This window comes from Vicia villosa, unplaced genomic scaffold (genome assembly GCF_029867415.1).
Source record: "Vicia villosa cultivar HV-30 ecotype Madison, WI unplaced genomic scaffold, Vvil1.0 ctg.002484F_1_1, whole genome shotgun sequence".
Lineage (NCBI taxonomy): Eukaryota > Viridiplantae > Streptophyta > Magnoliopsida > Fabales > Fabaceae > Vicia > Vicia villosa.
In genome coordinates, this window is record NW_026705941.1 from 234,531 (window position 1) to 285,676 (window position 51,146).

At 35.4% G+C, this 51,146-nt stretch overlaps 4 protein-coding genes and 1 non-coding gene across 5 annotated transcripts in view; 3 read left to right on the top strand and 2 right to left on the bottom strand.

The window, feature by feature from the left end:
* Positions 1–9,972: 9,972 nt before the first annotated feature.
* Positions 9,973–14,422, bottom strand: LOC131638913 (ABC transporter I family member 21-like). The gene is made up of 6 exons (XM_058909443.1): positions 14,027–14,422; positions 13,792–13,952; positions 11,958–12,009; positions 11,548–11,684; positions 10,810–10,896; positions 9,973–10,472 (listed from the first exon to the last, which is right to left on the bottom strand). Exons 1-6 carry the CDS (start codon positions 14,178–14,180, stop codon positions 10,188–10,190), a joined length of 876 nt encoding a protein of 291 aa, XP_058765426.1. The 5' UTR covers positions 14,181–14,422; the 3' UTR covers positions 9,973–10,187.
* Positions 14,423–18,710: 4,288 nt separating this feature from the next.
* LOC131638923 (protein CHROMATIN REMODELING 8) lies at positions 18,711–25,044 on the top strand. The gene is made up of 7 exons (XM_058909449.1): positions 18,711–19,037; positions 19,163–19,696; positions 19,901–20,303; positions 20,781–21,651; positions 22,361–22,970; positions 23,291–23,755; positions 24,056–25,044. The coding sequence occupies exons 1-7, from the start codon at positions 18,948–18,950 to the stop codon at positions 24,731–24,733; spliced, it is 3,651 nt and encodes a 1,216-aa protein (XP_058765432.1). The 5' UTR covers positions 18,711–18,947; the 3' UTR covers positions 24,734–25,044.
* Positions 25,045–25,755: 711 nt separating this feature from the next.
* Positions 25,756–25,837, top strand: TRNAS-AGA (transfer RNA serine (anticodon AGA)). The gene has a single exon. It is a non-coding gene; the product is annotated as a tRNA-Ser (tRNA).
* An 11,822-nt stretch (positions 25,838–37,659) lies between these two features.
* LOC131638912 (uncharacterized protein At1g03900) lies at positions 37,660–40,196 on the bottom strand. The gene is made up of 3 exons (XM_058909442.1): positions 39,451–40,196; positions 38,530–38,820; positions 37,660–37,952 (listed from the first exon to the last, which is right to left on the bottom strand). Exons 1-3 carry the CDS (start codon positions 39,940–39,942, stop codon positions 37,890–37,892), a joined length of 846 nt encoding a protein of 281 aa, XP_058765425.1. The 5' UTR covers positions 39,943–40,196; the 3' UTR covers positions 37,660–37,889.
* An 8,752-nt stretch (positions 40,197–48,948) lies between these two features.
* The window catches only part of LOC131638929 (hydroxyproline O-galactosyltransferase GALT5-like), a 3,861-nt gene continuing 1,663 nt past the window's right edge, over positions 48,949–51,146 (top strand). The window contains exons 1-5 of the mRNA XM_058909459.1: positions 48,949–48,975; positions 49,183–49,197; positions 49,297–49,490; positions 50,615–50,687; positions 51,138–51,146. The exon at positions 51,138–51,146 is cut by the window's right edge and continues 56 nt beyond it. Of these exons, the coding sequence (XP_058765442.1) occupies positions 48,949–48,975; positions 49,183–49,197; positions 49,297–49,490; positions 50,615–50,687; positions 51,138–51,146 (318 nt within the window). The remainder of the gene's footprint in view (positions 48,976–49,182; positions 49,198–49,296; positions 49,491–50,614; positions 50,688–51,137) is intronic.

Consider the following 51,146-nt stretch of genomic DNA (forward strand, 5'->3'; position numbering starts at 1 on the left):
GTCATCTATGAGTATCTGAAAATGAACGCGTGTATGTACGGTCAGTACAAGCGTGTAGTTGAAAAGACGCCGACCTAGGTAACTGTGTTAAATCATTTCATTTACCACGTTCTCTCTCCTAATGTCATTTCTCATTGAATGCATAATGATGTCTTTTTCTTGCAATCAATTTCTTTCAAAAAATTTCTTTTCTCTTTATTTTAATTTCTTTTTTCAAATCGTTTAAATAACCCGCTTCATCTTCATTTCTTCTTCATTCTCTTCTCTCTCTCTCTCTCTCTCTCTCTCTCTCTCTCTCTCTCTCTCTCTCTCTCTCTCTCTCTCTCTCTCTCTCTCTCTCTCTCTCTCTCTCTCTCCTTTTGTGTATCTCTTTCATTGCATTCGTTTTCAAACCCTAGTTTCTGATTTGATCTCAAAGCATAATCATCATGAACTCATCTTCAAGTTCATCAAACCCAGCAGAAAGTCTCACTTCTACACAGTTTCTTCTACGCAAATATGGGTATGCTCCTTTGAAAACATGCATGATTCCCATGGACGAACTGGAAGTTCTTTGTGAATCTGCTGTAGACTTCGACAACCTTAGAGCAAATGGTTTTCTGTGTGATGTCAGAATATTGGAGCAAGGATGGTCGAAATATCTTGATAGATTGGTTGGACCAATTTATCCTGAACTTGTGAAGGACTTCTGGGTACATGCAACGGTTACCCCAACTGCTATAATTTCCTTTGTGCTAGGGCATGAAGTGGTTATTACTGAAAAGCTCATCAGGAAGCTGTACAATCTGAATGATGAAGAAGGTTGGTCCGGCTTTCGACCTGGAACGGTTAACTGGAATCAAGTTGAAAATCAAATCTCTCTTGCCTTCGGAGCTGATTCTCATAAAACGGGCACTTTGAGGCTGTTTTATCAAGTATGGGCTGAGATTATTCTGGGTTCTCTTCACCACAGAAAGAAGATGTTCTCTCCCTCCGCCTACATCAGTCCGGATCACAAGTACACTCTCTTCTGCATTGGCAGAAAGATAGAACTCAACATCTCTCACATTTTATTTGAGAATCTGAAGACTTCTATAGTTGAATCAAGAGAAGATGATAGGGCGAAGTACCCTCATATTCCTAGAAAGACTATTCCTTTCGGAAGAATGATTTCTGACATTCTGATTGAAAGCAAATTGATGGACTCCATCAGAACACTTGATGCGTCCCATTTTCTTGGAGTAGTTCAGGGTCCCATCTTCAATGGTGTGGATTTGTTCAGACTAGAGCTCATCCAGAATGTATCTTCTGTGTGCACAAGCTTTCCTGACATTCTGTCAAGAAGAGTTGTTGTTGAAGGTTTTGTATCTTTGTTTCATAAAGAACTTCATCAGGTTGTCAAGCTTTACCTGGAAGATTGTGTTAGGAAGCAATCAAATATTGATCCTGCTTGGATCCGTGGCAGAGTACTTCTGTCCAAAGCTGATCTTCTGAAGAAGGATCAGAAGGAACAACAGGCAAGGCTAAAAAGAAAGGCCCGAGAAGATGAGGCTAAGAAAACCAAGAAGCTGAGGGTCACCTATGATCCTGACAAGGTGTACTCTCCTAAATACAGGGATAAAAGGATCAGAGACTCTTTTCACACAACCAGATCTACAAATGCTTCTTCTGTATCCGTCACCAGGCATGTTTTTACTCCACCTCCTTCTGTTCCTAAACCTTCTCCCCAATCACCTCCTTCTGAACCTAAAATCAACTTCACTATACCAAATCCTTCTCCATCATCTCTTTCCACTCCCATTCTAAACCCCACACCTCTAAGTATTCTTCCCCCAACTCCTTCTGATAAATCTTTCTCACCAATCCCCTTCATAAAAACTCCATCCTCTTCACAACCTATATTTTCTGATACTCCATCCACATCAATCATTCTCTCAGATGTTCCCTCTTCCTCATCCACCGCACCTCCACCTTCTTTATCTCATCCCTTACCTATCAGAAAATTCAAACCCTACTGCTTTCTCTACCCTGACTACAAATTCACCTTCAATCCACCTGAACCTGAACCCTATGCCTACCTGGAACTGTTTAGACATGAGGTGATTAGCAGTTTAGATCTTCTGAAGGATGCCTTCCTAAATGGTCTGGATGATGTTTCTACAAGAAATCTCTAGAGAAGCTTTCGCCAGGATTTTCAAGTAGGAGCAATAGGAGTACAGAAGAGACTAATGGCTGCTGCCCCTGGTTACCCTGGTTACCTTCTGGAGGGTGATAATGGTATATACTATCATCCTCTCAGAAATTGTGTTGCTGTTGAGGAGAAGCAGTTTGTGGATGAATTGGAAGAAGTAAGACTTGCTGCTGCAATGGAAGCTAACCCTTGCAGGGAAATTGTGGTCTGGAGACCTCAATATCCTGTTCTGCTCGGAGACTTCAAGACTCTCTTTGACTTTCTGAGGGAAAACCCTTCTAAGAAAGACCCAAGCTTGGTCATTCTAGAAGTTGTTGACCCACCAGAAGTTGAAGGTCCTTCTGCCCCTAGGAATCTAGCTGCCATTCCTCAGGCACTTGAGAATGGAGATTCTGAGATTCCGGCTGCAGAATATGAAGATGCTTCTATGCAAGAAGCAGATGTAGAAGATCATGTTGCTGAAACAGTTCCTGTTGAGGAAAACCCTGCAAATGATCTATCAATGGAAGCTACAGATCACAATGCCATCCCTGTGGATAGAAGCTGTGAAGCTTCTTCTGATGAACCTTCCCGTCTTGCAAGGACTCTGGAAGTTATTCAGAAGAACCAGGATGAGAAAGCTCAGTCAATGCTGAGTTTAGAGCTTTCATGGAGAGGCAGAATGAGCACAACAATGGGGTTCAAGATATGCTGGCCAAGATCTTGTCGAAGCTAGGGTCATCTTAGATTGAGTCTTAGTTGTTTTGTCTTCTCTGTTTTTTGCTTTGCTGCATCTGTTTTGTGCATCTTCTCTTGCTATCCTCATGTACTTCTGTACTTCTGTCTTCTTGAGCCTAAATGAAAATTATCTTTTTCTTCCATCTGTTTCCTTTTGTTTTTCATCTGAATCTTTTATGTTTTTTGATGTTATGACAAAAAGGGGGAGAAAATGTGATAAATGATCTGATTAATATTATCAGTTACCGGGTAAAAAGGCCCCACATTTGCTAACAGAACTTGCAAAGTTCTATGGTTTTTGAGTGTTGACTTGCAGGAATTGAAGATCCTCTTTAAAGCTCAACATAAGAAGCAACGAGATGAGGAAAAGCAATTCTAAAGAATCAAGCTCTTGGATTCTTGAAGCAAGCTGAGTGTTATGAAGCTTCAGAATCAGAAGCAAGAAGCAAGAAGGAAGAATGTTCAGATATTCTGATGATAGAATATGCTCTGAAACATTATGTTCATTGGCTCTGATACATATTATGTGTCTCTGATACATATTATGTGTTCTGACTCATTCATGTTGACTTTTGTCGTTTAGCGTTGTTCTGTAACATTTCAGGATGTAGAGATGCTCTGATGATGCTCTGGTACATTCAACAATGTTCTGATATAATCTAGCATGAAGTGATGTAAGAAGAAATTCAAGCTCTGAAGCTGTCCTGATGGAAGCAAGAATCAGAAGCTGTAAATGTTCTGAAGATCAAAGAAATTCAAGCTCTGAAGCTGTCCGATGGAAGCAAGAATTAGAAGCTGTGAATGTTCTGAAGATCAAAGAAATTCAAGTTCTGAAGCTGTCCGATGGAAGCAAGAATCAGAAGCTGTGAATGTTCTGAAGATCAAAGAAATTCAAGTTCTGAAGCTGTCCGATGGAAGCAAGAATCAGAAGTCATGAATGTTCTAAAGATCAAGCATATGTGAACGTCTCTACTGAAATACTCAGGGAAGTCTTTTATTATTAAAATTCTTCTAGTATTTATTTCAGGGGTAGATTATCCATCTCAGGGGGAGATTATAAATCTCAGGGGGAGACATATTCACATGCTTGTGCTATAGCTGTGTAATTGTCTTTAGCCGTCTGCTCTTTCTGATCGCAAATTCATATCATTTATATATGTTTTTGTCATCATCAAAAAGGGGGAGATTGTTAGAACAAGATTTGTTCTGATCAATATTCTTAGTTTTGATGATAACAAGGATATGAATTTTGGATAAGATAATGTGGTACTCTAATACACTGCAATTTCACTTTCAGGAAATATATAAAGAGTATGCACAAATCAGCGCTCAGAAGCTTTGACTCAGAAGGTTCAGCATGCAACATCAGAACATGGTCTGGCAAGACATCAGAAGATGGTCAAAGCAGAATCAGAACATGGGGCTATGGAAGCATCAGAAGAACTTGAGTTCAAAAGCAGAAGCACTGAAGTTCTCATGGTATCACGCTCAGAAGAACTTCAAGGTCAGAAGACAAGAAGATGCTCTGCACCAAGCTGTTTGACTCTGATGATATTCAAACATTGTATACACAAACATCAGATCAGAAGCAAGTACAAGATGGTAGGCTACGCTGACTGACAAAAGGAACGTTAGAAGCTATTAAAGGCAACGTCAGTAGACACAACGTAAACAAGGCTCGAGGTAGTTGACAAAAGAGTGAAACATTAAATGCAATGCTGTACGGAATACGCAAAGCATTAAATGCTCCCAACGGTCATCTTCTCAAGTGCCTATAAATATGAAGTTCTGATGAGAAGCAAGGTTACCGATTCTGACGAATTCTGTGAATACAAACTTGCTGAAACACTGTTCAAATCAAAGCTCACAAACTTCATCTTCATCAAAGCTCACTACATTGCTGTTGTAATATATTAGTGAGATTAAGCTTAAACTTTAAGAGAAATATCATTGTTGTGATTATAGCTTTTCAGAAGCATTGTAATACTCTTAGAATTGATTACATTAATTTGTAAGTAACTAGAGTGATCAAGTGTGATCAGGATACTCTAGGAAGTCTTAGCTTGTGTCTAAGCAGTTGTAACTAGAGTGATCACGTGGTGGTCAGGATACTCTAGAAAGTCTTAGCTTGTGTCTAAGCAATTGTTCCTGGAGTGATCAGGTTGTGATCAGGATACTCTAGAAGACTTAGTCGCGGACTAAGTGGAAAACCATTGTAATCTGTTGAGATTAGTGGATTAAATCCTCAGGTGAGGTAAATCACTCCAAGGGGGTGGACTGGAGTAGTTTAGTTAACAACGAACCAGGATAAAAATAACTGTGCAATTTGTTTTTATCGTTCAAGCTTTTAGACTACACTTATTCAAACCCCCCCTTTCTAAGTGTTTTTCTATCCTTCACTCAGACTCCAAAGTTTCATTTTTGACTGAATCAAGGTTGGAGGGGGATTCTTCTGCAATATAAACTTAATTAGTGTGCATACCTTCTAAGGACGAAGTTAGTCTTCCCACCTCTAGCAAACCCTATACTATGGTATTAAGGGAGTGACGAGTTGGATAAGTAACTTCAAACACAAGGGAGGTGAATTGTGGTATTTAAAATTTGTGATTAATTTAAGTGTTTCCTTACTAAAAAAATATTTTGTGTTAGTATTCACAAAATCAAAGAGAAAAGCAGCGAAAAAAAATAAAACAATAAAGTAAATGACATGATTTAAAGAGATAGAGTTATAGAGATGACACCAAGATTATATTGGTTCAGAGGAATGTTGGCATAGTTCTGTGCCCCAAAGATTTTCTTGAGAGTTTACTAAAATCGTGATCTCTTACAGATTATGCCCACGAACCTTTGATATAAGTGAACAAGAGATTTTATAGTGGCCTATCCCTCAAACCAAAAAAGAGCTTTTCCACAGGATAAACTCATAAACCACGTAGAACTTTCACTGGTTAATCCAAATAATCAAATAAAGCGTTTACAAGCCAAGTTTTGTAACTGAATTGAGATTTTTCAATGGTTGATCTTAAGAACTAAACTCAGTCTTTCAAGAGTATGACACTCTTTAAATAAAACAGTGGCACAACACCAGTACAAATCTTTCCTCACAAGTTATTTTCACGCGCAAGAGACTAAGACAACTTTGGTGAAAAAAATATTTAAAGAGAGATGAAGAGAGTGATAAAATGTTTAGAAATATAAAAATTTGAATTCTAATGTCATTTCGAATAACAAAAGGCCTCATTTATATAAGAGAAAATGTGGATAAAAAAGGAAACAATTCACGCGTCAAATTAATGGGATAATCAATTAGGGTCGTCAATTAGAAACCCTAAATAATTTATTGTTAGAACCTCAAACGGAAGTTTTATTATTTAACTGTTACTAATCATTAAGCGACTGTCCCAATCAATTTCATAGTTTGGTTTGATCTTTGGTTGATAAGGTTTTTCCTTATTTTTAGTGTAATGGTTTTTACTTTGTTTAGGTTAGTGGCCTAGCTATGTTTGGTTTGGTCTTTTGTTTTGATATATTCACTAATGTCATTAAGAAAAGGAAAAATACCCTTTTTGGTCCCTTAACTTTACTTCAGGGTCCAATTTGGTCCCTTAAGTTTTAAAAAAGTATGAATTGATCCTTTATCTCTTAAAACAACGTCATATGAATCCTTTTCGTCTATTTTCCTTAAATGACGTCTATGTTTGTATTTCTGGCAGCTGAGTTGGAAAAGAACCTTCGTCTTGGTTTCCACTTTCTTCGTCTATGTGTTCAGCTAACATCCTACAATATGTATTCATGTATCACTTTATATGTGTTCAGTTGACATTGCAAACCATTAATGTCCAAAGTTTTAAATGATACATACCTGACAAGTCATATGTTGGTGTATATGTTGGTTATCTCAACTTTCCTTCTAATATTGGGTAAAACATATGATTTCCTTCCATAAGTTGGTGTATGTGCTTGTGAATAGGCCAATTTTGCAACCTTCCATATGATTTCCTTTGACATCTTTCCAAGATACCTCTTCCTAAAGTTGTTATACATGTGCCTTACAAAGAATCTTTACTCAACATTAGGCAAAAAGTTCATCCACTGCAAGTAAGATAGACCTTGCAATACAACATACAATAACACAATAACAAGGAGTATAACATAACACAAATGTAACATAACACAAAAATAATCAATAATGAGTATACCTTTTATTGATATGAAATGAATGTGCATGAGAGACACTCATGTCTACCTCCAAGATCATCAATCAAGAGCTTCAAAAACCATGCCCAACTATCTTTGGTTTCATCCTCCATAACTGCAAAATCTATTGGAAGCATCTGATCATTAATATCTCTACCTATGTCTTCCAAAATTTTCCCTCCACAAAGACCATTTAAAAAGAAACCATCAAGGGCTATGACATGTCTACATAACTTGAAACTCTCCTTACATGTTGCATAGAATATGTACAACCTTCTGAAATGAGGTTTTTGATCATCAATACCCTCTTGAACAAGATCAATATTTAGTTTGATTGTTGACCTTGGATTTATTTTTAATATTTCATGACAATAGTCATAACTTCTAGTGTAATCCCCTTAGAAAGAACCATTAACCATGTATTTAGCTACAAATTTAGCCCTTATTGCCTTAGTCTTGTTGACCCCTTCATTCCACTTCCTTTGTGTCTTTTCCTTTATATCCTTAATCTTCATCTTAGGATTATTTTTTTAAGGAATTTTGAATCCCTTTACTTAACCATTTTGTAGTCAAGATCTTCACATTATACTCTCTGCTACAACTGTGTTTACCATTTACCTTTCGTAGTTGCCAATATTATTCATTTGAAAACTTGACACAATATGCTTTCCACTCACAACTATCTTTACATCTAACCGTTCCATTATTTTGTCATTTGTAATGAACTTAAGGTTTCTACCAGATTGGACAACATATGAAGTTACTGTTTCCTTAAAATCACCTTTGGTACTAAAATACATTCCTACCTCCCATTTGTAATTTGACATGTCCTTTTGCAACTTGAATATTGGGTACCTTTTTTTTGTAGCTCCACTACTATCATCACTCCCTCATTCATTTTCCAGCTCTTCACTCTCATTATCACTCCCTTTAAATTCTTCCACGTCTTCTTCACAATTTTCTTTTTCTTTTTTGTTTTTTTCCCTCTTCAACATGTTCATAGGCAATTAGATTACCAATTTCATCTTCCTAAAAATCATCATACTATTTAGAGTCATCCACAAAAGCTACTTCCAAAGCACTATCATAATTGAAGTTGTCATCTTCTCTCTTATCATAACTTACATCAACATCCACCTCACCACCCACACTTACATTATCACGCACCTCGCCACTCATATGCACATCATAATGATTTTCCAGACCAACATTAACATCACTAGCCAGTATATCATCAACTTCCTTCAACTTAGCATTTGTTAACTCCACTTCCCCACTAATTACTTCATCCATTTTAACAAGTAATTCTTCCTGCTCATTTACAATGTCATCATTATCTACTTTTATATCGTCAACATGACCCTCATAATAATTTGGCTTAGAAAATATGGGTTAAATATAGATATCAACACTCAGTTGCACCCTATAAAGATCATCAATTTCTGATGCACCTTTGTCATCAACCAAAACATTCATTCTAAATATGGGGTCCTTGTAATATATTGTTTTAAATTTCCTATAACCTAACTCCTTCAGTACACCTACCAACTAAAAAACTCCACTTGTCGACATCTATTTTTAAATCATCAACCAATCCTCCTTCATACACACTTAATTCATCAATGAATTCACCACTATTTTTCAATCATCAACTAGTCCCCTTTCATACACACTTAATTCATCATCAATTAATTCACCACTGTGATGAATTATTAAAATCAATTTTAAAATTAAATTGTTCCTTAATAAAATTTAAAAAAAACAAAGTCCTGAAAACTAAAACATTTTGAAACCCTAAATATTAGTCAGCTAAACGCATAGAATCCTCAAATATAATACAAATAACATTTGAAAAAGACAAAAGCCTTAAAACTACGACAAATACCAGTTGCATAATGAATTCTCGAAAATACCTACTAACATGTATTCAATAATGGTATCGCCTTCAAAACTTCAATAACGTCTTCACTTCCCTTTGATATCGGCTTCAATTTCGCCATCAAGTACGCTTTCGATTTTGCAAATCGCCTCCTTTCCTCCTCACCTTCGCATCGTTTCTCTTCTAGGATTTGTTTAATATCCCTTTGTGATTTCTGATTTGTAAGTCATTTCTAAATATTTCCTTTGAGTTTCTTTTTTATTATAATGTTATTTCCACATGAGCGCCACATCTATGCCAATTGGACAATTTTTTTGACTTTGACTAACGGACCTAACAGAAAGGATTAACGTGGCGTTGTTTTAAGAATTAAAGGATCAATTTAAACTTTTTAAAAATTTAAGGGACCAAATTAGACTTCGAGGTAAAATTATGAGACAAAAAATATTTTGTAAAAAAAAACTACTCTTTTCACCATGTTTATGAAGTTGCTATTGCCAGCTTTTCTCTCAACGTGGTTAATAATATCTTACTTTCTCCAATCACCAAACACACACGAAAAAGATAGAGGGGGGAGATAGACAAATACCATACACAGCGTTGAATATAATGTTTGTATTTTTATTCAATCGAGTACAGTAAAAGAATCGCACAGCATATAGTGAAGATTTCACATTGCAAGCTTTCTAGTTTACAAGTTCCTATCCCAAACTTCCAACTTTTTGTAAATCAAAATCTTCCGCAAAGCTATTTAAAGCCTAGTTAAGGGAAAGAATATCACCTTTCACTTTAAACTTATCAACACGACAAATTGATATCAACATATACTCAGCAAACCTGACACATGTGCCTTAATTATACGGTTACACAAGTTTCTTTCATTTACGGGCAAAAGCCAGCCCCACGTGATTTTATTACACACTGAACAATTATAAAGCTATGATTTAAGCATGCTTGTTTAAGCATAAAGGAACTGCAGAAAAATACATAAAAGAAACCAAAAAAAAAGAAGAAGCTATAAGCCGCTAAAAGCTGTTTAACTGGCTTAAAGGAAATGATATAGCTATATATAAGGGAATATTACACATTTAATCATGACTAAGACAGATGCAAAACCTAGCCAAAAAATTATTTGGTGTTGTATAATCATATATGAAATGACAAATCACTCGGTACATATTTTCGCCTCAAATTATTTTCATAACCAATTGGTGTCGATGGAGACTATCGATAATATGCCATGTGTCTGGATGAAAAGAATGGAGAGCTAGCGAAGGGATTTCCTTGAGCATTAGATGTATTGATGACGGGTTTCTTCTTTTCAATCTTTGTTTCAGCACGGAGCCATGACTCTACAACAGACAGAAGATTAGCTGAAGATTTCAACTCATTAACATCTGATATTTTTTCTGCTCTTCTCAGTTCGCCTTCTTGTATGTATGCCAAATGGGTGGCCCATGTCTCTAGTCCATCAAAAATGTGAGTTGCATATACAATTGTAGCTTCTCTCTGCCGGAAAAAAAACATACAAAAATAATTATTGTTTCTGAACTCAACTTTCCCGCCTTTGCAAGATGGGCTCATTCAGCATCCCCTAAGTGATAATAATTTGTACCGAACCGTGGTTCTCCCTACCAAGTCCAGCGCCAATCACCACTGGACCAACTAACGATTGGTAGTATATTCTTTGATTTTTGTAGAAACTGAAGATCATATTCGTTCAATATTTTTTAAGATTACTTGTTTTAGTTCTATTGCATTGAGGTCATCCTCGTTGCAGTTTTCTCACACTTACATTCTGCATCTTTTAGCATGCATATATACAGATTACAGAGCTAGTGAATACCTGTTCACATTCTTCCTTGAAGAATTCCAATAAATCCATTCGGGTAACAACATCCAGGTCAACTGTAACCTCATCCAGCAAGAGGACCTGAAATGTCAATCAAGGGTTACAGCTTTAGATTGGATTGAGTTTGATGCATTAATAAATAAACACACTCACACAGTCACGCACGTAAATAAATCAAATACATTAACCAATTATTAGATATCAAATTGGGCATCTGCTTACTCGAAGAATAAGTCTTTAATTACATAAAATACTATCAAAGTAAAAGTTCTTTTAAAGTAAATCCCAGTCTACAAATTTTCATAGAACACAAATTACTTGATAATTCATCAAACAACTTAGATTTAATCCATAATATATATTTTAAACTACAAATATATGTGGACTACAAGATTGCATAGCTACAAATGTTCAATTTCATCTAAAACTTAATGTTCATGATCATTAATATAATATATCATATCACAATATTTAACTAGTGGATTAATTACACTTAATGTATATTGCGAGTTTTTAGAAGAATAACTTTTGCAAGAGTTACTCTTGAAGTGTGTGCAATTCAAAAGACATAATGAATTGCTAGAACTGAGAGGGTTTTATATTTCAAGAAAAGGAGGCCTAGATAAAGTAGGTGTACAAAGTTCACACTCAGGTGAAACCATTGACACTGACATTGTCCACAACAGCATAACTACAACATACAAAGACACTAGGAAACCTGAACCTTAATACCTTGTATGGATGAAGAAGACCCAGACAAATTTGCACTCTACGCCGCTGCCCATCGGAAACCTTATGCATTCGCCACTGCAGATCTATATCAAGCAGATCAATCAACTTGTCTCTCCTATCAGGATTAATGCCTTCGACTGTAAAAAGCAGGGGAGCATCTTAGTTTTTTTATACATTAAGATTAAAGAGTAAATGTTTTTGGATAACCTAATATCATGTGGAACTTGCATGCAACACTTGTATACATAACATCATTTCAGTGTTCATTACTTTACTACATCTTGTCCTTAATAGGAGTTTGCTGAAGGACTTCATGATATGATGCGATTATTTTTTCTCATGATATAGAAATTTAAAAAATAGAGATGTGTCGCATTTCATAACAAAGAAAACCGTGTTTGAAAACCCACCACCAAATATCATATGTTCTGCAGAGAAATCTCCCTGGAGTGGAATGTCTCCCTGGATAACATCAACAACATTAATATTAGAAATGGAATTGATCAATGCAAGGCAAAGTCCTAAGCTCAATTCTTATGTCCAATACTCAAATAAATAAAGAGGTTACATGAAGAAACATCAGAAAAATAAAAATTGTGTCAAAACAAAACTACTAAAGATTTAAAGATATATGGGTCACTAGATTTTACTATCATCAAGCTCTTGCTAGGACCTAAGTCCACATTATCCAGGTTGACAATAAATGTGTGACATACAAAATGAAAACAAGGATTAGAGAAAATCAATCTATAGTTCTGGCTAAGAGAACACAGAGGGCTGTGCATGTATACTACAGACATGACTCCTACATTTGTCTCATAATATTTATCAAAAACCTAAATATTTGGCTTTATTCCACCTGGAAAAGTGGGGACAAAATAATCAATTAAAATTTAATAGAAAGGCCAGCCATTAATCAATGTTGTAAATTGATTCTACTCTTAAGAATTTGAAAACCACCATATCATTGAAAGAGTTACACTTTCTATAGGTAAAATATATTATAGAAGATACTTCAGTAACTATACCCTGTCCTCAAAACTAAGATTACATCAATAAAAAACTTCCATTAGGAAGAAACAGGCTCAAGGAGAAAACAAGATTAAAAAACACTGGGGTAACAAAAAACACCAACTCTTTCTCCCAATGCATTATTAGAGCTTAAAACCTTAAACAGTAAGGGCTGGTTGGGATTGAAATATTAACTACAGATGCGACATTCAAGAAGTCCTAAATCTATACAAGTGTGGTCCAACTCCAAATACATATGTGACATGTTTTGATCAACTTATTTGATCTGATCTATTGGCATAAACACTTGGAAGACTATGACCCTATTTGAATAAACAACTTAATTTGCAGCTTATAGCATAAATGTTTATCATGATAAACAATTATAATTAAGTTATTTCTATAACAAAAGATAAAATAAGTTTACATTGTTTTCACATAATCTATGACCTGTTTTGGAGAGCTTGTGAAAATAAGCTGAAAACAGCTTATGAACACGGCATAAGATGTTTCCATAGGTTCTAGCAAACAGTCTCGTGAGTGCTTATGCAAGCAATATAAGCTTAAGTTTGCCAATTCAACATGTCCTATTTGGGAGTGCATACAGAAACAACTAACGGCATTGCCATAAGTTGTTTTCAGCTTCATTCTATAAGCATTCCAAAATAACTAATGAAAACAATTTACATAAGCTTCATTCTATTAGGAAATGTATAACGGCATTGCCATAAGTTGTTTTCAGCTTTATTCCATAAGCTTTCCAAAATAACTAATGAAAACAATCTACATAGGCTTCATTCTACGAATCAGTCTCAGTCTCAGAAGTGCCTAAGTCAACAAATAAACTTAAATATGTCAATTCAACACGCCCTATTTAGGAGTGCTGAACGGAACAACTTACGACATATCATAAGTAGTTCTCAACTTCATTTACAAAAACAATTCACAATTTATATAAAAATAAATTGACTCTATTTTATCTTTTGTTATAGAAAAAAACTTATATTTAAGCACTTATATGATACAACATTATGAACCAAAGTTGTCTCACAATAATAAACCACCAGCAATTTATTTGGCCAATATGACACGGCATTATGAATCAAAGACAGTCTCCGAATCCGAACAAACAGTGAACTAACTGAGCAATTGCGAAAACGCAGATGCGAACCCTAATTCATGACAGCATTGAGAAATCATCAAAAAGAACCGAACACAAAATTCAAAACTCACAGCGCAACCGACGTTTTTACTCCAAGATCCACCCAAATAAGCAAGATCTCCACTACAAACAAGCTGCGTATCATGAAAAGCGGAACAATTCAACACACGCACAACGTCTTTCCCTCCAACCATATGTTTCCCAGCCAAAATCTTCAGCAAAGTCGTCTTCCCTACAAAATCACAATTAACAAGTTAACAAACTGCTCCAAGCAATTCTAAACAGCGACAAAAGATCAACGTTTACCGGATCCGTTAGCACCGACGAGGAGGCATCGAGATCCAGGAGCGACGTGGAGGTTGAAGTCGAGGAAAAGCGGCGGGAGTTGCTGTAGTCCGTCGTATGAGAATTGCATGCCTTGGACTTGGATTCCTCCGGAATTTTCATTCTCTCTCGCCATTGTGATTTGGAACTGTAACGGTAGTAACTAACTGGAAGTAGAAGTGGGAATGAAGATGATGGAGATGGAGGTTTTTAAGTTTCTCTAGTTTGGATTTCGCGCCGATACAAAACGAACACGTTTGCGTCGGGTGGTTGTGAACGAAACCTGTGAATAAACGATAATCCACGTCGCTTCTTTCTTCCACCTACCTCTTTTTCCATAATGATGGAAAAGTTGAACCTCGTGTTGTTTGGTGTAAACATTCAACAAAAGAGAACAAACAATTTTTTTAATGCTCCTAAAATAAAATACTAGAAAAAAGAGTATTTAGTATTTAAATACTCCTTAAACAAAATAATAATAATAAAAAAAAATAGACTATTGAGTATTGACGAAGTATATGCATATAGCTGTTTTCAAAATCAAACCAATCTAATAATAAAAGTTTGTTAATTGTATCAAATCAAATAAAAATTATAATAAATTTCATATTTGATTCTATATGTTTAGGCAATTTTTCAACCGAACAACGCAGTTCAGTTTAGTTTGCAGTTTGTATTTTACAAATCAAATCGAACAAATTAAATCGTATTATGTTACAACACAAACTTCACTTAACCCACGTTCAACCCAAATCTAAATCTATTCTACCTTACCCTTATGATTTTACAAACGATTTTCTGTTTCTCACACTTATGGTTTTTGTTTCAGTTTTCTTAAATCTCTTTTAGTAGTATCACATATTCTTTACATCTTCTTCATCAAGCGTGTATCGCCTCTTCATTTTTAATCTCTCCTCTTTTATGTTCTTTCTTTCCATCTTCTCATTTTTATGTTATTGTTATCTCTTTCAATTTTGTTTTTATCGCATATCGTCTTCTCTAATATCTCATCTCTTATGATATTTCTTTTTCAACTTCTCTAATATCTCATCTCTTATGATCTTTTTTTTTTTTCAACTTCTCTAATATATCTTCTCCTTTATTTTCTATTTCATTATAATGTTTTTTATATTTGTTTTATGCTAGTGTTTATGTTTTTTATTCCACTTTTATCTAATCTAATTTTTGTATATTAAATGGCAAGTTGTTGTCTAAATATGATGAGTTTTTTTCGTTATTTGGTAATGTATGAATGACTAAACACAAAGTTATGATTTCATCTACATATGTATGAATGATTCAATACAAGCCTTGTAAAAAACAAATCAACCAAACCAACCCAAATCGCATTGGCTTGGTTTAGGTTGATTTTGTTGTATTTTGTTGTATTTTTAAAAGTCAATCTATCCCACACCAACGAGGCTATCTCACAAGTAACAAAAAGATGAAGAGCAATTTTAACTAAAAACCCGCATAATAGATAAGAAATCATACTAGGGTTTGATAACACTTATATTCTAAACTAGTTGTCCCTGGAAGGAAATTTATCCTACAATAACTGCCAAGAAAAGACAAGATCTTAAATGGAGTCTAACTACTCCAAATAAAAGGGAGGGATTTGGCTCTGAATTGGAAAATGGGTCATAGAAGAAGTCAAACTCTCCATCTCAATGAGGTAAGCATAAGTCACTAAAAATCACCATCATTAAAGTGCTTCCAAATCCACTTATCTATTTCTATGGTAAGAGTAACATCTTTAATCAAGGCGTATAAGTCATGAAAACATGCATCTCTTTAAGGAAAAAAAACTCTCTTTCATCTAAAGTCTCAGGCCAAGTTCCTATTGACAACCTCTAATATCTCAACCACCATCCCTTATGCCTCGAGAGAGATAGAAAGCAAACCAAAACACTTAAACTTTAATGGGATGTTTCGTAAGCAAGGGTCTTGCCAAAAGAAAGTATGAAAAGCCAATCAGATTTACATTCCTCTTTATCCTTAGATAATATACCTATTTCCATCGGAATGATGAAGAGCATAAACCACTGGCATTACCTCCACTATGGCAGGTGTTCCGGGCCGACCATTCGTAAGGAGTTACAACTCATCTAGAATGTTCGTAGTGTAGGGGAACTACCCTATAGACGAATACATGCGGTATAAGTCCAAGATACATCCAACAGATCCCGACATCACACGTCTAGTAAATAATGAGTTATTGTACCCGCTCCATTATATAAAGAGAACGCATGCCAAATTCAGTTACACAATTTGAAATTCAAATTTCATTCACTTTTCTCCTTCCCATACTAACTTGAGCACTAGATTGCTAACCTTGTAGGTCAACCCCCTTTTTAACCGCATTAAAAGCTCAGATCCACTGTTGTTCATCACCATCATTATTCTCCAACCAATTGTGGTTCCCTAACGGAACAGGATAAGATATAAATATCTTTGTATCTAGCTATTTGAATATCCTTCTAGAGACCTGAGTCCCTTAGAAGAAACCTCAATCTCCACTTTTTCATAAGGGTAAGATTAGGCAGTTGGAGATCCTTACTCCTAACCCTCACTACTTTTAGGTTTACACATAATCTCAATTCACCCAAGGAATCTTAGACACACTCTTCAACCCTCCCAAAAGAACCTTCATTGTAAATTCATAATCTTCTTCCACACCATAACAAGCATTTTAAAAAACGATAAAAAATATAGAAATATCATTAATCACCAAATTAAGGAAACCATTATATCCCTCTGACTCATATATTTATGCCTCAAAGAGTTAAGTACTTTTTTTTATTGGAAAGGCAATGTATTTAAATAGAGAAAAGCAATGTCATATTCGAGACAATCCTCACTTGAACTAAGAAAGACATAGTCCACATTAACCCCAATAAGAAGAGGCTTGAAAAAGTTCACTCCAAGATCTGATACCCTCTCAAGAACTTTAAAAATAACCTTAATACACCATAAATTCTCTAGAGAAGGATCAACCATTAGAAGAGTGTCACCAGCATACTACATTTAAAAAATTACCAACCTAGAGTTACCAATTATATACCCATAATACAGACCGTGCTCTTCTACACTCACAATTAGACCACTAAGCCTCTCTGCCACCAAAAGTATAAGGAAAGGAGCAATGGAGTCCCATTGTTTTAAACCCCTTTGAATGCTAATATTTTTAGTAGGATACCTATTAACCAGCACCGCAAGATTCCCAACAAAGACACATACTTTCATCCAAGCCCTCTATTTCTCACTAAATCTGAATCTTATCATCATATAATCCAGGAAATTCCAACCAATGGAATCATATGGTTTCTCAAAACCAACCTTAAGAATAATGTAAGGTCTTTTAGATTTCTTGGCCAAGTCGACCACCTCATTAACAACCCTAACTTCTTGCACCAATATTCACCCCTTAAGAAAAGTCGTTTGGTTAGGGGAAATGAGCTTTTCCATCACAGACTCTAACCTGATGGCCAACATTTTAGCCATCAACTTATATAAGGAACATGCGAAGGAAATAGTTCGGAAGTCTCCCAGATAAGAGGGGGTTTAACCTTAGGGATCAGAGTCACAAAGTAAGAAGAAAAACTACGAGGTAGAATTACAAAACGATGAAAATGCTCAAACATGATCCCCAGGTTAACTCTGAGGAGGTTCCAGAGTCTTTTAAAAAAGAAGAAATTAAATCCATCTGAACCTGAACTTTTATCACCCTCACTTTGACACACACAAGTCATGCTCTTGAAGACTAAAGGAAACCCATAAAGAGAGATTATCATCATCAGAAAGAGAATGAAAGACTACACCACCTAGACGAGGTCTATCAACATCAAATTCTTTAAACACCCCTTGTTTAATATCATACATCTCTCAATCCCTCTCCAACTTCCAACGTGAAAATAACATTCATTCTACTCATACACTTAACGTAATTAAATCGACTATTTTAATAAAAAAAAATTACACAACATCATTCAACTAAGCTCGATCCACAAAATTAAATCTCTTTTAAATTTAAAAAAATTATTTTGAATAAATTGACAAGCATACTTAAAATAAAATTATATCAAATATGATAATTTTGTTTAATTATTTTAAAATATCATAGTCGTTCATTAAAAAATATTTTTTATTATTTATATTATTCAATTTAAAGTATATCAATTAAATTATGTATCATATTAATTTAATTAATAATATAATACATATTATACTACAAATTCTATATTTTAACAACAATAGTTATAATAAAACTGTGAGAAAACACTGCTGTTTGCTAGTTTTAAAAAAAATAACTAGACTAGATAAAAAAATCATTGAGAGTTTACACTGTCAACCAATGAGAAAATCTAATTTTTAATTTTAAAAAATTAAAATTATATGATAAATTAAAACAGTTGTATATATAAAACTATTTTACACTGACGGTACACTATTTTTACACTAAAAACAATTCTTTTACGAAGCAATAATGTAGAGAAAGGAGAGATTAAAAATAAAGATTGCAATTTAAAATTTACTAAGACAATTTTTTTATACATATAAAATATTTTAACGAGCGATTTAAACTAAAGAGTAAATATAATAATTTTACGATTCTTTTACTTTTTTCCCTAAAGTATGTTTTGGAATTATAAGAACGTATGTTTAAAAGAAAACAATGACGAATTAGTGGATTACTTAGGGGTTAGGGCATTGTTTCGTGTGTGTGGAAGAAGAATCATTCCAACACTACGAAACGACGTAGCATTCATTACCCAGGAACCTGGTAATCGATAAACCCTCTTTTCCTTTTGAATTGAAAATTCAATGCCCTTGAGTTACGGTGAAAATCATCGAAACCAAATTTTGTTTTAGCACAAGTTATTAATGTGACGAAACCAATTCAATGGAAGAAGAACAGGATCGAATTCTTCTTACTACTTTGGGCGTTAAATCCGCCAATCCTGAAGATATCGAACGCCGCGTTTTGGAAAAGGTATTTTTTAGGTTGAACTTCACTGATTTTGCTTAATTTGGAATCGATTTTGAACTTCAATTTGAAATTCGATCAAATAGATTGTAGTGTTGTTTTTGTTTACTTGAAAGTTGAAACTATTGTAGGCTAGGAATGGTGCAGTTACTGTTACTGAAGCTGAAGGGAACACTGAGGAAAACCAATGTTCTACTACTTTACCTGAAACCCTTGATCCGTTATCTGAACTTCATCAGAAGTTGAGGGCTATAGAATTTGAAATTGGCGCGGTTTCTTCGACTATTCAGCGGCCGAGAGACGTTGATAAGGATGGAGAAGGTGGTGATGTTGACGAGGAGGATTTGGAGGAAGGGGCTGACGAGGGAAATGGTTCTGAACTTCAGCGTGTTCTTGCTGCCGATAGGCTGAGAAGTCTTGAGAAAACGAAGGCGCAACTTGAGAAAGAGCTTTCTAGATTTTCTAAGGATGGTGATCCGCAAAGCATTGAGCGGAGAAAAGTCATATTTAGTTTAGTTAAGGAAGATAGGAAACCGAAGAAGAAGCTTAAAGATGATAGGAAATTGAGCAAGAGGCCTGCAAAACGGTTTAAGACGGTCTCGTTTGATGATGATGCTGATTTTGATGCTGTTCTCGATGCAGCCTCTACGGGCTTTGTAGAAACCGTGAGTTACTTCAATACTTGTGTTATTATTTACGACTATTAGTCTATTACCATATTTTTATCCTATTTTGCATTTTCGAAAGTAATGTTTATACTATTATAAGTGTTATATTGGATGTTATAATGTGTTAGAGAAGAATCAAATTTGAAGGATGTAGTTGGTGGTTCTTAATAAAAGAACTAATTTCTACTGCTTGTTTTTCAGGAAAGGGATGAATTGGTTAGAAAAGGAATTTTCACCCCTTTTCATAAGTTGAAGGGCTTTGAGCGCCGTATTCAACAACCTGAAGCATCAACTAGTCATAATGCTGCTGAGCAGGGAAATTCCAACAATCTTGTTTTGTCCAGTGTTGAAAGAGCTGCCAGATCATTTTCTCAGGCAGCAAGAGCTCGCCCAACATCCAAGCTGCTTGAGCCTGGAGAGGTACCGAAGCTTGATGCGCCCACTATTCCTTTTCGCAGGCTTAAGAAACCACTACAATTACCCAAACCTCAAGACAGTGAGGGGGATCTAAATACAGATTCAAAAAAGAAAAAGAGGCGACCTTTGCCTGGTAGGAAATGGACCAAACGTGTTTCTTCTGAGGATAGACAACTGGAAGGAAGTGGTATGTCTAGTTCTTATTTATACGGGGCACAAAGAATAGTAATAGAATATAAAAAATTGAGGTACTGGTTGTTCTGTGTTCTTTTAACATCAATAGGCTTCCTAGCTAGTAAAAGATTTGCAGGCCTGATGGTATCTTTGGATTCTTAAGAAGAGCTGATTCAGATATTTATTTATCTACTTTATCTGAAACTTTACAATGCCTTTACCATTAATACTTGCAATTGGTTATAATTTAAAAATGTAAGGTTTCGCATAAATATCTTTTATTTGTTATCTGTCTGATTTTTTACCGGTAGTTTGCATGTTCATAGTTAATACTGGTGAATTAAGATATGTATTGGCTTATGATCCATCATACACCGGTTTCAGTTCATGTCACTCACTACTTTAGACTGCTTTGTTTACTGTAGTATTATTATTTTCATTTATGTTTATGTTCTTATTCAATAGATTCAGTTCATTTATTTTATTGCAGAAAATGCTAATGGTGGCTTGGACACTTCCAGTTGTGATAGTTTAGAAGGCCATGATGTAGAACTTTCTGAACATGATTCTTCTTATGTCACATTAGAAGGTGGACTGAAAATCCCTGAGAACATATTTGAAGCTCTGTTTGACTATCAAAAGGTTGGTGTTCAATGGCTATGGGAGTTGCACTGCCAAAGAGCTGGTGGAATTATTGGTGATGAAATGGGTCTTGGGAAAACTATACAAGTATTATCATTTCTGGGTGCATTGCATTTTAGTGGCATGTATAAACCCAGCATTATTGTCTGTCCTGTCACACTCCTGCGACAGTGGAAAAGGGAAGCAAAAAAGTGGTATCCTAAATTCCATGTAGAACTTGTACATGATTCTGCGCATGATCTGGCTTCTGAAAAGAAGCGAGCTGAATCCGATGGAACAGACTCTGAAAGCAATAATTCAAGCGACAATGATTATGAGAGAAGTGTACCATCTAGAAACCCAAGAAAGTGGAAAACCCTGATAAACCGTGTCATGAGATCAGAATCTGGATTACTCATCACCACTTATGAGCAGCTAAGGATATTGGGGGACCAGTTGCTTGACTTTGAATGGGGTTATGCAGTTCTTGATGAAGGACATAAAATAAAGAATCCAAATGCAGAAGTCACCCTAGCTTGCAAACAGCTACAAACTGTACACCGCATCATCATGACTGGTGCACCTATTCAGAACAAACTGAGCGAGTTATGGTCGTTGTTTGATTTTGTTTTCCCTGGAAAATTGGGTGTTTTGCCTGTATTTGAAGCAGAGTTTGCAGTTCCTATAGCTGTTGGTGGATATTCAAATGCTTCTCCATTACAAGTATCCACAGCATACAGGTAGGCCAATATTGCTTTTATTTTGGTTTGGGAGGGGGGTAAATTAAAAAAATCAGCTTGACCATATTTTCAGTCGGGCGCTAAATTTTTTATTGTAGCATCTTCTCCCTGATCTATCTCAAATGTACAAATTAAGACATTTGTCATAAGTCAATTAGAATTTCTATTAAAATTGTAGAAACTTGTTCCCATGATTATTTTGTTTGGTGTAATTACACTGTCACATGTAAGCTGACCGAATTAAAAAAAAAATGGAGAACTACAACTCAGAAGTTCCTATAAAAAAAATTGTTCAAAAAGAGTTATGTGTATGATACTTTAATCTAGTCGATAATGTGTATGTTTGATTTATACTTAACTCTTGAGTGACCCCAAATCAACTGCGGAGCTCCTAAGGAACCATAAATAAGTTTGGAACTTTCTGACGTTAGTTCAATTAAATCGAACATGGTCTTTATTATTCATAAACTAGAAATACTTTCCCAGAAAACCCTAAATTCTAATCCTTAGAACATTACATTTAATTAGTTATAAATAACAACATATTCACCTAATGATATCCAGCTCTCTACAGAAAAAATGGAGGTAGATAAATATTTTTAATTTGATTGTTAGCATATTCCATGTAAGGATTAAGTTTATTTTTAATTAGATTGTTAGCATATCCTCATTTACCAATTAAATTGAATATTATTTTGTTGTTTTGCAGGTGTGCTGTTGTACTGCGTGATTTAATTATGCCTTATCTTCTCCGACGAATGAAGGCTGATGTAAATGCCCAACTTCCCAAGAAAACTGAGCATGTTCTGTTTTGCAGCCTTACACCAGAGCAAGTATCTGCTTATAGAGCATTTTTAGCCAGCACTGAAGTGGAAGAAATATTGGATGGAGGCAGGAATTCGCTTTATGGAATTGATGTGATGCGCAAGATCTGCAACCACCCAGACCTACTTGAAAGGGAACATGCCTTCAGTGATCCAGATTATGGAAATCCAGAACGTAGTGGGAAAATGAAAGTTGTAGCTCAAGTGCTCAATGTTTGGAAGGAGCAGGGTCACCGTGTTCTTCTTTTTACTCAAACCCAACAAATGCTTGACATTTTTGAGAAATATTTGACCACTTCTGGTCATATATACCGGAGAATGGATGGTCTCACTCCTGTAAAACATAGAATGGCTTTAATGGATGAATTTAATGCCTCAAGTGATATTTTTGTTTTCATTTTAACAACCAAAGTTGGGGGGTTGGGAACAAATCTTACTGGTGCAGATAGGGTGATCATCTTTGACCCTGATTGGAATCCTTCAACTGATATGCAGGTATGTTTGTTTCTAAAATGTTCTTTTGCTCTTGAAATGATTGAAAAGTGAAAACCTTTCCTTCATTTTTTCATGGCCAGTTTGTTAGTTTTGTCTGAATGTTTTATAAGGGGAAAAATGAAATTGAGAAAAACAGGAAAAGAAAAAAAAGCAAGAGTGAAGGGGTAATGAACAATGGCCTCTTTATCAACTCATTCAATTTCCTTCCATTTCCATCCCTATAAATGTGCCCTGAAGTTTAATGCCTCTGATAATTTTCAGATTAAATTTTTGTTTGTGAATTTGTATCAACTTCATTCTCATGGAGAATAATGTTCTAGGCTAGAGAGCGTGCGTGGCGAATTGGTCAGAAACGGGATGTGACAATATATAGGTTAATCACACGTGGAACTATAGAGGAGAAAGTGTATCATCGTCAGATTTACAAACATTTTCTCACCAATAAGATCTTGAAGAACCCACAACAGAAAAGGTTCTTCAAAGCCCGAGATATGAAAGATCTTTTTGTATTGAATGTGGATGGAGAAACCGGTTCAACAGAGACGTCGAATATTTTCAGTCAAATAGCTGAAGATGTAAATATTATTGGGACACATCAAGATAATCAGGATAATGAATCTAGTCATACTGCTGAATTGGGTTCCGAAGATGCTGCAGTTGGTAATGATGGCAAATCCCAAGGAGGATCTTCAAGAGGAAAAGGGAAAGAGAAGGTTGACAAAAGTAATGGAGTTGGTGAAGAAGCGAATATATTGAAAAGTCTTTTTGATGCTAATGGGATACATGTAAGCTTCTTCAGTATTTTTTAACTTACATCTAAAATATCATGCATCATTACTTTTATTTGATCATATTATTGGAAAGTGGAAACTACATTCGTTATAAGAGTACTAGTAGTTTTATTCAAGAATAAGCTAATTATGAAACAAGCAAACATATACTGATTTGTACCAGAATTACAAGGTATCTTTACCATGTATTGAAACTATATTAAAATCCACATATTGATCTGTTTCTTGTTTTTTAGTGTTCCCCTTTTACATATACTGTCAACTTTTGTGGCTAACTTGTTATATGATTGGTAGAGTGCCATGAACCATGATTTGATCATGGATGCCCATGATGAGGAGAAGATGAGACTTGACGAGCAAGCTTCCCAGGTTGCACAAAGAGCAGCAGAAGCTTTACGTAAGTCACGAATGATTCGAAGCAACGAAAGCGTCTCTGTTCCTACATGGACCGGAAGGTCAGGAGCTGCTGGTGCACCATCGTCTGTTCGGCGGAAGTTTGGTTCAACTGTGAATCCCCGGTTGCTAAATAATAGCAAAGCTTCTAATGAATCACCCAGCAGTGGATCTAACAAATTCAATGGATATGCTGCTGGGACGTCTTCTGGTAAGGCATTATCGTCTGCTGAAATATTATCTAAAATTCGAGGTAATCAAGAAAAAGCCGTCAGTGTTGGGCTTGAGCATCAGTTAGGAATGTCGTCAACTTCCACAAATCATTCAAGAGATGTTAGAACATCCAGGGCACCTGAAAATTCATCTGGATTCCAACCTGAAGTAATGATTCGAAAAATCTGCTCCTTTTTCCAACAGAAAGGTGGCAGTTGTAGTTCATCCAGCATAGTTCAGTATTTCAAGGACAGGATCCCGTCAAAAGATCTTGCCCTGTTCAAGAACATGTTAAAGGAAATAGCCACTCTGCAGAAAGGATCAAATGGTTCCTATTGGGTTCTGAGGCCAGAATATCAAGAATAGTATGCTATTCGCAAATAGCAAATACTTCGGTGCCTACTGCACAGTACTAGTCACAGAAGTTGAAGGAATACTGATTAAGGAGTCTGAATATTAGACGACAAAGCTTTTTCTGATATTAACAGGTTAATTTTTTTTTACTGAAATTAAGTTTTTGTTGGGATACGGGTGATAAGAATGCAAATTTGCACATTGGTGGGTTTCTTACCACAATTTTGTCCCGGAGAATGTGCTGCAAATAGGAGTTCTGTAAAGCCTCTTCTTTCTAATGTGCTGCAATTAGTAGTTTTGTCTCTGCATATATTTTTATTCTTGATCCTTACGATTCAGTTATAATCCTGCAAAATTTATTCACATTGGAAAAAAAAATTTGGACAATTCATATTGAAATAATATATGTAATATGTAGAATATTTTATTTTAATATTTAAAAGAAGTATTAAATGAATATTTCATTGTCTAATTTCAATACGAATTAATTTTAACTAAAACAAAACACCAAATATCGGAAGTGATATAATTAAAAGGATTAAAAACAAAAATAATTTTGACAGGGCTGTAAGTAAGTAATAAATATCCTTCGGAGAGGTTAAAAACATGTTTAAATTTTGTGTATTATGCTTAAGTTATTATAATCAACTTTATATAATAATAGTAAATACATCAATGCATAGTAAGAGTGATATATTTTAAAGTATTAAAAACATTTTTACAAAAAATAAAATCACATTTATAAAAATTATTTAATCCAAAATAAGTTTTTACAATGTAATTTTACTTTTTATCTTTAAATTATATTCTCTAATTAATATTTATAATTTACTATTTCTCTCACCTTTCATTAACGATGATTAAAATACGTCAATAAAAATAATTTAGTAAAATTGATATTCATTTATCACATTTCTTACTCTTATGTGAAAAATTATTATATTTCTGGAAAGAGCACTTATTATATAGTTAAAAAGTAAAAGTGTTCTAACTACAATATAAGTATTGTGTTAATGATCATCTTAAACAAGAAGGTGGACGTGCCGGAGTGGTTATCGGGCATGACTAGAAATCATGTGGGCTTTGCCCGCGCAGGTTCGAATCCTGCCGTCCACGTTTTTATTTTTTTATATTTTATTTTGATGAAATCTCTAAACAATGTGTTAATAGTGTTATCCCTTACTTTAGAACTATGTATTATCTCTTACTTTAGTCCAAGATTTTGATGTTAGGTCCCATTTGATCCTTCAGTTTCGAAACGATAAGTTTTGAAATGAGAACCTTAACCTCCTATGAAGATGGTCTCGTCCCTTGAACGATGTTAGGACCCACATGACCCCTTAATTAGGAAGAGAGGGTCTCGACCCTTAATAAAGATCACCTCAGCCTTTTTGCAATGTTAAGCTCCACTTGACATTCTATTTAAAAACACGAGAACCTCGACCTCTGATAAAGATGACCTCGACCCTTCAAATAAGTTGGGAAGGCCTCATCCCCTTAAAAAGGTGACCTCACTCCTTCAACGATGTTAGGCTCCCCCTTGACTCTGCAGCTAAGATAATTGGACGTTGGTTCCTTATAAAGATGACATTGACTCTTCAGCAATGCTAGGCCTCAACCAAACCTTTAACTAATGAGATGACTTCGATCTCTTATGAAAAGGACTATATCTTTTTCCCATTCAGTTGCAAGGAGGATGATCTCATCACCCATTACAAGGAAGTTTCACCAAATAAGATGAGTCATAACCACCTAACACTTAACTAACATATAACATCTAGTTACTTCTTGTATAAAACTAATTTAAATATCTTAATATAACAATGATTTTATGGCATAAGCTTCATAGTTACTTACTACACATTTTTACATTTTCGAAAAACACCACAAGGTTTAGTTCTAACCTCAACTAAGACGACATAACATATCATTTACAAACATGAGATGAACTCATTGAATGGATCATTGTTAAACATACTTCTATATTCTAATTTTTAACCCTCTTATAAACCTTTGATTTTTCAATGACTTCGTCACAAGATATACATTATTTCTCAGTTTTTAGCTTATGAATTATTTTGGTCATTTAACTTAATAAATCAAAACTTTTAATACAATCCTCGCATGATTAAAACTTTTTTATATCACTTTCTACTAGTTTGATCATGTATACTTGCCTTCATCATTTGAATCAATAATTGTCTTTGTCTCCCATATGTGTATTTCTTTATGGAGTAGTGTCCATATTGACCAAACTGTGATTATTTCTACTTAACAAACATGTTTTGTTTATACTAGTGAAAGAAAGCTTTCAACTGTCAGCTTGGATCAGGAGCTTGTGATCTAATGGCGTGAACACACTTGATTATCTTTCGCTGTATTTATTCTTTAGAGTTTTATGGCAGACATTCATATTGTATACATACTATATGTTGTTTTTGTAATGTATGCAAAATCGAATGTCATTTACCTACTTGTATAAGTACTCAATACCAGTTTAATAATATCTTAGTGATATGATTATATACACATATTTGTAGGGTATTACGGTTGGTATCAAAGTAGGTCGATTCTCGACCCAGCCATGAGGCACTACTAACAATTCTCTTCTTACTCTTATGTGTGTTGCTAGCCATATTTCTACTATCATGGTATCTGTTGAGCCTGATCAACTCACTTATTGTATACTTGATAGGAACGATCACGATAAAGCCGCTACGAAGACTCGTAGGGTCAAAAGTGACTCGACTCAAGTAGTAGGAGGCCGATTAAGTATGGGATAGTTGAGGACCGACGTACATGGTTAGTTCCGCTGATGCAAGGTTGTCGACAATCTCTGACTCCATGGCAGGAGTCAAGGAACTGGAACCTTCCAAGAATTTCTACCATAATGAAGTGAATCTTTCAAATGGTCGAATTGTACCATTTTCAAGAAACTGGGTAACTTTGTGAGAATTTTTCCTAAGAGGTAAATCCAAGAGGCACATATGAGAAGATCCAATGAGAGAATCCTGTGAAGCGACTGAGTTTGAATCAATGCAATTCATTACACGATGGTTGTTGATAGTCAAGGATAATTAATTGATGACTTACTCGAATGGACGAGGAGTTAGATTCTAACTCTATTCAACCATATACTACTTGATTTGGATGACCTTGTAAAGGAATGGCAACATATGTGAAATGTTATGGCTCATACATTTTGCATGGCCAAGAAGAAGGTTAAATCTTACCTTGTGCTAGTAGGATGAGGTATCCACTAATACTAGACTTTGTGAGTGATATTTTAACAGTTCGACAATCATCTTATAATGCTATAATTACTCGTGGAGTATCGAAAACCGAGTACTGATAAGGCAAACTTGGGCGTGAGGTCCTGTTTAGGAAAATCATGTGTACTAAGTCATAAATCAAGTACTGACATGGAAAACCTAGGCCTGAGGTCCAGTTTAGGGAAATCCTGTGTACTAAGTTGGTGGAATTGGATATTGTATCCCCTTATTTATTCTAGCTTGCCTAAGTTCTAGAATTACATTAGGTAGCAGTGAAGGTGAATGGATATGTGAGGTTCAACATACCATTTTCTAGACTAGCTATGATTAGTGGCTAGTTTAACTGTTTAAGATCTTGGAAGCCGGGTAATGATTGATAGGTTCCAAGTTTTTAGATTGGTGAAAAGTTAGTCATGATGACTGACAAAAGCATGGTTGAGATGACATATACATAATATGGAGAACAGTAACATTATGGTTACAAAAAAGAACTCATTTCTACCACCTGGAGAACGATCAAAAGTAGCATTTTTTGGCGGCATATGTTACATTGGGATTTTCAACTAAAATAAAAGCAACAAAAATGCCATAATGAAGGGACATTCAGGGTTATAAGACATTAATTAAGTATTTGAGAACATTAAACCAAGTGTTTAGAGGCATTAATATCAAGTATCTTGAAATTTTAATCATCCAACATCGATGAAGCATCGATCAGGGAGCCAACTGACGTGGCAAATATGGTTTAGAAGAATCACAAGATTAGATCCACAAGATTAGGATCACCTGGAAACATGTCTAAAATCTTGAGAAAGATAGTCGACAGGAATTGTGTTTCGACGAGGATGGTAGTCAATAGCCACGAAGAGTTTTAGGACTTAGCAAATTCTATAGAATTTGAGTGTCAAATAGAGATGATGTCAATGACACGTTTGGAAACTATCATCAAGAGTTTGTGGGGAAGTTTGAAGCAGTTAATACAACGTAGGTTGTAAACAAGCAGGAGATCGTGGGTGACACGTGTATGCGTTAGTGGAAGCCTGAAGGCTGAACATGGAATGAAACACAACAGTCTCTTAGTATTTAGAACTCTCATCGATGGTTACTTATAAATAGAATAAATAGCATACTCATACATTGTAATAGAGGTCGCAAAATATCATACATTCTCTCTATACAACTGGAGCACCCGAGTCAAAGAGCGAAACAATTCGTGAGAAATATGCATGTTTTTGCGTTCAGTCTTTTCATTGTTTTCTTCTTTCCTTAAATGAAGCATTTACTTTTTCTAACTTAGATTTCACCTTTATTTAATTTCATTTACTGCACTTTATCTCCTTGTCATTTATAAAAACTTGTCTTCATTTAAACTCTATCTTTGCGTCGTCTTCGTACAAACAGTCACATTCAAATCACACGCACGTGTTTTCATACAAATTATTTGCACAAATTGCTTTGGATACTTTTCGAGTTAATCTCCCTAGCTTCATCAAACTCGTGATTGGTTACCAAAAACACTGGTAAATAACACTCAACAATCCTATTGGTGGTTAAGGACTTCTCATTTTACCCCCATGCATACACCCATTAGAGAAGTAGTTTTCCCTCCTTACCCGGTTCACCTAGCAGCAATTGATAAAATTTTGGTTTTGGTACTCTTCTTACTCCTAAAAATTTAAGTCCATTTTCTCCTCTTAGCCTCTTGCCTCTACTTTCTCTCACTCTTGTTTCTACATTCTGAAAAACTCCCTAAACTTAGGTTACCTCTTAACTACAATTATTCTTACTCCTTCCTCCCTCCAATTCTCTTAATTCTCAAACATGACCCGACTCCTCACATTTATTATTTTAATTAAATAAATCCACCAAAATTACTATTATTTTAATTATTTAAAATTCTAAATAATTCTAATCAACTCGGCCATTTTCAACTTACTCTCTACTCCTCCACCTCTATAACACACACCCCTCAACTTCTTATTTAATTAATTAATACACCCAAAAATTAAATTAAATATTAACAAACACACATAAATCACAAATAAATCAATTAGAATAATTTAACAAAAAATGGGATGTTACACGTACAAGCTACTTACTAGATGGACGACTTGTTTCCAGAACATGGAACTCACTGAATCAGAAGCATTACTATTGTTAAATTTTTATTTATTGTTGATCAAATAAGGCGATGACATTTATCCCGCCAATGTATGTGTTTTCAAAACTCATTCAATAAATAACATAAGTATGGTGTCACTCTTTTCTCTTTCAATGGCATAGATTTTAAACAGGTGTCCTATTTTCTTAACTTACATGTATGATAAATCTTACTGTTAAATACACGACCCCCTTGCCATTAGAGCGAGATTCGGTTTTGCCCCCCCTGAAGTTATTTTTTTACGAAAGCCCCCTTATAAAAGTTTTAAGCAAGTTTTGCCACACCCTTTTACTCCAAATGCTGACTGGACTTTGACCCATTGGCTTATGTGGCATAGACTCAGATTTTAATCATTTCTAAATTTTTTAGATTTTGAATCAGACTTTATTATTCACCTTAATGATCAGATTAAATGTTGATATTTCAATCAATTAACATAAGCAAATTAATTAACAAACAAATCAAATAAAAGAGGAATTAAGGTTTACGTGTGACATTGGACTCTCTTCTTCAAACTCAACAGCGTGGCAGCGTGGATGGAGAATCCGTCTTCTCCAGCGAACTTCCGCCACCATTAGCTCTCCATCTCAATCTCTCTTGTTCATCTCTTTCAATCTCTCTTGTTCGTCTCTCACGATCTCTCTTCTCCGCTCACTCGATCTCTCTTCTCCGCTCACTCGATCTCTCTCCTCTCATTTTCGATTCGATTTGAACTTCGTTTGCGTTCTTGTTGTATGCAGTGATGTTGTTTCCGAATGACGAATGAATAGGGATTGCGGTGAGGTTGTTGGTACAAAGTGAGGGCGTGATTCAGTTCTGATTGTCCTTCTATAGGTTGGTGAATTCGAGAGTGATGAAGATCAAAAAAATTGACTTGTGATTTTTCTCTGCAGGTTTGGAGATCGAAGGATGATTATGATGATGGAGTTTCTTCGTTTGTCTCCAGAATTGTGATTGAAGGTAATGATGAATGAAGAGAGTATGGTGATGTTGTGAGATGAAGATGGTGCAGATTGTTGAAGTTTGCATATGAAGATTATTGATGTTGTTACGATTTGCAGTGATGAAGATCGATTGAAAGGAGATGAAGATCGCTTGAAAGGAGATGAAGATTGATGTGAATTTCCGAGTTTTTTTTTTGTTGCAGATTTCTGAAAAGTGAAGATGGTGCAGAGTTTTTTTTTTTGCAGATTTCTGAAAGAAGGATTAAGAACTCAGATTGAAGAAGAGAGGTTTACTTCAAAATTTTCTTTTTTATTTCAAATGCTATTGCCACATAAGCCAATTGGTCAAAATCCAGTCAGCATTTGGAGTAAAAGGATGTGGTAAAACTTGATTAAAACTTTTATAAGGGGGCTTTTGTAAAAAAATAACTTCAGGGGGGAAAAACCGAATCTCGCTCTAATGGCAAGGGGGGCATGTATTGAACCCTAAATCTTATATATGTTGCACAATTTTGCTTCATTCTCAACTAGGAGTCATTGCCGCCTCAATAGGCTATTTTGCTTGATTTACAATGAGGAGTCATTATCGCCTCGATAGACTATTTTGCTTGATTTCCAATGAGGAATCATTGGTGCCTCAATAGACTTTTTTTTCCAATGAGGATTCATGATTTCCTCAATTAGGTACTTCACATGATTTCTAATTATAAGTCATTGTCCCCTCAATAGACTATTTTGCTTGATTTCCAATGAGGAGTCATTGTCGTCTCAATATGCTACATTGCTTGATTCTTAATTAGAAATAATTTCCGCCTTATTATATTACTTTGCTTGATTCCTAATCGGGAATAGTTGCCGCCTTATTAGGCTATTGTGCTAGAATCCTAATGAAGAATTGTTGTCATCCTCACTAGGCTATTTTACTGGATTTCTAACGAGGAGTTCAGGCCTCTTAAGAGGCAATCTTAGTAGAATGAAAATTTTGATTTCCCCTCAAAACTAAGTCAAAACTAAGTCATATCGAGTGTCTTCTACCTATGAAGAATAGAAGAATAATAATATCAAAACTTGATAACATATCACCCAAAGGCGTAAACCTTTTTACTTAAAAACCCCAAAGGACAATATTAGAAAATCGCCTTCAAAGGGCAACAATACAAATAAATTATTAAAACATATGATTTTCTAAGGGACAAATTACAACAACAAATCATATGATTTTCTAAGGGAGAAATTACATCTAAGGGACAAATTACAACAACAAATTCTGGAGGGGTGGACTCTACCTTCTTCGTGAACGAGTCCATCCTCATTGATAGGATCAATCTACTCCCCGGGGTATTGATGTTCTCCTCCTCAAGAGATAGAATATAATAACACTAATATTAGAGGAATTTTTCTTTACCCACCTCCCTATGGGGGTCACCCCCAGCGAAAACCCAAAACTGCCCCTGCTTCGGAGATGCATCTCCGAAGTTTTTTTTGTTTTTTTATTTTTTTTTTACTTCGGAAATGCATCTCCGAAAATACCAAAAAAGTGGTGTTTTCGGAGATACATTTCCGAAGTCAAAAAAATTCAAAAACCGTGAATATTTTCGGAAGTTCATTTCCGAAAATATTGCTGCATATACAAATTTCCCTCCTTCACTATTTCATCATTTTTCTCCAAAACTTCCCCAAACCCTCTCCAAAACCCAATCAATCTCCATCCATTTTTCGTCCTAAAATCAAGTTTCAAACCGTTGATCACGTTAAAGGGAGCATAGAAAGCTACAATTTCAGGTAAACATCTCTCATTTCATCCCCTATTTCACTACATTGATTCAACAAATTTATGCTGAAACTGATATGGTTCGGAAGTTCATTTCCGAAATATATTACCTAACAAATTTCGGAAATGAACTTCCAAAATATGCCCTGGCAGTTAAAAAAAAACTGTTTTGGCCAACTTTTGCTAATTTTTTCATTTGTTAGGTATGGTGCATCCAGACAACAATGTGCAAGACAATGACGCAGTAGTTCCGGCAATTGTCAACGTTAATAACGATCCGGTTATCAGTGTTAATCCTATGATCAATGCGGTTGATGTTCGGCAAGAATTTACAAATGATCGGAGCTTCGGTAGTCGCGAACAATTGATTGAGTGGGTTCGGAACGAAGCTAGTAAACTTGGATTTGGAATTGTTATTTTAAGGTCGGACAACGGAAATAGTAGGCGGAAAGCTTTTGTTGTTTTGAATTGCGAACGGGGTGGGAGTTATGCACAATCAAACCGGGTTCTAAAACACGAAGACACGGGATCGAGAAAGTGTGGGTGTCCTTTTAAGTTGCGTGCTAATCGGAGGGTTGGTGATTTGTGGCGGTTAACCGTAATTTGTGGAATTCATAATCATGCCTTGGATGTTAAGTTACACGGACATCCAATGGCGTGTCGTTTGTCCCGCGAAGAGAGGAATGTGATATCGGACTTAACGATAGTCAAAGTGGCGCCTCGCAACATACTTGCCGATTTGAAGCGTAAGAAACCGGATAGCGTTTCAAATATCAAACAAGTTTACAATGAACGACACAATCTCAAAGTTTTGAATATGGGCCCTCGGTCGGAAATGCAACAAATTTTGAAACTACTAGGCGATAACAAATATGTTTCAAGCTTCCGAACCTCCGAGGACAAAGTTACGGTGCGTGATATTTTTTGGACTCATCCCGAAAGTATCAAATTATTCAACACATTTCCAACCGTTCTAGTCATGGATTCGACGTACAAGACAAACAAATATAGGCTTCCTCTTCTAGAGATAGTCGGTGTGACCTCGACGAACAAGACTTATTAGGTCGGGTTTGCTTTTTTGGAGTGTGAAAAAGAAGACAACTTTACATGGGCCTTGGGAATTTGCAAGTCTTTGTTAGTTTATCAAGAGGTTATGCCAAACATCATTGTCACCGACCGAGACAATGCTTTGATGAATGCGGTTGATACCGTATTCCCGATATCGACCGCGTTACTTTGTCGGTATCACATAACTTGCAACGTGAGAAGTAAGTTGAAACCCGCGGTTGGGACAAAAGATAGGCCGGATGAAAACGGTAAAGTTATCAAAGCCGATGTTGTGGTTGAGAGGATAATGGCGGCATGGAGGGAAATTTTGGATGCACACTCCGAAGAGGTGTATACCGAGAAATTGGTACACTTTAGGTCTTTGTGTGGTTCCATTAAGACATTTTGTCATTACGTCGAATCCACCATTCTTGACAAAGTTAGAGAAAAAGTCGTGTGCGCTTGGACAAATCGAGTTAGACATCTTGGTTGCACCACGACTAACCGAGTTAAATCCGCACATGCGGTCTTCAAGAGGTGGTTGGGTGATAGCAAGGGAGATTTGTGTCGGGGATGGGACAGCGTCAACCAAATGCTCCAAAATCAACACAATGAAATTCAAACATCGTTTGGTCGGAGCAAGACGGTTATGGAACACCGGTATAAGGGCCAAATTCTATTCTCCCAATTGATTTACAACATATCCCGGACGGGTTTGAATTTTTTGTTTCATGAAGCGAAACGGTCGGAGACCACGGGCCCGGATAGTTCTTTATGTGGGTGTACCATTAGAATTACATACGGCCTTCCATATGCTTGTATACTTTCAAAAAAGAAGAAGTTGAATTCACCAATACGCATGGATGAGGTAGCCGACCATTGGAAGAAACTTCGTTTCGATGATTTTGACCCGCCGAAGGAAAATGACTCCAAAATCACCATCTCCGACGAGTTGGAAGTGATAATGGAGAAGTTTGCTAAAGTGGATGACACCACCAAAATGCACATAAAAGAACAATTGCGGAAAATTGCATTTCCGGAGACCACTGATTTGAAACCGCCATCTCAACCGGTTAAAACGAAAGGTGCACCGAAAAAGTCCAAAGTTACACAAGAAGACACATCAACAAAATGATCTCCATCCTACTTTGAACATGTTGATGCATCATTCCCGGATTCACCGACACCGAAGTCCAAGTGTAGTGGTAACAAAGGAGCCCGTATTTCGAAGCCACCTCGCACACCGCCGATAAAAAAATCACCGATTGTCTACATTGATGAGATGCCACTTTTTATGCACAAATATATCGATAACATCGTTGATGTTGGAGGCGACGACAATTGTGGATATCGGGCCGTTGCGGGTTTGCTCGGTAAAGGGGAAAATAATCACACTTTAGTCCGACGGGAACTCATTGCGGAGTTGACTTCGTATCGGGACATCTACGGCCGACTATATAAAAATCAAGAAAAGTTTGCGAAAATTCATGATGCACTTGTTCCATCACTTACCGGTATCGCTCCGGTTTCGAAATGGATGTCATTCCCCGAGATGGGTCATCTAATAGCAAGTGCATATGATATGGTGTGCGTCGATTTGACGAGGTTTGGACTAAGTGAGACTTTCTTTCCACTTCATAGTCGACCGCCGTTGGACGCGTCGGGCCGCATCATATGCATCGGGTATCTACGATCGCGGCACTTCGTTCAAGTGTTTTTGAAACCGGGTTGTCCTATACCGGATACTTCTTGTCAATGGACGGCACATCGTTCAAATGAGGCGGAGACTTGGCCGGATCCGTTCGTTTCGAGAATGGCGGAGTTTGAAGAAATGATGAGCAAAGAGCGCGAGCAAAATAGAGAGCGGTCGAAGAACATACCTATTTTGGACTTAGGATCCACCAATTGGTTCGGTGAATTTTAGTTTGTTCCGGATCATTTTTGTTTGTAATGATCATTTTTGTATGTATTGTTGTTTATCATGTAAAATCGGACCGATTCAATACATATATAATATAAATATGTTTTATGTCATCAGTGTGTAATTTAAGTCTATTTTGAATTCCATTTGTCCAATTTACACAACACACTAAGCAATCAATAAAATGCAAAATTTATGTCTGTTTCTGCATAATTCGGAAATGAACTTCCGAAATATGCTTGTCTGCCTCCTATTTTCGGAAGTTCATTTCCGAAAAGTCCCCTGAGGCAGGATAAGGTTTGTTGGGCCATCATTGCTCCAATAAGTCTATATATACAACACACTCTTCTTCATCCTCTTCACACCTAGAAACACAAATGACACAAACCTACCCCTACCTAGCATTCGTCTACTTCACCACTGGCTACCCGATGTCGTTCCAATTTCGCTTCTCGCGCGACACGCCGTTTGCGGAGTTGATAACGTCGCTCAACACGCTTTTGCGCTATCCCGAGAATCAAAAGGTTGTCAAGCTCGAGTACCGCTCGCCATCGCTTAACGACGAGGGAGCCATTGAATTCACACCTTTTGAGATCAAGAACGACGAAAATTTAGCGGTTATGTGGACAACGTTCGACCGATTTTCTTCGAAGGGCCCGATCGAGTTGGACGCGAAACTTCAAAGATCGGCGGACGACGTTATCAAAATGTTGACTCATCCCCACCTACCCGTGTTTAACAATATGTAACTTTAATCTTATGTAATGTGATCGATGTAATCTTCACCCGATTAAATAAAGCGAATCGTTCTTGTTTTTCATCTTTCTTCTGTCCAGACAATATTTCGGAAGTACATTTCCGAATTCCTCAAGGGGGGTGAATTCGGAGATGAACTTTCGAAAACACCACATTTTCTGAAAAATAACTTTATTTCGGAGATGCGTCTCCGAAATCAATATTTTATATTAAAAAAAACACTTTTTCGGAGATACATTTCCGAAAACAACTTTTTTTTCAAAAAAAGTACGTTTTCGAAAATGAACTTCCAAAAATAAGGGTATTGTGGTAAATTCACCAGAGGTGGCCAAGAAGGTTAGGAGGTGTGTGAAGAAATTTTCATATTAGAGATATCTTTTAAGAGTTTTGAAACTCAATTACTCGTCAGTGAAACTCAATTTAACCAATTATTTATTGAATTCCATCCATTCCGTGATCGCCTAAATTTTAGATAGGAGAGAGAAAACAAAATTTTATTTTTAAAATACAAAGTTAACAGAAATAGTATTAAAAATGATTAATGCGTGTGAAAATTTAAAAAAAAAAAACATTAAAGAAAGGTAGGTCTTATAATTAGAGACAAAGGGATTATATATACATTCTTATAACAGACAAAGGGAGTATACACTCTAATGACAGAAGTCCAAGCTGAGATGGTTAAAGCATTGCAAAATAAAACCAAGTATACTCTCTTTTCTTTTTTTGGTATAATTTCGGCAGTAAAACTAAAATATTCCCAATTCAAATGAGTGTCAATCCCCGTAGCACCACATATATGCCATTGTTATAGAGTAAAAACAATAATAGTTACAGTTATACATTGACAATAATATTCTCCCACAGTTCGGAAAAGAAAACATTTAAAATGTGGTCTCATCATGATAAGAAAATGAGAGTATATATGGTTGATGAAATGCATCAGGAATACTAAGAAATGATAGAGTATATATGGTTGATGAAATGCATCAGGAATACTCCTTTGCTTTGGGCAAGATACTCATAAGGACACCATAAGCAATCGTAAAGACACCATAAGCAAGAAAGATTGGGAGAAATCAAGGGAGAAATTACTTTTATATGGATATAGAAACCTGTTATTACAAACCAAGGAAAACATTAATATTTCCAGGACATTCCTCGAGCAATCAGATTACTCAGTATCACTCAGTATCTAGCGCCAACTATACTTACGACACACATCTTTCTTCCGCTTCCTCCACTATTTCTTTTCTCAAAATGATGAATTCCAAAAATAAATCAGAGAATAATAAAAGCCTAGAAGGCTGCCCATCCTGAAGCAGCGGTTGACCCAGGAGTAGTTGACGAGGGAAGATTCTTCTGTAAATGCAAACATGAAATACGTTTGAGATGATTTATTATAGACAGTGAGTAAGTACAACCCATTTAGGAAAACTAAACTGGAAATACACATGATCACGGATATGGATAACCAATATAATTGCCAGTTTTACAGATAAGAAACTTTATGTAGAAATCTAGAGTCATAACCAGGATAGGAAACTATAGTTCAATAAATAATACGTCCAGAATTATTATACAGTATTATACTATTTATATGCATAGACAAAGAAATGCATTTGATATTCTTATTAATGAGTGTTGACTATTTAACTTAATTAGTAGAGTAATTAGCACCACTGTGCTGTTATGTTGCTTCGAAAAAAAGAAGGTAACAAGAACATGGCATTTGGGGTATACAACATTAAGATAGCAACAATGAAAATATAAAGATAAATTAGTTCCAACCTAAGTATCAAAATTAGATTTTTTCAGAAAAACTTTCAAACTGTCTAAAAGAAATTTGCTTATCCATCTGTGCAATAATTTTTCAAGCTCTAAAATATACAATTATGCAAAAAGGAAAGGCTCTAAGGAATGAGCAGGAGCAGCATACCTGTAATTGAGAAAGATCGGATAGAGAATCATTAGTACTATGTCTCTCGCCTTCGTGTGTCCCTTTAACACTAGATCCGAGAGTGGTAGAAGCAATCCGGGCAGCAACAGGATCATTTGGTGGCGGTGGAAGAGCAGATCTGATTTTCCCTGTACCACTTGGTGGGGGAGCAAGGTTTAATACTTTCGGCTTTGGTGTTGCAACATGCACACCCGTTAGGCCAGCAGCGGAAAGCATGCCAGCTCCACCAGCCACCTTATGCTTCACATTAATCCTGATGGTTTCCCCCTCCTACAGGCCAATTGACAAATAATTCAACTATAGAAAAAGCCAGGATTCATAGGGAGAGATATAAAAACATGGACAAGAGAAAGTAAATCCATCCAAATTTTGGCGATTCCACCTATCGCCAACATTGAGTTGAACCATGCTTCATTGACTATGGCTCAACAACTAACACTTCTTAAAATTACACAACAACTACATCTATTATCAATACAACAACAACAACAAAGTCTTATCACCCTAAGTGGGGTCAACTACATGAATCAACTTTTGATATAATATTCTATCCAGGACCATGCTTCTATCCAAATCGTTTATCTCGAGATACTTTCTTATAGTTTTTCGAGATCTTCCTCTATCTCTAGTTATTTTCCTCTACCTCTAGTTAGTTGACTTCATTTCACCAAATCTACTCTCTTTACCACATAATTATTTTGTACCATCTGATCTAAATGTATTATCAATACAAGCTAAAAATAAACTGATCACACTAAGATTTTGATAAGAATGTATTTTTTTGAACTGAAAATTGGAAATAAATCATCATCATGATAACAAGCAAGACTATAAATTCTAGTTCAACTACACAATCTGAAGAGAATTAGATTGATTACAGAATCTGGTAAGAGAAAAGACCTTGAGCCTATGATTTACAGCAGGGTGAATGTCGATCTGAGAGTCCTCTCCGGCATCGGCGTTACCGGACTCCTTATCATGCTCTCGCCGGACATACTTTTCATGATCAGATAACGCAACATTGAAATCAAAAGCTTCATTCCTCTCCGTGAACCCTAATCCAATGAATGCGTGCTTACCTTGACCATCTTCGATCTTAAGGACAAAGTAACGAGACGAATCGAGAACCGGTTCTACAGAACCCTCACGCTGACCGGGGAAGACGAAGCACGCGGCGAAGAGATCGCCGGAGTTTGGATCTTCTAACCGGATCTCACATCGGTCCCGGCGTGATACTACCCGGAGGCGTCCCGACCAGATCTTATCGGATTGAAGCCACTCGCCGCACTTGTAGCCGCCGGAGGTAGTGCGCGGCGGGATCTTGTAGACGGCGACTTCGCGTACCACCAGTAGCGTGTGCTCGAAAGCCTCTTCCTCTTCCTCTAACGACATCGTTTTGGTTGCGTTTGAGTTGTAGTTTGAGTTTGAATTTGAGTTTAATAATGTGAATGAATTAAAGAGACGCGTTTGTAGTTGTTGTTTATTTTGTAAATTGAAGATTGGTGAGGTGTGGTGTCTTTCTCAAGTGTTTCCCAGAGAAAACACAAAGGTCAACTGTTTTGGGAGATAAATTAGATGTACAGACAATTATCACATTACCAATATACTGCTCTTAGCTCCTCCATCTTCTCACCTTTCATATCTAACTTCTAATGCTTTTTCTTTAAGTCACAAAAACCTCGTTAAAAAAATGTACTATATTTGGCATCAACTAATTAGATATTGTGTTCCCACGAATAAATATAATTATTGTAATTTAATATTTATAATAAAATATAGTTTTATAAATGCAATATATTGAATTAGACAAATGTATTTGAGAAAATGGGTGATGCACTGACAGTGTAAAAAATTGTCAACCAATCACGACTATGAATCAGGACAAGTCAGACTGTAATTTTAAAAAAACTTATATGACATGGCAAAACGATTTGTTTCTATTGGATGACAGTGTAAAACTTTTTTACACTGTCAGTGCACTACCTTTAACCTCAATGTGTTTTAAAAAGGGTTAAATATTTTTTGATTCCTATAAATATTTTTAATTTTATTTTTAATTCTTATTAAAAAGTGAAGTATTTTAATCCTTATAAAATTTTTATGCATATAGTTTTAGTCCTGCTATTTTTTAAAAATTTGAAAATTGTTTAATTATCTTTAAAATTTTAAATTTTTGAATAATTTTTTTCATATGTGTTTAAAATATTAAAAAATATTTCTTTACCAAATCATAGAATTTTTATAATGAAAAAAATTAAATATGAATTTTTTAAAATTTAAAAGATAATGATAAAAATAATGTAAATATCGACTTAGAAATTAAATTTTAGTTTCTTTTATTTCAAGGAATTTTTTATAACGTTCTAAACATGTCTGTAAAATAATCATTCAAAAATACACATCGGTTTAACAGTAGGGAGTAAAATTACGTGCATAATAATTTTATGGGGACCAAAATATGTCATTTTTTTAATAGAGACTAAAAATAAAATTTGAGATATTTATAGAAAAAAAACATACTTAACCTTTTTAAAAATGATATAATTCAAATATTGATTAAACAAACCAAAATTACTTTAAATGATTATAGTATTTAAAATAAAAATTACTAGTAATATATTTGTGAAACATATAGGCAACTTCAACAACTTCATGAGATGAAGAAAATCAACTATCCTCTTAAAAATGAGGGGAAGTTAAAAAAAGTCATAACAACGGATTCATTTTGGTTAATTTTATTTTAAAATGATCAATTTGATTCTTTGTTTATTCATAATGTGCAACGTTTGTCATTTCTGTTAGATTCGTTAGTCAAAATCAAATTAAATTGTCAAATAACACTGATGTGAAAATTAAACGCTGATGTGGAGAAAAATAATCTGATGTACACATTAAGGGAAGTTAAATGTATTCTCAATTCATTTCGTTCTCATTTTCTAACCTTAGCAGACAAACGTTTGAAGAAGGTGACTGCGAAGCTTTAAAGGCGATTGTGAAGAAGGCAACCATATTTGAAGAAGCTTTGAAGGCGAAGTTGAAAGTGTAATCGAAGGTTGAAATGAGTGAAGGAGACGACGATTGAAGGTGAAATCGAAGGTACGTATGCAGTTGAAGGACCTTTTCATACGGTTAGAATTAGTTTATTTGTTTTAGATTTTAGAGTTTTAAATGTTATGTGGTGTTCTTGTAGAAATGAACTTTTACAATTTTAGGGTTTTTAGTGTTACATTGTGTTCATGTATCAATGAAATGTTAGGGTTTTTTAGTGTTTGGATGTTAGGGTTTTCAATGTAATGTTGAGTTCATGAATCAATGAAATATTTTCTTGTTTTACACTTTTAGGAAAGTCAATCTTATTTTGTGTTCATGCATCAATGTTATGTATTATTGTTGTTAGGATTTTAAGGTTTTCGCCCCCTTTTCTAATTTTAAATTTTTTAGACTTAGGTAAAAATGGATGAATACTTAAATTTGAAAATTTATCATGGTGGTGAGTTTATGGATAGTGAACATACTGTGTATGAAGGATGAAATGTGTTCCATACTCGGGATTCTTATAAGGTCGCGACCTGGATCGAATACTAAGTAAACATACATTTATACATCGGCCGAGGACTATTCTCAAGATGGATCGGGTACCCTAGTCGGCTGCATAGGTCGCGTACCAAAGGCACACAGAGGGTCATGATACAGCCCGAACGTAATGCCTAGTTGTTACGTACAAGCCGACTATAATCTGATGATTGAATGTGCCATCAATAATCTCATATTAAAGACAGAGCTAACGTATGTAACGATAGAATTCCAAAAGACACCTCTTTAATGAGATTTTAAGGACCAAATAAAGCTATAAAAGGGACTCCCAACAGAGGGATAAACAAGACACTTCTCTTAGAACAAAGTGTATAGTACACTGCTTCCAAATCCCCAAAGCTACTCATAAACATCACCGTTTTTATAGCTTCCTTCATCCCTGAGGGCAAGCTTTACCATACTTAAGTTTTTTACACAAGAACAAAATGTGATGACTTAAAAATTGATGTTGATAAGTGGATTTACATTGAGTTGGTAGGTATAGTGAAGGAAATAGGTTATAGTGAAGTATATACAATTTATTATAAGGACCCCACTTAAGTGTTGATGTTTATATACAACATCCTCGATCCCAACCAGAGTATTTTGAGGGTCCTCTTAAATGATGAGGACATTGTAAATCTTGGGAATGAAGATTTGATTTCAAAATTTTATGATGAATTAGTTAGGGGGATAATGTGCATAATGATCAGGGCAGTGATGTTATTGTTGGTGAGGAGTTGAATGATGATGAGGTGGAAAGGTAGAATGATGATGAGGGTCAGGGGTTGAATGATGATCAGGGTAGTGATGTTAATGTTGGTGGGGGATTAAATGATGTTGGTGAGGTGCATGATGGGATAGAGACTGGTCAAACTAATACAAGTGTTTTGAATGTCGATGTAAGCTCTAGTGACAGTGAGGATGAGAGTTATACAAGTGTGTTGAATTCCGATGTAAGCTCTTATTTTCTAAACTTTTATTTCTTTAAGAAGCGTTATTTTCCTTCTTCGATAAAAATCATTCGCCTTAGCTAAACATAGTAACAACTCGATAGCATTAGCTTGACTATTAGTCCTTGTGGGTTCGATATCTTTTAAAACTACGCGATAGGTTGTGCACTTGCAATCAGTAAATCAGATAGACATTAAAGTCGCAATCAATAGTCACAAAGGAAACATGTCATGCATGATGTCCTGACATTCGATCAAACATTGTTCGCCTTCTCCATTACATCTTCAGCCAAAAGATACTATGTTTCACATAAATATTTATATGTTCTTGAAACATAAATACATAGTCTTCCACTGGAGTTTAAGCATACTCTCATCAAGACATCAGAGCTTCACCCCCCTTGTCATGGATAAACAATGCTCTTGTTGATCATAACCAATTAATCACCAGATGAGCACACCTGAAAGCTTTCACTTGCTCATAGTGGAGGGCTATAACTTTACAAGCTCCTTGAGACCATATCCAACCCTCTTACTTCTCCATTAAGACAAGGACACATGATAAATGTCCTTACAAATCCATACAGGTTGTCATCACTCTTTGGGTGTTTATGATGTCACACACTCTTGGTTTGACTTCACTTACAAAGCCCAAACAATTTGTTTCCTTGCTTCACAAGAAATCACTTTTCCATAAATTCTTGTAGAGTTACTTGTAGTAGAAGAGAAACATCTTAAAAAAGTATCCTGATCAGATCACATTGTTTGAAAACATTCCTCTACCCTTACATCCACTAGCAATTGTTGATACTTGTAGAGTTTTCAACAAAGTAGTAATGCAATTGTCAAATATACTATTGTAGACAAGATTAGAGTCTCCATATTCTAATCCACACAATCAGAAATTCCTCTTCTGACAGTAATGCTTGAGCACCTAACTCCACATGCACAATCCCAAGCATCTCTCAAGAAAAATCATTATCCAAAGGACTAATCTTTTACATAGAAGTATTTGACGAAGCTCCCAATAAAACACAACCAATTCAGTTCATGCAGGTTAACACACACCTGAATACCACAGAGAGAAATAAACTCTCAAATAATTTTTGAAACATAGTGTTCAAAATGCAGACTTGCACATACACCTCGGACAAGTACTCAGCTCCCGTTAAAGTATTTGCAATCAGTCACATGCATACCTTCATTAAAAGAACATTTTCTCATGTTATTTTCTTCACACCTTATCTTGGGGGTGCAATCAACAAATAAGACTACCTTCACACACAAGGTCTGATATCCTTATTTAGTACACCACCAGTATAAGAGGATTCTTCCTCGTGACCAACATACGTGATATATATTCATAATAACACTATGCCAGATTAGGCCAGTGACTTGTCTTCATACTCCACCACGATCTTCAGAACAACTTCCTTTCCTGGACAATCAACCCTTGAGATGATGTTTCAACATTAATTTGGACATCAATCTCCATCACATGGATATCACCAACACCCATAGTAATCCCTACATAGCTTTTGCATAAGAGAACCATACTAGAACAAACCATCAGCTAATCAATTTTCAGGATCAAACCAATCAAATATATGTAGTAAACTGCATATTACACACCTCAAGGACCTTCTCCTTATAACCACCATGTTAGTCAGACTTTGAGATGTAAGATGCCATCCTTCTGCAACTAAAGAGGAGATTCCCTCTAACAGATATATGGAGCAGACTACAGCAACCATGGCATTGAATGATCCTTATAGGTCACAAGCAGATTGTTCAAAATATGTCTACTTCGCACAAACCTTCAAGCCACACGGATGCCCTTTAATCTTTATTTCTTAAGAACCATGATCCTTTGGTCCCTAAAAGTCCTACCAACTCAAAATTCTAAAATGCTCATCCTAGGTAATTCGGATGACACTTCAACAACAACCAAACACCAGTTAACCACTTAGGTTGATACGTCTTTACTGCCAACAATCCCTTGGATGAATTTCCACCATAACAAAACATAAGTTCCATGCTCTCATAGACTTGATAAGCATACCAAGTTTGAGCAAACAACCTCTATCCAGTTTATGAACAACCACCAACCAGACATATCGAGATACACAAGTTCTCAGCACAAGGATGTCAAGACACTATATCTGATATTTCTTCAAGGTCTTCCACCTTCATACCATCAGTGAATCCCTCTCGATAACTGCTAAGAACATCTTAAGAATCATAACTTCTCCTCCTTAATAGCAGCTCAGCCAGTGGTTAGTGCACACATATTACTCCCTTGTACCAACTCAATCAGAACTTGCTCCACTTGAACAAGATCACACAAATCTGGCTCCTTTGAAAAGAATTTCTAGATGCCAGGCAGAATGTCCTTGACAATTGAGCTTGACCTCAAGAGTAAATAACATGTTGATCATTCCTTGATCAGCATTATTATCTAAGATGTGTTTCATGGATAGAAACTTCTTAGATACACACCCCTGATGCCTCCTAATCCAAATCAGGAGAAGGTTCTAAGCATATGTGATCAATACACATTTGTTTAGCACCCAAAGCATCTGCTATGAAATAGGAATCTACACACTTGCTAATATGATGTTCCAACATCTAGTAGAGCGTCAGTTTCCTTCTCACGGAACACAATACAATCCTTGATCACCTTCAAGGTCTTCAATGGAAGTTCATCTTCCAACACCAGTAAAGTCAGGATCACTTTCCTAATTTAGTCAAACACTAGGAATATCCATGCTGATATATATGATCACCATCGACCAACTTTTCTTCAGATTCTTATCAAACTTATTGATAAGTGCCTTTATGGGTGGACTTGAGGTGACCCTTAAGTATATTTGGAAACTTTAATAATCTGGTTGGAGAAACCTGCCACATATCACAACATCAAGGAATAACCTTGTTGAGGAGACAAGACTCTAATGTCCTTTCCATATTGGTATTCCAAGAACATATCATTCTGAAGTCTCAACACAGAGACACCATGAAGAACCAGGGTTATATCAGATACAATGCAGTGGAACACAAAACAAGAGTTTCTCAACCTTCTTCATGCACACATATACACTCTTGCACACAAGTAGCACCGTAATCCAAGAGACAACAAAACAACAAGCCTGAACAACTTCAGACAGGACCAACGCACACCCTTTCCCAAGTACACAATGCTCTAATAACAGTATGAATTTTCCAAGTTCATACACCTTTTTAGTAGAAGCCTCATTCGTTGCCCATGAACCAAAAAGTATCTTCCCAAGATCTCACCCAGATACAGAACAAGATCTCAACTCTAATACCAATTGAAATTCTGGTATATCATACTTCATATATCCTATGACATGTTGCTACATATGATATGAACACAACACATAGGCAAGGTAAAAATAAATATACACAGTTGAAAAGTAAACAACTCACCCAATTATTTACCCAGTTCGGTGTACAATAACACCTATTATGGGGGCTACTAAGCCAGGGATAAAGTTTACTTTGATAGTATCAATTCAAAGTACTATGAAAACAACCTCCAGTTCACACGTATACAACCTCCGGTTTACTACTTTCTCACTTAATCACTATCCAACTTAACTTTCTACCTAAGACTCACCTAGGTATAAGGCCCTCCTCAACTCCCCTTCAACCACAAACCATAATTGGATACTTCCAAACACTTAGAATAAAACAGGAAGACTCACTTCCATGAAAATACCTATCCAAGACTCTTGACTAAGAACAATACTTAGAGTTGCTTAAAAGCTTCATTCAAGAACAATAAACATTCTATGCCTAAAAGCTTAAGAATGAACAATAGATAATTACAACTCTAAACATCAGTTCTACTCTCCTGTCAACATGATACTCGAGAGGCTCACACACGCTAACTCTCTAGAGAGTGGCTTACAGACTCAACCCTAATAAAAGAAACCTTTACATCTCCGGCTCATTACTTTTCTAGGTTATAATGCTTATATTTATAACCTTTTTTCCAACTGGATTTGGCTTTTAAATCACAACGTATCAGCTGTTACAAATCAGCAGAAACTTCTGCACAAAAATAGGTCTTCAATCATATCCTTCCTAATTTATCTCCATAATTAGAAAGTACATATTTTTCATTATTCTGACTTGATTCTTCCACACCTTTAAAATCGGCGTCACCATAAATGTTTAATAAAATGTATCATTTTTATATTTATAAAATCTTGAATGCATAATGATACTCAATAATTTTTTAAAATACTAATGTGTAATAACGAGTAATTAATAAACGTATTACCATATTTATAGTTTTTTTTAAATCAATGGAATTTAATAGGGTTAAATATATCAGTTTCATATTTTAAATCTTAAATGCAATAATGATAGACACTCACTAATGAATTTTGAATAATAATGCAATAACAACACTTATGGTATATTCTTGGAATGTTAAAAATTGGATAGAGCTAAATAATAAATAAAAGTTTCAAATAATAACTAAATTAACAATGAAAAATATTAATAACAATTAGGTAATTAATAATGCTATTTTTATTGTATATCTAATCACATCATAAATATTTTATTATAAGTATAAATATTTTATTATAGATAAAATGTGATATAATGTCAATTATCTATGTGTTTTTTAAAAAAATATTTAACAATATATAGTAATAATATATTTAAAAATAAAACTCATAAAATTCTTTCTTATTTTATTTTAATTTAAAAAATTAAAAAAATTAAAAAAAATCATTTTAATAATTATTTAAATTTTTATATTTATATTAAATCTTTATATTTAAATTTCATTTTAAATGTTATTTAAATGTTTAATAAAATGTAGTATTTTTATATTTTAAAATCTTAAATGCAAATGATACTCAATAAATTTTTTAAAATACTAATCTATCATATAAGAAAAGTCTACCATTTCCTATTCAATTGGCCTATCCACATCAGCAAGTCACTCCATAAAATTCCACGTCAGCCTCCATCTGCTTCCATTCTATTTGATTTCTACAAATCCTTCCGCACGGTTACATAAACAGTTTGTCTTCCAATTTCGAAAACGGTTCTTCAATTCACATTCCTGACTCATTAACTGTGTGATGGTTTGTCTTTCTTCTTCTCCTTCTCTCTCACTGGTCCGTTCTTTCTATCTATCAATATGCTTCCTCTCCATCTTCCTTCTTCGTCTTCCTTTTTCAGGGCTTTTACTTCAACATGATGGATGAATCTAAATCAAGGTATGGAAATCATAAATTCTAATCCCTAATTTTTTTCAGGGCTTTTTCAGGGCTTAATTAGAGGCTAAAATCAGAAACAAATGGAGGATAGCAACAGACCGAATTCCCGTCACAAGGGTCTCCGACCAAAATCACCTAAGGGTCTTCGAACCGGTTAAATCGGCACTGCTGATAAAAAGATAAGTGTATTTACTTACAACTGGTACCATTACATCAATTCTATTATGTAATTGTTAAAACTGTTCTTTCATAAACTTAATGAATCTCTGTCTTGATGTAAATTCAGTGGTAAATCAAAGAATGTTAATCTGATTGCCCCACTCCGAAGCCAACGTTCAATTCATCCAATAGAGGAATCAACATAATTCAGCAGTGAAGTCACAATTGATGTTGCAATTGAATACAAATTGATTTGGCAATGTTTAATGGAGAAATCCTGTGTCAGGTATATCGAATTCCTTTTCAACCGGTGTTCAGATTGATTTCAAATTTTAATACTTGATTTCTATGGATTTGTTGGTTGGTTATCACAATTGATGTTGCAATTGAATACAAATTGATTTGGCAATGTTTAATGGAGAAATCCTGTGTCAGGTATTAATTTGGCAATGTTTAATGGAGAAATCCTGTGTCAGGTATATCGGTGTTCAGATTGATTTCAAATTTTAATACTTGATTTCTATGGATTTATTGGTTGTTTATCATTTGTGTGGTTAACATCAAATTCAATCTTCCTTCTTCTGTAACAAAAAGAACATGTACTGCTCAATCAGCGGGAACTGACGCTGGTGTTTCAGAGGATGATTCTTCTTTTGATGACTTTTTTTAATGTTGGCAAACAGTTTATGTTACTTCAGGTGATGACATTGCTTCCGCAGGGAAATCATAATAGAACTACAGAACCAATTCTCTCTTCAAATTCAGTTTTATACTTGACATGATTTGATTTATTGTAGGCTCACAGTCTCCAACTTGAGGCCTTTTCAGTTGCCATTAAGAGATTAGATCCCGGCTTGCCGAAACCTATGCTCCAGTTTGTCAGCAGCTGTAGAAATAAATCAGATGAAGATAGACTACAAATCTTAAAAGAGAAATCAATTGAGCTGAATGTGAATGAACAAGTGGAATTCCACAAGAATGTAACATACAGGTTAGTCCAATTGGCTTTTTTTCTTCCTTATTTTAATCACTTCCAAATGGTAAATGATTCCAAATGTACAGAGGATTGTTGGAAATTGGATTGTAATATAAGAAGAAAATATTTAATCATCAAATCTGAATTATGTTTTCATGTAAACATGTTTTGTGTCATCTCATTAAGTCATGAATGATTTATAAATATATACACAATCACACACTTCCTACTTGCGGTTTCAAAATTGGAATTTTCTCATTCCAACCCTTCTACCTCCCTCCCATTTGCAAACCGTGAGATTTCATTTGAGAAGGCGATCCTCACTCATTACAATCACTATTCTCTCTCTTTTCCCATGTCTCGGATCAATCTCCTCACTCATTAACACCATGATCCTCTCTATTTTTGTTCTTTAGACTGCTGGATGTGTTTAATTTTTGTTATGCAGGCTTATAAATGGGAGGAGAAGCTGAGTTGTAACCTGTTTTGTGCAGGTAGCACGTCCTGATTCTGTGCAGTTTATTGTAATGGATTACCGACTGAATGCGATGATATGGAGTTATTGGATGCAGAGTTTATAAGGGTTAATAACAGTTGGAGAAAATGAAGGTTAGTTAGAGTTTATTTTCTGAAATGGTTAACTGTTAGTTTAATTTAGTTTTGAAACTGTTATTGCTCAAATCAGGGATTCAAATAAGGTCTAACTCAACCTGTAAATGGTGTAAGTTCTGTTGAAACAAAATTTCTTTTTATATCTTGTGATTATGAATGCTAGCCATCAAAGGAAAAATGTTCCAGTTGAACTTTTCTTCATTGAAATAGTAATACTTTATTTAACCATCGTTGTCTGATGTCCGATAATGTTCATTCCCCAAACTTGACAGATTATGCTGCACGACACATGGTCCTCGGATTACGGTAAATAATATTTGAAAGATTTCTATATTGAAGGAAGCATGGATTTCTAATGCTTAAGTTGCAAACGAGGTATGACGGTGACAAAGGGCTTATGATAGATCAAGAGGAAACAAAATGAATTGATAATGATATTTTTTTATATTGTTGTCATCATGTGGCAGGAATAAGGAGTTCTTTTATTCCTGACTGTCGTGTTAATCTATTTCTGAATGTGAAAGCAGATTATTTTATGATCCCTTTGCCAATAAAATTTATGATTATGCCAATGGAATTGCTGCTTTGAGGTCTTTAAAGGTAATTCTTTTTTGATTTGTCAAAGTATTTTTGGCCTTCATGATTGGAAGTATGCTGATATATGTGTTCTGCTTGGTCATATGTATTCAGCTAGAAACCATGATCCCAGCTCAACTGTCATTTAAAGATTATCCTGGTAGGTAGGATCATACTTTAATCAGAATTTTGAAATTAGGACCTCTGAACATATTGATAAACATAGAATTATCTTTCTACTTCATTTGTTATTATTATGAAGTTCTTACACATACACACAAACGCGATGTTTCTGATTTTTAGGATACTCTACCTTGATAGTTCCATCAGCATGTCCACTTAAGACCTGGCCATTGAGGTAAAGCAAAGAAAGCACCTCCCTGTTTGAGGTCAATGCACAATGGTGATGTCATTATAAATTTTTTCAAAAATTCAGCTGACCTCTTAATTCTTCCCTTTCCGCCTTTTTGACAGTATTCAAAT

What these genes read in the sequence shown, in the direction of transcription:
- LOC131638913 (XM_058909443.1), bottom strand. Translation starts at nt 14,180, where the DNA reads ATGGCGAGAGAGAATGAAAATTCCGGAGGAATCCAAGTCCAAGGCATG. An exon ending in GTAAAAACGTCGGTTGCGCT is followed by an intron (nt 12,010 to 13,791) that starts GTGAGTTTTGAA and finishes GATGTTATCCAG; the next exon opens with GGAGACATTCCACTCCAGGG. An exon ending in TCAAGGAAGAATGTGAACAG is followed by an intron (nt 10,473 to 10,809) that starts GTATTCACTAGC and finishes TTTTTCCGGCAG; the next exon opens with AGAGAAGCTACAATTGTATA.
- LOC131638923 (XM_058909449.1), top strand. Translation starts at nt 18,948, where the DNA reads ATGGAAGAAGAACAGGATCGAATTCTTCTTACTACTTTGGGCGTTAAA. An exon ending in TAGACAACTGGAAGGAAGTG is followed by an intron (nt 20,304 to 20,780) that starts GTATGTCTAGTT and finishes ATTTTATTGCAG; the next exon opens with AAAATGCTAATGGTGGCTTG. An exon ending in TTGATGCTAATGGGATACAT is followed by an intron (nt 23,756 to 24,055) that starts GTAAGCTTCTTC and finishes TATGATTGGTAG; the next exon opens with AGTGCCATGAACCATGATTT.
- LOC131638912 (XM_058909442.1), bottom strand. Translation starts at nt 39,942, where the DNA reads ATGTCGTTAGAGGAAGAGGAAGAGGCTTTCGAGCACACGCTACTGGTG. An exon ending in CTGTAAATCATAGGCTCAAG is followed by an intron (nt 38,821 to 39,450) that starts GTCTTTTCTCTT and finishes ATTGGCCTGTAG; the next exon opens with GAGGGGGAAACCATCAGGAT. An exon ending in CCGATCTTTCTCAATTACAG is followed by an intron (nt 37,953 to 38,529) that starts GTATGCTGCTCC and finishes TTGCATTTACAG; the next exon opens with AAGAATCTTCCCTCGTCAAC.